General features: G+C 46.6%; 1 long non-coding RNA gene across 1 annotated transcript; it reads left to right on the top strand.

The window, feature by feature from the left end:
• The first annotated feature begins 46,460 nt into the window (after positions 1–46,460).
• Positions 46,461–61,368, top strand: LOC144172516 (uncharacterized). Its single transcript, XR_013323026.1, has 4 exons — positions 46,461–46,577; positions 50,260–50,318; positions 56,432–56,524; positions 61,097–61,368. It is a non-coding gene; the product is annotated as an uncharacterized LOC144172516 (long non-coding RNA).
• Positions 61,369–72,089: the final 10,721 nt, after the last annotated feature.

Raw genomic sequence — 72,089 nt, 5'->3', positions numbered from 1 at the left:
GAGCAGGGTTCGATGTCATGGCTGGCCGAAACTGGGTTCTTAGATTTAATTACAGGGCTATTTACACGATGATGACGATGATGGAGATACAACAGAACGTACCGTACAGAGAGGATTCGACATACTCCCGCCACCGCTATATTAGCCTGCACAAACGGTTACGGGCATCAATCGCGCAGCGAGGACAATTTTTCTGGCTGTCCGGAACTCTTCTGCTGGCACTGCGTCTCGATAATGTTCAAGCGCTTGAGGCTGTTGTGCCGGTCATAGCAAGCCCTTGTCGGAGCAATGCTAACCCAGCGAATCTAACAGCTTGTCTGCTGACATGAATGACAGCTCCGGCTTCTCAGCACTGCCAGTTTGTGGTGCAGAAGTGTGTTTTCGCGACTTTTTTGCTTGTCGAGTCACAGCTCACTTCTCAGGCCACCGGCCTAAGATTTCCTCTAGGGCATTCACCAGGTCACCCATGGTGACGTCCTTCGGGGCCGCGAAGCAGAAGACATGGGCCTTGGGCGGTGGCTGAACAGCCTCCCAAGACGCCATGATGGCGTGTCCCTAGTGCCAAGACGGTGGTTCAAGGGTCAGTAGGTTGACGGCATCCAGGAGGAAGGGACCACCCCAACGTAAAACGCAGGGCCAACCCTCTGCAATCCCGGCGGAACTAAGAGAACCGCTCACTGAGGCCCCACGGCGTGGGTGCTGTCTGCCCAAGTAGAGCCACAAAGTTGGACGATGATCACGATGATTCAGCCACCCAGCCAACAATGCCTTCGAGGGGTTCATTGGTCGGTATTCTGTCAATTTCAGCCATGGTTCCAGGTGGCTCAAGATGAGTCGGCAGTGAGCAGTCCTGCGTCTAAGGCAAGAGGAGACAGGCAGTCGGGTTAGGTGTCATGGCTAACTGAAACGGGGTTCTCAGCTTTAATTACAGTGCTATTTACACGATGCTTATGATCATGACAATAGAGTTCAGCAGATCATACCCCATGGAGGGGTATGTTCTGGTGAGCCTGCTCGGCGTGCTAATCTATGCTAAGAAAATCAAAAACGCCGAGTAATAAAACAGACGATAAAGGAAAATGATGTCGACTATTGCTAATTGCGTCATGTAACTAGTTAACAAAACCAGGTGGTGAAGAAGGAGAGCTGTAGCAAACACCTATTACTACTTTTTGATGATTCATTGTGACTGAAGCCCAAACCACCTCGAGGCTGTTTTTAATGTGCACGCATAATGACAGAAGATCTTTTGAAATGGCTAACATTACGGCACCGCCTCGTCGTATGGTTCTATCGGAGCAATAAATAGAAAAGTTAGAGGCATTATGAAAGATTTCGGAGTCGCGGATATTAGTTGATAGCCAAGTTTCGGTTAGGGCGATAGTATGAGCGTTGCAGGTGTGGATGACTGATGATAGTGCGTCGCTCTTGTTAACTGTACTTCTAACTTTGCCAAACAAAATGTATACGACAGATGAACACGTGGGTGAAAGTGACGAGCCACTGCCCCTCACGCGTTCCTATGTTAGGGCCTCTGGTTGATGGCTGGAAGAAGCGTCTTCCGCGGCCTGCATTTCGCGTATGGAATCCGAGATAGGATCGTAAGTTTACCATTTGTTGTTGAGCTTCATTTTTTTGTACCTTAGCTGACATTTGGGTGATGCGGGTTGTTTTTTTGCCGAATTCAATCAGTTTTTTGTGTATCAAACGGCTAGGGGAGGAAAAGTCCTCCCTGAGAGCGAGGTCGTTTTCTTCTAGTTTGATCCTCAAACCGAGGATTTTATCTTTTGTTTTCATGTTCATGTTCGTGTTGCTGAATTTAACAATAATTGGCCGGATTTTGCCGTTTGAAAAACTACCCAGTCTGTGTGCGAGCTCAATTTCATTAGGAGAAAACGCGTCAAGAACCGATGTTAGCGCGGTAACTATTTTGGTTTCTGTTTCTTCCCACGTTTCTTTTGTGTGTGGCATGCCGTGAAAAATCAAGTTGTTTATGCGAGATCGGTATTCTAGTTCGTCTAAACGAGATGCGTGTTCATAGTTTTGACTTGTTAGTTCGTGGGTTGTGCTCTGCTGGCTCAAATTTTCTGCTGTTGGGTTTCAATCTGCTCCGATTTTTGCTCCAATTTGTTGAGTTTAATTTAGAAATATGACATTTGGGACTCAATGGCTTTCTGTCTATCTTTAATAGCCTTTAGTTCAGCCACAACTTCGGTTTGCTACGCAAAATTTTGCAGAGCTCGAGAGTGTAAATCCTTGAGAAGGTGGAAACTGTTGTTTGTTCTGCGGGGTCATCAGGTAAGGTATCTAGGTCCAGTACGGACTTGGAGCGTGTAGCCGGGCCGGGGTTGCTTTCTATATGGCCTGAACGTACCAATAGAAAAACCATAGAAACACAATGGCAAACCGAATAACAACACTTACATAACACTGACATATCATAACTGAGCCACATACGGGGTGCGTGGCCGAAATATTTGCATGCGATTGTCACTGACTGTGTTAGATATCTCTACTGCAGGGGTCGGCAACCTACAGTTCACGGGGTTGTACTATGCGGCCCCCAGCACGTCGTCAGAACCCCCACCCCTCCCCCTGTCACTAACAACCTGAACGCTGACACGCCAGTTTTGACCTTAAATAGTGTTTGACGGGGAGATAAGGGCAGAAAATTGATCGCTTCCAGCTGCATTGTTCCCCATATTACCACTTTGCCAGATAATTGTCATATAATATTGGCAATCCGCTGAATTTTCTCTCTTTACCTTCAAAGCCCCCTCCACCTCCCACCTGATTTGCCATCCAGCCCTCCGCCGTGTCGACTTCCTGCCAATCGGTACTACACCTCAATACGTTTCCGACCCTTATTCTAGTCGGTTAAATGCGGACTGGGGATTTATCAGAGCGTACCGTAATTACCCGATTCTAACGCGCACTTTTTTTCCGGAAAAATTGGTCGAAAAATCGCATGCGCGTTAGAATCGGATACGAAACCGAAACTGCCGAAACAACGGACATTTCGTCCCGCCCATCGCCATCGCCATGTCTAGATGGCGCCAAAGCTTTTAGCAACGATTTTTCGGACGCAGGAAGCATAGGCTCCTAGGCTTTTCTATCGGCGTTCACACAAACCGTCAAATCGTTCCACTTGCGCGCTTGATAACAGCAGTGGCAGCAGCGGCTCTCACGCGTTCAAAACGAGTGGTCGCCTGAAGCGTGCGCCTCTGGAGAAGTTCGCGGGATGGGCGTGCGAGGCGTGGGGCACGATCCCATCGACCATGGTTGAACGTCCTTTATGAAGTGTGGCATCCCGAACGTGCTTGACGCCACCAAGGACGAGATGTTGTGGTCAGCGGAGAGCGACGAGGAGTGAGATGAGTGACATTACTTCGAAAAATAAATCGCCCGTTTCTCTCGCATTCGTTTTACTTGCTCACAAAGTTCCATGCGCATTACAATCGGAGGTGCAAGTTTTTTCGTTTTTTTTTTTGCCGGGAAAATCGGGTGCGCATTAAAATCAGGGGCGCGTTAGAATCGCGTATTACGGTAATTAAATCAAGTGGGAGCAAACAAGGAAACGGGACTGCACTCAGTTCGCCCGACCATGCACTTTGTTTTACGGCCACTACTTTCGGAATTACGAAACAGATTTCAAGCTTCTGACGCTTGCTGCATTTTGTTACTGAGCCAAACAATGAAACGGCAAGCTAGCGCTGCACAATGCAGTCGTAACAGCGACGCAAACCAGCAGTGTTTAATGAGAGTACACGCATAGTGCGCATGCACGTACGCAAAAGCGCAAGGGGCAGCGCGCGACGAGCCTGCAGCCCACTGGACTTGCAAACTTTTACGCACGATAATCACCGATTGCGTTACTTTATTTTTTTGATCGCCTGCTGTTGAAACTTCCTTGTCACCACTTTAAACAAGAAGCTTTCACTTCAAGTTTCACTTCATGCGACCATCAATCGGTGGGCCTGCCCATGGCAGGGTGCCGTCATCGTCCCAGCAATTTTGTCGACGCTGTGAACGTACCTAACGCTGCAAAGGTTTTTTTTTTCTAACGCCACGTTGATCGTTGGAAGAGATCAGATATGTTGGGGATGGGTTGAAGACCATGTCGCAAAGCAAACGGGAGTATCGAGCTCATTTTGCTACTGTCAACACGGGATCCTATGGGACCCCCGCAGCTTTGTACTACCCGGAGTACCGCCCGGAAGTCGGTTTTGCAGCGCGCCGTGACCAGCCCAAGAGCACTATAGGGGATGATCCCATTCCAGAAGTCTCCACACTCCAAATTCAAGGAATGCTCATCCGAAACAGAGCAAGTACCGAATATCTGCAAAGACTTGAACGGCAGGTCGCCCAAATGATACGCCTTATCAGTAGAATTTTCAACAGTCGGAGAGGCCTACGCAAATCCAAAAGACTCCGGCTAATCCAATCATTCGTCATTGGAAGAATCACAAACTCCCTACCATACTTGCAACCCTTTAAACCGAATTGCAAAAAGTCAATATTGTAACGTGGTGGCAGAAGTGGTTAGGCGAGCCATGGACAATAGTGATGAACGATCTATTTACACACCGTCTATGTACAAGGTGGCCATGGGTGAAACTAAGCGAGGGAGCGTGTCCCATACAGCTTCATCGTCGTCGCAGAAGCTCGTGGGGCTCGTCGCCACACGCCGCTGTCACCTTCCCCGTCTTTGGTGTCGTAAAATTACTCCATCCTCGAAGACCATCGTCCTGGTCGACGCCATGGTCACATAATGAGTTCGATAAAGATGAACGATGTGAGGAGAATATACAGGGAAGGAGCTGTTTCCACCGCGGATGTAAGTGATGGGTTTGGTGAGCTCCGGCCCGCAGCAGCGCCGACGTCCACCAGAATTAAAATCAACCAAATCAATAACGCAAGGCGGGTTCCCCCCACCCCCTGAAGTTCACCAAAAGATGACTTTGAAACCAGTCTCCAGAAATTGGCATCCTGTATACCACGCCACACGCAGACAGCAGAGGGCGAAGGCTCTACAGCAACGATTTTCCACCAAAATATAAACAATATATCTGGACGTGGCTGAATATAGACATCATGCTGCATTCTCAATTCCAGTAACCAACCACCCAAACCCCCCCCCCTTAACTTCCTAGCTCTCCTCACCTCCAACCCTGCAAATACGGAAGAGGCGGCTATAACCCTATCCCTCGTGCAAAAGCCAACCCATACAACCATAATCTCCGGTTCTAAGACGGCCGTTCAAACTTTTTGCCGCAGGCCTATTATCGTCGCAGGCAACCAGACTTATCCAATAGCACCCACCACAATCGCCAGTAGAAGTCGCATGGGGTCCGGCGCCCGCTCGCATTGAGGGTAACGAAGCCTCCCACAGCATGGCTCGAGGGCTTACTATTCGAGCGGGGGCAAGCACCTTCCCCTACCACGGTGCCAGATCCGCCAAAGACAGAATGGTCTCATATCAAGAAATAACCATGCACTACCGCCTGGCCCGCACGGCGCACCTTGAATACTCTTGGTGACTGTACTGGCGACACCGCAGGCCCCGAGCCCTCAAACATAAGCTGGAACCAAGCATGGCGATCTGTTGTAAGGTGAAGGGTAGAAACCACAAACGGTGGTCATCGGAGCCCAGCTCAAGCTACGGCGGATGGGCTCCCTGTCTGTTTACCAGGCAGGGAGCTCCAGGACCTCTCTCGGTATCAGTTAACCCGAGCGAAAGAAGTACCCCCGCCTCCTGCTACTATACTATAACATATGGAGTTTTCTCAAACCCCCCCCCCTCCAATGATCGGCCTCCCAAAAGAAGCCGCTTAAAAGTACTTGCTAAAGAGAAGGCACAACATTTCCATAAATATCTCGTAGTTTATTCCATAGGGGACACCCTGTTGCCGAGAAGTTAGTCATTCTTTTGGCCAAATGCATTGAGTCTGTTTTCGGTTCCGACTATGATGCTAAAAAGCTTTCATCTGATGACCTACGTGTTAAAGTGACAAATAAAAATCGCAGCGAAAACCTCCTGAAAAAGACCACGTTGGCTGACCTGTCTGTTAAAGTGACCCCACACAGAAACCTCAACTCCTCTCGAGGCGTCATCTCAGAAAATGACTTACAGTCTGAGACAGAGGTGGAACTTTTTCAGAAGCTTCAGCCTCAAGGAGTAACTTCTGTCAAACGAATTGTAATCCGAGAGCAAATGAAGAAATCCATACAAAGCATCTTGTCCTAACATTTCATTTCACAAGCCCACCCGAAAAGGTCAAAGTGGGCTTCCTAAGCTGCAATGCAAGACCATGTCCCTAATCCCAGGCGTTGCTTTAAGTGCCAACGATACGGCCATGGAACTCTATCGTGTCGACGAAAGCTGACTTGTTTAAATGTGCAGAGACTGACCAATCGTCGGATGACTGTCGATACAGCACAGTGAAATGCCCGAATTGCAGTGGCCCACACGCTGCTTATTCGCGAACCTGCCCGAAATTTAAAATAGGAAAACAAATTCTACAGATTAAACTAACAGAGAACATCACCATTGCTGAGGCACGCCAAAAGCACAGGCTGCTTTCGGCCACGTCCTATGCAGACGCTGCCCGCCGGTGGCTGGGGCGGCGATTGGTCAGCACAGCGACACAGTGCAGCCTTGTTGCTGAAGTGTTGCTGCCCCATCCCCCGGCTGAGCTGCCACCTGCCGCCTCTACAACACCTGTAGAGGCTGCGAAGGCCCCATCTCTTGCCAGACTGCCTTCGTAGTCCAGAGTTGTCAGGGATCGCCCAGTGTCGCGACTCCAGCGAATGTGGCGATTGTGATCGCCGCTGGGAGCTCTGCCGCTCTCACTGTTTCCTCCCCACCGGTCTTAGGGACACCTGACGGCACAGAGGAGAAGGACACGGGAGGGCCCACAGCAGCGCCCATCCAAGCCTCACCGCCTGCCCGCCCGCGGCGCTGGCGGCTGAAACCAAAGGCACCCGAAGGGGTGTCAAGTCTAGGGAGCCCGAACATCTGATTAGGAAGTGGACGTCGGACCGTTCCTGCCTGTATCGCAGCGCAAGGAACGGGCTGCGGCGTCCAACCCAACAGAAAAGCCAAAGAAACCCGCTCCAAGAATACAAGCCCCGATAGACAAAACATAAACCCAAACACACATTCCAGTAGCTCTTAAATATACATAATGGGAAGAGAAAATAAACGTTCATAAAAAAAATATCACCCAGTGGAACTGTAGATGCCTCCTTAAAAATCTTTATGATGTCTACGAAATATTGCACTCCAATCAGCCAAGTCTGATGTGCCTACAAGAACCACATTTGAACTCCAAACACCCAAATCTCTTGAATACTTGCATGGTATTTAGTAAGGACAAGGATGCTGATGGTACATCTTCAGGTGGTGTGACCATCATTGCCCGAAAATCATTGGCATGTCACCTATAGAATCACAGACTGTCCTTGAGACTATGGCCGTTAGAACCATCATTATCATTATGCTAATAACAGTGTGCTCCATCTACATCCCTCCTGATTTCCAGCTTTCAAGCTCCCATTTTGAGGACCTTGTAGATCAGCTACCAAAACCCTTCAATTCTTATAGGTGACCTCAATACACACAACACACGAGGCACACTCAATGCCCGAGGTCGCTTAATCGAAAAATTCCTAATATCTTCGGACCATGCCTATTTAACAAAAACAAGCCTACATACCATAATATTAGACACAACACTCATTCAAACCTTGACTTTTGGCTCTGCAGTACTCTTTCCATCGCTTGAGTGGGATGTTGGCACTAACCCATATGGCAGTGACCACTTCCCTACCTCACTAGCACACATAGATAAAGGCCGTAACAGTTCACCCTCCCATTGCAAGTTTATAGAAGCAAGAGCAAACTGGAACACATTCACAGAGACATCTTCACTAGACTACACTTACATAACACACTCACCTGTAGAGAAGGCAACCCAGCTCGTCGCGGCGCACATTCTGGCCGCCGCAAAAAAACTGAATTCCCCAGGCCTCTGTGGCCCCACGCAACCCGAGAAGGCCCTGGTGTAATGACGACTGCAGGCGTGTGCGGGAAGCCCAGAACAAGGCGTGGGGCATCCTCCGTGGATACTCCGAAAGTTTTAACCTTATTTCTTTCAAAAGAGCAAAGGCATTAATTAGGCAAGCGTGTGCGCCATGAAAAAAAATAGGCGAGAGCGGGCGCGCCTTTCTGATATCCATAAAATCATACACAGACACCCACAAGGTATAGACCCAAATACGTAAACTAAAATACGTAAACAACCACACAGCCTGCCCCTGGTCAGCACGACAGGGGACACACTTGCACAACACTTCCAACACCTGTCTAGTTCTGCACACTACACAAACACTTTCATGCAACACAAAACACCTGCCGTAAAGAAACCTATACGTGACAAGAACAAGTCAAATTCTGCATATAACTCTGAATTTACACTTCATGAGCTGAAGATTGCTTTCTCCACTTGTAAGGCTTCAGCTCCAAGTGCGGACAACATTACATACACTATGATTCAACACCTACACGCAGACACTCTTGAGACACTCCTCCACCTATACACCCAATTATGGCTGACGGGGCACCTTCCAAGGCATTGAAGGGAGGCCATAGTTGTGGCTTTTCTGAAAAAAAGGAAGGCCCCTTCTTCTCCCGCAAGTGATAGTTTCATGGCCCTGACACGCTGCCTGTGCAAGCTCTTCAAGATGATTAACCGGAGGCTCATGTACTTTCTTAAGTACAATGGTCTTCTCGAGAGCTGCCAGGCAGTCTTTCGGGCAGGGCGATCCACAAATGATCAGCTTGTTGCATTAGAATCATACATTCAAGATGACTTTATACACAAACAGTACTGCATTAACGTATTTCTTGACATAGAAAAATTGAATGATACGGCATGGCGCTCTTGATAGTTACTTGTCCAAACGAACATTTCGTGTCAGAGTCGGGTCGGCACTGTCAAGAGTTCACATTCAAGAAAATGATGTGCCTCAAGGCGGAGTTTTGAGCTGCAGGCTGTTAGTCGTCACGATGAATTCGCTTCGAAAAGCATTGCCTCCATCGATCTCCGGTTTAGTGTATGTATACGATGTACAAAAATCTTTTAAATCTTGTAACATATCCATACGTGAATGTCAAGTCCAGCTTGGGGTAACAAAACTTTCTCGCAGGGCAGACGACAATCATTTCAAACTTAATCCCACGAAAAGTACCTGTGCCGTACTCTCAAGGAGACGCGGAGTAACGCCTGATCCTGAAATAAATCTCAATGGTGACCCAATTTCTGTTAAAAAGGAACACACGTTTTTGGGTGGGGTGATGGATAAAAAACTCACATTCATCTCTCATATCAACGCCTCAAACAGAAATGTCTAAAAACAATGAATATTGTGCAAGTCCTATCTGACCAATCATACCGGGCAGATAAACAACTTCTTCTGCGCCGTCTCGTTTGGTTTACGGAAGTGTTGTCTACGGGTCGGCCACAAAAACAGCGCTAAAAATACTCGACCCAGTGCTGCACCTCGGGCTTCGGCTCTCGTGTGGTGCTTTCCGTACAAGCCCTGTCCAAAACGTGTATTTAGAATTTGATAAATGGTGCCTGGAGTACCAGCGAATTTATGTTGATCTTTTATGTGCTTGTAAAATATTGCTACGGGGAGAGAGAGAGAGAGAGAAAGAACTTTATTTGCCCAGAAGTAGAGAGCTTGGACTCTGCAGCGTTAGTCAGCCAGGAGATCTTGGTCCCTGGCGGCTTCTTCGGCCATCTGGACAAGGCGTTGCTGCGTTAGAGGATCAGAGCTGCGCAGCGGGGTTTCCCAGTGCTCTAGGTGTTTGATATCTATGGGGGGTAGAGAGGTCTTGCTCCGTGGTTTTCTTTGGCATTTCCAAATAATGTGCGTGAGGTCGGCGCGGTGGCCGCAGTGTTTGCACTTATCCGAGAAGATCTCTGGATGGAAGTGACTATAGGCCAGCGGGTTCGGGTAGGTATTGGTTTGAAGTTACCTGCATGCCTTAGCCGGCGCAGCGTTGAGTGTGCGGTGGGTGGCTTGGAATTCGCACCTGCTGTGTTTGTAGTAATTTGTTATCTCTTTGTACGAATTGACGCTGTCGAACTTCCCTGAGTGCTCTGTTGCCACTACGGAGGGGTTAACTGCTGCTCGGGTGACGATCTCGCAAGCAGCTGTGAGGGCCTGTTCGTTGCCCTGTAACCCTTCGTGTGCAGGAGTCCAGATAAGTTTTGTTGACCGGAAACTTCGTGCTCGCAGCTGTTGAAGCATTCTTGCGACGACTTGAAATATCTGTCTTTTGCTGTAGGTACGTATGGCTGCCTTCGAGTCGCTGATTATGTATCTGGCTCGAGTTGCGGTGATCGCAAGAGCGGTAGCTGCCTGTTCTGAAGATGTAGTATTTTTTGTGAGAACTGTCGCCGAGGAGAGCGTTTGTCCTTTGTGGTCCACTACCACCACGGCCATGGCGTTGTTGTCGGGATAGTCCGCTGTGTCTACAAATACTGTTTCGGCGTTGTGGAATACGTGAAAATGAAGGTGTATTTCATACAGGTATGCACAGGGAAGCGAGCACCGCGTTTGAACCTAGCATGAACCTCTTCTTCTTCCGAGCTGAGCCATAGCACATGTCCGCAACGCTTGGGGCTATACACTAATATTTCGTTCTTTGGCTGCTGACACACTGTAACAACATCATCAATCGACAACCATATTTTAAACCTGTTTTTATGGATACAACCACGTAACAGCTCTTTTCAAATCGCCCGTCCCTTTCTGTTCCTTTCTCACAATCAGTGAGAGAGGAGGCGGCTTTACTTAATGTCTCCTTTTTTAAACATCTTGAAATCATCATGCATTGACTTTACAGCACCATGGCAACTTCGCACGTATCGGTGTCTTCGCACGTATTTTCGCACGTATCGCACGTGTCGTGTGACGTATCTTTCATACAACTCGATAAAAATAGGGTACCGAGAAATGCGATTCTGCAACAATTTCTGTCACTGCAGGAGAAGTACCGGTGTACAGAATTTCACAGCGACGCTTCCAAAACTACCTCCGCCGTGTGACGTGCTGCGCAGGGACCTGATTTTAAAGTTTCTGAGACCATGAATGTAACTTGTAGCATCTTCACAGCACACGCTTGTGGAATCCTTCTTGCTGTCAATTACAGTGTCAAATGTCACATTCCAAACTCTGTCATTTACACTGATTCACTAACAGTTGTAGGGGCAATATTATCATAAAAGAAGTCCAAAGATTACATCATCAATCTTGTTCTTAGAACAATTATGTCGGCATAGGATGCACACCTTGAGGGGACTGTTTTGTCCCGGGCCACTCGGGGATCGCGGGAAATGAGACAGCAGATGAAATGGCCGCTGCTGCACTCACAAACACGATGAACATAACAGTACCCTACACCGACTTCAAACCCCACATAAAACAACAACTACGTAAAATATGGCAAGAACATTGGAGTAAACAGACAGACAACAAACTCCACATTCTGAAACCACACTAGGGACGATACACAACCGATTCACACAACAGACACGCAGAAGTTGCCTGGGCAAGGCTACGGATAGGCCACACACATGTAACAAACTCCCACCTGCTCACTGGATACCCAAGACCCATGTGCAGCGGGTGTGGATAGGGCCTATCCGTAATCCATATACTCATTCAATGCAAGGCACTTGTCATAACATGACGCAAACACTTTACACAACTATACACACGATATATTCCACAACACCCGTCATACTTTTAGGAGACGAGCCCATGTTGTTAGTCAAACGTGTTTTTCAGTTTCTTACAGATGTAAAATTTTTAAAGCTCCTTTCTTATCATGCACCTTGACGACCTGGCCCTTTACACTAGTCATCTTCATTACGTTATGTTTTACTTTGTTTAATTTTACTGAAACGTTTTACCTTTACTTCCATGTCACTCTCATGAAATAACTTTTGTTTGACGCTCTTTGCCCTAAGTTCGCCTTGCGCCATTAAAATTCAGACATCATCATCATAATCACTACCGCCTCTCCCGCAGACAGCTTCCCTCAGCCAACGTGCTGCGCACGCCCGCACAAGAGCACACGTGGAATCTCCTCCAGACGAACCCCTTTACGAGCCCAGCCAAGCTCAACCACATCCACCCTTCCCTTCACCTCTCACCAAACTGCAAAGCATGCGGAGCCCTCGCGACTTTTCCCCACATAATATGGGGATGCATCAAAGACCCTCCCCCCCATTTCCTACAATGACAAGTGGGAGGAGGCACTGACGACCCCTGACCACGAGATCCCGACGCCACTGCCCGGCATAAACCGCGCAAAGCTCAATTAGGTGCGTTCTCTGTCTCTCTCCAACCGTCTGTCTACCATCCTCGAAGCGGAACTCCATGCTATTGTTCAAGCCACAGACTACCTCATGTTTGACTTTCCCTCCCCCGTGCCTTCCCAGATACGCATCCTGACAGACTCTTTCGAAGCCCTACAGACTCTAAAATGTCCTACGTCGACCAATACCATCGCCAACAAAATCATTCATCAGATCTCCATCCTGAAATCTAGCGGCATTCATGTTCGCATCTACTGGTCACCTGGACACGAGGAGTCATCACCGGGGAACCAGGCAGCCCACTCGGCTGCGCGGGAGTGTATAACCTCTAGTCCTCCGCTGCTACCCGACTTGGCTCCTCCACCTACTGAAACATTGCCACCAGGGATACAGCTTCTACGTTACAAAAAGGAAAAAAAGACCGCCTCAAGGCCCTGACCCCAACCAGCTTTTTATCCGCCCTGCCCCCGCTCCCAAGATCAGCCAAAATTTTCATAAACAAATATTTTGCTAATGCTAGCCTTACCCCTGAGACCTTCCGTAAATGGTACACCCCATCTCTACTGCCTCGATGTCCCTTCTGTGCCTCCCCCACTCCAGCCAATCTCCAGCACCTAATTTGGCACTGCCCGAAGTTCGCGCGCTACAGAACTTTCAAGCCTCCTCCAAATACAGCCTCTCTTTACATCGACCCTCGTACACTGGAACCCTCCATGCTAGCTTTAATTGCACACTTTCCCCTAAAAAGCGGTCTAGCGCGAGCAGTCTAGAGTCGTGAGCCTGCTCTCCTCACCCCAGGCGGCCTCTATAGCATTCTTAAGGAGCCCACCTGTTTTGGGTCGAACTGTACGCATTTAAGATGTCCCAAGTTACAACCCCCCCCCCCCCCTCTACTTCGCCTTCCCCCACTGTCTGCAGTTCAGCTATGAAACTTTTGGCAACCTTAAGGACGATTCCAGAGATCGAGCTTTCCAGCTCGTGCAGGCGTTTAGCTAGCTCAACATTGATTGGCATTGGCACAAAGCGAATACAGTTGCAAAGAACACAAGAAAATATAGTATCCGTGGTAAGCAAAACGTAAATGACAACACTCGAGGCAGCTTGTATCTGGCTGTACTTTTCTTCAGCGACATTTTTTCATGTTAGCGTAGTAACAAAAACTGAATTTGGAATCATAAATTTATCATTTGCCTGGTGTAATACATTAAACTCTATTCAATATTTTATTAGGCCCCACTTGCCAAAAATATACAAAGTGGACGGAGTAGCTGTAGTTGAGTACCTTCAGGCGTGTATTAGGCATTTATTGAGGTCGAGGTGTGCTGGCAGCTGATGCTGTTTAAAAGTTGCCTCAAGGCCGTGTTCTTCGATTCGGATAAAAGGTATGAAAGTGTAGGCATAGCCTGTAATTTATAAACGAATAAAACAAAAGCCAGGCTTTTTACGGGAACCTTTCTGTAACAAATAGATTTAAAGCCAACCGTTGAGTGTAGCAGCATCAGGGAATGCTGACACGTAAATTATTTTCCGGGAATGCTGTTCATAGTGATTTCCTTACCTATCATTCCTTACCATCAATAGCCCAATCGGTCTTCTCAATAGCCCAATCGGTCTTCTCGGTTGTTTTTTGTTATTACCATTTCCAGATTCCATAGTTCACATTTATGGGTCCTTGACCCCACACATTCTGCACGTCGGAGAAAAACAAACAAGCATAATTACAACAGGAACAGACATTTACGGGGTATGTATAGCTACTGCCAAAACCAAAAACGTTTACGGGGTATTTATAGCTACTAGGTATTGCAAAAACAGGTGAGGAGCCCAAAATACGGTTACGCTGCAGTACAAAAACGGATATTCAGTAAGCATTAAGTTCATGTGTTCATTAAGTGTTTGTTTTATTTAAAAGGCTGTAAATTAGGTGTTGCAAATTTTGGAAGCCCGCAGTTGGTTCTGGCCGTAGCTAGGAATGCTAAATCCTAAAAACTGATTTCGTGTTAGATGCGCTTGTTCAAAGCCCTCCCAACGTCTTTATCTGTGAATACAATTACATCCCAAGCTGACGCTTGTGAAGCTGGTGTACATCCATCAGAACATATCTGACGCAATAACCTGCAACGCTATCTGCATATCTTAGATTTTCTAATGCTTTTAGCGATCTTTTTTGTAGTTCAAAGGGGGGCCGTAAATTGTAATCTGTTGAAATGCCCCAGATTAGTAGACAATATTGCAAATGAGGCTCAATCATAGCAGAATGTGAACTAGTTCTAAACCTACCACGCATTCAGTTCCTACCCTTATACAATTCACTCATAATTCGAGCCAATTTCAGTTTCGTATGACCAATAGGTTCTTTCCAGGATAAATACTTGTTAAAAAACACTTCTGACAATTTAAGAGTACTGGTCGATTGTATTATGTTGTTGCAGAAGAAAAGTTAAAAGGACTCTTTCGGGTGTGTATTTCGAGCTCTGAATACGATAAACATTGTTTTGTTTGTAGTTTACTTACAATTGATCCGGAGAAATTTAATCAGAGAATTTTCGTAGAAAACATTTACATCTATTTCGAATTTCATTACGTCACTTCGGAAAAGAAAACATTTGGGTCGTCTGCATACAGAAGTATTTCTCACGCGTGGGGCACATACTGAATATCATCGACATAAAGCAGAAAGAGGAGAGGACCGAGTATCAAGCCTTGGGGCACTCGAACTGATATTTTGGGGCACTTTAACTATTATCCCACTGAAGGAAAATTTCAACTATTATTCCAAAGGCAGTGCTTTGCTTTCTGAGGTGAGAGCAGTTTGCTTGCGAACTAAGAGCTTTGTGGGGAAGTATACACAAAATGATGGGGTATGCAAGGTCTGCGAAAAAAAACAGAACCTGTGCGGCACATACTTTTAGAATACGAGGGTATCCATCCAAATCTATAGGGAAACATTCGGCTTCCACAAGTCCTACGATTTAAGGGTAGCACACAGGAAGTTTACTTCAAGGCTGTCGAGGTGACTAAAAGAAGATTAAAATGCTGGTAGATGAAATTCAAAGAGGGCAATATTGCCTAGGACAGCTACCAGCGATAAAAGAAAAAATAGGTAATTTGTACCGAATAAGTTTTCTGTGCCTGCCCTAGGAGCAGCGCTAGTATTAAATGAAGAGTGTGAGACGTAGGTATATTAGTTTATTTTTAGTTTTTTTTAAGACACCGCGTCATCACCCCGCTACAAAGATACCACTTTATATCATCATCATCATCATCATCATCAAACAAAACTCTGAGGACATTGCGCCTAGCAACACAAACTGTTTCCGATCTGCCAAGTAGCTTTTGATAAGTTTTTGTGCATGCGGTTGTCTGAAAACCCGTTTGTCTTCCTTTACAGTTCCTTGGATTGCTGGCCCCCTTTTTGCCGAACCTTCCGATCTGCAAGTGGGAGATGCGCATGCGCTGCACCCCGCAACCAGCCTCATCTAGCCTCATCGGCCATCAACTGCCCACCCGGACCACCTGCCTCTGCAGCTATCAGCCACGTGTGCATCACTGATACCAGAAGTCGCCCAGGCAGCACCGTTGTGGATTCCGGCTGTATATTAGCGTCCTGTTCACTCCTCGGCCACTGGGCACGGCGGCACAGCTAGTATCCGGTGGTCTGAAAACCCGTTTGTCTTCTTTCTACTGGTGAGCAAAGGCCACGGAAAATGCTTTCGCTCAAGCTACCCGTTCTTACTTGTGCTGCCGTGCCCATGGTCTTCTGGTGTGTCTTATAATATTTCTAGCTTGTTGCGACAGTTGCTCCTTCTGGGCGGAGACATTGAGGCAAATCCTGGTCCTGATTTGCCTAAAATTGCAAACAGCTAGAAAGTATAGCTGCTGACATAAAGGACATAAAAGAAAAGCTACTAACCGATATATACAAAACCTTTGACGCCTTGACGATTCTGGAGGACAAAGTTGCTGCTTGCCAAACTCAAACAGCTTCTATGAGTACCCTAATTTAGCAACTTGAAAAGCAAGTTGATCAGCTAGAAAACCACAGTAGAAGATCAAACCTGATAGTGTACGGCTTACCGGAAAATGAAAACGAAACCAGTGACACACTTAAACATGTTGTTAACAAAGAAGTAATTCAAGACATACTAGAGCTTGAACCAATTAAGAATGAGAGCATCTATCGAATAGGTATGCCTGCACCAAAAAAATTTAGACCAGTTATGTTTATGCTACAAGACGCAAACGACTAGATCTCAATTCTTAAGCACGGATATAAGCTGAGATATTCAGATTTTTCCATTGGTGAAGATTTCTCTCGTAGAGTGCGAGACGTCAGACGTAAACTGTTGGCAAGTTCGAAACCGAACCGCGACAAAAAAAAACCTGTCGTTGGTTTTCAACAAACTATTTATCAATATCAACGTTTACACTTAGGATACCGAAAATCATGAAGGCATACTCATACTAAAAAACGACGAACGAAAGCCAAATCGTCCAGTGACGAGGCAACAAGCACAGGCACTAAACCACGCATCGTAAACAAAAATATTCCCACAAGGCCAATCAACCAAAAAACCAGGAGCACCCCTAACAGTAATGCGAACCCAACCAAAGAAAAGCAACTGCGCCTGCTGAACTTGAATGCCTGTAGTCTAAAAAATAAAACTGACGAGCTTGAAAATACCTTGCTTCAAATTACCCACACATTGTGGTAGTTACAGAAACTTGGCTCCGAAGCGACATAACAGATGATAGCGTCTTCCCCGTGTCGTATCACATAATTCGTAAAGACAGGGCTTCCAGAGGCTGGGGAGCCGCCGTTCTTTTAAAGAACAACATACAGGGGGTTTTGTTGCCTGATACCGACGAACTTTAATGCTTGCGCATAGAGGTTTTGTGTCAAAGGTACTCTTTTGTTCCTAACGCGCTTTACAGGCCTCCTGATTTCTCGTCGGAATTTCTAACTAGACTTCGAGAGCACATGCGAAAATATCTTAACCGCAAAATTTTTCTGATTGGGGATTTTAACCTTCCAGGGATTGACTGGAAATGATTGATGGCTGTTTCTGAATTTTTGAAACACACAAACATAGTGCTTGATATCATGCTTAAACATAACCAAATACAAGTTGTAAACAAACCAAATCGTGTACTCGTGCAACAGTAGTTATCTTTGGGATCTTGTATTTATTCCTCGCTATTTTGACAAATATTCTGTTGCAATAGAACCTGGAATATCTGACCACCACTTAGTATGCGTTACTGTACCCCTTCTCAAGTTAAGCTCCCAAGATAAGTTCACGACACGGCGTCTCGAAGATTACTCACGAGCTAATGACAAATCTGTGCTTGAACATCTAGAAATATGTCTTGCTAATTTCGACGGTGATGACGTTTGCAACCTATGGAGCCGGTTTAAAGGCATGTTCTAATACTGCCTTGACAACTTCATACCGAGCAAGTGCAAAAAAACTCACAAGCATACACCCTGGATAACACGTAAACTCATTAATTTCAAACGCAAACTCAAGATATTAAGGAATACAGAGCCTGATGTCTTCAGAAAGATTAAAAATGCTTTGCAAGACACTGTGCGCTGCTCAAAGGACAACTACTTTCAAACTCTCCTGCCAAACTTCATGAAAAATGATGCTGATAAATTTAGGCATTACATTACTGGCAAAAAGCAGCCTGTAAGGGAAATGAAAGTCGATGGTGGCCTAATTTCTGACCGTGGAATCATTGCTCAAAATTTTAATCATTATTTTCACAGTGTGTTTTCTCCTGCGCGAAAGTATTCACAGTTAATATCAGATCCTCGCATTTATGACGCTGATTTTCAATCTTACTCTGGTGTACTATCTATGCTGTAAATTTGAAAACAAAGTCTTCTTGTGGTGCACACAAAATTCCAAACGTTTTTTTTACGCAGATATGCCGAACTAATTGCTAAGTTTCTGGTTGTAATATTTCGCACTATTTTGTCCACTGGGAAGCTACTTAGTGACTGGAAGAGGACGCTGATTGTTCCTGTTTTTAAAAAAGGTGTGTGGTCTAGCCTTCAAAATTACCGACAGATATCTTTAACGTCTCAATGCTGCAATGCTGGTCAGCCCAACAGGGGACACACTCGAAGATGAGGCTGACACACTCGCACAACACTTCCAACACGAGTCCAGTTCAGCACACTACACAAACACTTTCATAAAACAAACAATCGACCGAAAAGAAGCCGTTACAAGATAACAATAGGTTAACATCTTCTTATAACTCAGAGTTTTCACTACATAACCTGAGGGCTGATGATGATTGATGATTTCTATTGGTTTCCCCTTTGTATCGGGGTGATGACATGTCATCTTACCAAAAAGGACTAATATACATATGTTTTACACTTTTGGTTTAATACTAGCGCTGCTTAGGGCAGGCACAAAAAGCTTATTAGGCACAAAATACTTTTTTTTCCTGTTACAGGTGGTAACTGTCCTAGGCAATATTCCCCTCTCTGCTTTTCGTCCACCAGCATTCTAATCTTCTTTTCGTCCCCTCGACAGCCTTGAAGGTAACTTCCTCTGTGATACCCTTAAATCCTAGGGCTTCTGAAAGCCCAATATTCCCTTCATGTAGATTTGGATGGATACCCTCACATTCTAACACGATGTGCCGCATAGTTTCTGTTTCTTTTCCGCAGACCACGCATACCCCATCATTTTGTGAATACTTCCCCACAAAACTCTTAGTTCGCAGGCAACCTGCTCTAGCCTCAAAAAGCAAAGCACTGCCCTGGGAATTATCGTAGAAATTTTCCTTTCTGATGTTCATCTTCTCAGCCCTGTACATCTCTAATGACGTTTTAGCTTCCATTTTTTCCCTCCATTTATTCGTTTCAATCTGCCTTGCCTCTTTTTTGGTTACCTTGGCTGTTTTGGATTCCCCACTGTTCTTTCCGTATTTCATCGTTAGCCTTCTAGTCTTTCTTAACCACTGCGTGTCCACGCTTTTCAAGTACAGGTACCTAAAAACCTTAGTTGCCCACCTTCATTGATCCATTGCCCTCAACCTCATCTCAAAGCATATTTTACTCTGGGCTTCTCTAACTTCAAACGACGCCCAGCACATATCTCCCTGAACTGCTTCGTTAGTTGTTTTTCCATGCGCGCCTAAGGCCAAACGTCCTACCGTTCTCTGGTTTACTTCAAGGCCTGATAGAACGTCTGATTTTAAGCAGAGTACAGCATTCGCAAACGTGAGACCCGGAACCATTACTCCTTTCCACATTCCTCTTACTACTTCATATTTGTTATACCCCCACAGGTTAACAGACTGGGCTGTTCTGAGCACGTGTAAACCCTCAGCTCCAGGCCCAGACATCACATATACAATGATACAACACCTACACGCAGACACACTTGAAACACTTCTACGTCTATATATAATAAAATACGGCTTTCGGGGCACATTCCACACTCCTGGAGGGAGCCATAGTAGTGGCTTTCTTGAAGGAGGGAAAGGACCCCTCGTTTCTCTCAAGTTACCGCCCCATAGCCCTTACGAGCTGCCTGTGCAAGCTCTCCGAGAGGGTGATCAAATGCAGGCTCGTGTACTTCCTTGAGTACAACGGTCTTTGTACTTCCTTGTACTTGTACAGCCTTGTATTTCCTTGTACTTCCTTGAAGCCTTGTACTTCCTTGAGTACAAGGCTTCAGGGTGGGGCGATCGACGAATGATCAATTGGTAGCACTTTACTCGTACAAGGATTCCTTCTTGCACAAGTAGCATTGTTTAACTGTGTTTTTCGACCTCTAGAAGGCCTCCGACACCGCTTGGCGTTATGGGATCCTTAGTGACCTCAAGTCATTCGGTGTTTCGGGTAAAATGTTAAACACTCTTGTTAGTTGCTTGTCAGACAGAATGTTTCCAGTGAGAGTTGGTTCTGTACTCTCCAAGGTTCACGTGCAAGAAAATGGCGTGCCGCAAAGTTGAGTGCCGAGCTGCACTCTCTTCATAATTAGGATGAACTCTCTTGAAAAGGCATTGCCACCTACAATTTCTTATTCTATGTATGTTGATGACGTCCAGATATCATATAAATCATGCAATATGTCCATCTGCGAACGTCAAGTCCAGCTTGGTGTCAAGAAACATGCCGGCTGGGCAGACAAGAATAGTTCTACATTGAATGCTGCAAAAAGTTCCTTCGTTGTGTTCTCCAGGAACGGGGGGGGTCCATCCGGACGCAGACATTACTCTTAATGGTGTGTCGCTTCCTGTGAACAAAGAGAACAAGTTATTAGGTGTTGTGTTTGACCACAAACTCACATTCATTCCCCACATCAAGGAACTTAGGCATAAATGTCTCAAAACAATGAATATCCTTAAGGTTCTCTCCCTCCAATCCTATGGTTCCGACTGAGAACTCCTGCTGCGCTTGTATACTGCTTTGATTGGGTCTCGTTTGGACTATGGCAGTGTGGTGTATAGGTCGGCGACTAAAACAGTGTTGCGAATGCTTGACCCTGTGCTACACTTGGGGCTCGGTCTCGTTTCGGGTGCTTTTCACACTAGCCCTGTCGAGAGTCTGCATATCGAGTGCATGAGCGGAGCCTTGAGAACCAACATACGTGCATGGACTTCCTTTATGCTTTTAAAATTTCATCGCTGAATAACCATCCTTTTTATCCTGTCTTTAATGATACATCCGCATCTCTGCTGTTTGCAAATCGCCCATTCGTTCCTCTGCCCTCTTCACTTAGAGTGAGAGAGCGAGCCTCGGATCTCAGCGCTTCGTTTTTAGATGTGTACAGATTATCCTTTATAGACATTTTACCTCCTTGAAAAGTTCGTCCTGTGTCCTCCGACCTTTCTTCTATGAAATTTGGCAAAAATTGGGTACCACGAGCTGCAATACTGCAGCACTTTCTGTCTTTGCAGTTTAAGTACCCATGTGCTGAATTCTACAGTTTAAGTACCCATGTGCTGAATTCTACAGTGACGCATCTAACACATCCACTATGGTGTCATGCGCTGCTCATGGTCCGAATTTGAATGCAACCAGAACCATGAGCGTACACACAACCACTTTTTCAGCAGAAGCATACGAAATTTTACTCATCGTACAGCACATTCTCGAAAATCAAATTCCAAATTTCGTCATCTACACAGACTCCTTGAGTGTTGTTCGCGCACTATCATTGAACAAGCCCCCCAAAAACCACATAGTTAATCTTTTGTTCAACACCATTATGTCTGTGTATGCTCAAAAGCATGAGCTGCTCCTCTTCTGGGTCCCAGGACACGCTGGGATCGCTGGGAACGAGTTGGCAGACGAGAGGGCGGCTGCTGCTGCACTCAGGCACACTGTAGACATTACAACGGTACCCTATACAGGCCTCAAGCCATACATGAGACAACATTTGCGCAGAACATGGCAAACACACTGGAATGAACAGACAGACAACAAACTACATGTAATGAAGCCACACTTAGGACGGTACACAACTGACTCACACAACCGATACAAGGAAGTCGCCTTGGCTAGGCTACGCATAGGGCACACCCATGCAACGCACTCGTATCTGCTGACGGGATCTTCTAGACCTCAGGGCAGCAGGTGCGGAGGGGCCCCATCCGTAGTTCACATACTAATCACATGCAAGGCACTTCACACCACACGACGCAAACACTTTCCAGAAATCTACAGACGACACATTCCATTCCACCCATCATACTTTTTAGCCGACGAACCAATGTTTTCTCGTCAACGTGTTTTTACGTTTTTAGCTGAGGTAAAATTTCTGCAGCTCTTGTCATATCACGTGTAATTATCCTGGCTCTATACACCAGCCATCTCCATTGTCTTTTGTTTTGCGTCACGTTTACTTTTAGTCACATATTTTAGTATTTACGCTGTCATCGAAATTCAGTAACTTCGTTGCTGGCGCTCTTTGCCCTTAGTCGGCCTTGCGCCATTAAACACCAACCACAATCATCATATATTCAAAATATATTCAAAACACGAAATAGAGATAAATGCGCACTAATGTTCACGCTCCATACCCTAGAAGCACTTTTGCTTTGTACAGCATTCCAGAAGTACACATCAAAGTTTCAGTAAAATAGTACTCCATGTTGCACAATTGATCAGCCTGTCATAACCATATGACAGCCTAATAGACAAAACTTCGCCCTGTACGCACCCGGTTGACGTTAAATCAATATTTTTATCTCCTACAATAACTGCCTTAAGGTTTAAAAGCCACACATAAATAACACGTTTCTTCATGCAGTCGAAGAAGCTTCACATTTTTCCATCGGGGGTCCTATAAACAACTGTTAATAAACTGTCAGCGCAGCAAGGTGTTAGTATTCCATAATATATCGCAACTGATTATAATCCTGTCACAAATGTGCACTTCCCACCAGCCTTCACATAAAGAGAAAGAACGCTACTGTTTTTTTGTCCTAAATAAACCGAAGTACTCGTAACCCGGAAAAGAGTAAACTTCACTCGTACAGGAAAACCACGTCTCCGTGAAGCACAAAAGGTTAAATTCCAGAGGAAGGTTACTAAACGTTATTTCCAGATGTTTAGTCTCGTTTCTTAAACTACAATCATCCAAGTAAAACAATGACAGTTACTTCTCAGCTCATTTGTTGTCTGATACAGATTCTTTAAAGCAATAAGCGGACTGTATGAAACCGTCTATTAAAATCACTCGCTTTTATTTTAGCGGACTAGAAGTGATTCATTTGATTTTTTTCCAGATCGTTTTCAAAAGTCATTCCAATAGTTGTAGCACCAGACTTCCTCTTGACTGGAATCTTCGCATTTGTTTTCCAAGCGACGTGGTAGTTCCTTCAACGGCCTTCGTACGCGTAAGCCAGAGGAGCATTTTGTTGTAAAGCGTCAGGTGCTCAAAACACGAACACGTGCCTTCGTCTTCCTCAGTTTCTTCCATTTTGCCTTTTATTGGTACGTAGTGGCTTTGGACGGTAAGCGAAAAACTATTGAAAGCACCTGATCAGCACGTAGCGGTTACTGAGGAATGCCCTCAATTTTGCTTCCGGTTATCTCGTCAAGCCGCAGCGACGCCCCAACCTGATTTCACGGGAATCTCGTGAATTTCTTAGTTCAACCTCATTTGATATTGTCCAATTTATTCAATTCATACTTCAGGCGTTAGATTTCATAATCAAAGTTAGCCTCGTTTACCATTTGGAACCACCTTCAAGGCTGGCTGTCGCTTTGTCCTGCTTGTCTAATCTCGCAAAAAACTCATCATACTTCTTGGAGAGCATTTCCACCGACTTTTCAATGGCTTCAACAGTTACCTTCATTGCAATAAGGGCATTCACTTTCAAGGTGAATGAAAGAAGCAGTGAAAGCTTTTCATTGAAGTTGGTAGTTCTTCAACATTTGTGGCCTTTTTAACCTCGGTATTTTCACACGACGCGCCGCTTTCTGAGCTCAAAAAAGTCGAGCATACCCACGCGGCTTTGTACCGCGATGCATTTTCTTGAACACTCTAGCAGTAACACCAGAACGACGTCCTACATGAAACGAGAGTTCACATTGGGAGCATACCAAAAGGTGCCCATTGACTGGTAGCGGTTTGGTACAAGACAGACAGGCTTCAGGAGGCCGATCCTTCGTTTGTCCCTGTGCCCTCTCGTCGTCCCTCGTTTATGTTTTGCGCTTCCAACGGTCTTCAATGGAATACCAACTTGCCCAGACGTCTGCCTTAACCCGTTTACGAGTTCTTACTTAATCGAAACAGAGATCTCACCAACTCGCCAAAGTAAGAAAGGCCATTTGGCGAAAGAAACCGATTCAAGCTGCCTGTCTCTGCGGCCCCATTCAAAGAAAACCATCCATTTTGGGTTTCTTTTAATCCTCTCATACGCTACGTACACAACTGTGTACATTTCAATCCAGCGTCTTTTTTTTTGCAAAAAGAAATATCAAAACTAAATGTTTTTGATGGTTTAGCGTAGTTTTGTATCCTTCGTCTAATGATGATGATGATGATGATGATGATGATGATTAGTGGCTTTCCGTTTAAATCGGGGCGTCGGTTGTCAGCAACCGACTTGTCTGTTTTATTACGTTTACTTGCCCTACTCCCAGCTAACCTATAGATTTGCTTCCTCCCTCCCATCTCCCTCTTTTCTGTTTTAAACTCATTGCCACCCCCCCCCCCTTATTTTTCTCCCCTCGCTGTTCTAAGTTCTCATCCGTATGATTACTCCGCCTGCGTAACAATCCCTTTCCTACTTTTCCTCCACCACCACTCCAGTCGCTTCTTCGTCACCTCTATGGCCTTGAAGTTGAGGTTCCCCCTCGCCCCAAATCCGAAAGCCTCCGCCAGCGTCGTTTCCCCCTCACCCCGCGGTGGCCGTATCTCTGTGCAGCTCCTGACAATATGGTCTATAATTTCCTGATCGCTGCCGCAGCATGCACACGTTTCATCCTGCTGCCTGTAGCTACCCGTGTACGCCCGGGTTCTCAGGCACCCTGCCCGTACCTCGAAGAGCAATGCACTGCCTCTCGTATTGCCATAGAATCCCTCCTTCTTAATTTCCCGTTTCTCTGCCCTATAAGTCTCCAGGGTTTTTTCGCTTCCGTTCTCTGTGCCCACTTCGTCGTCTCTGCTGCCTATACCTGCTTTTTAACTGTTCTGTAAACCCCGCTTTCCCCTACCGACTTTCCGTACCGCTTAGTCAGCTGTCTGGTCCTCCGTCTCCACCGCGTGTCCACGCTCCTCATATACAGGTAACTAAACACCCTCGCAGCCCATTTTTCGTCCTCCATGTCACAAAATCGCTCCTCAAACTTTATCTTGCTCTGCGCTTCCCTCGCCTCGAAAGACGACCAGCCCATATCTCCTTGTACCGCTACATTTGTAGTTCTGCTGTGGGCCCCTAGTGCCAATCTGCCTACCGCCCTTTGATTTACTTCCAGGCCCGCTTGGGTCTCTGGCTTCATGCACAGAACCGAATAATTAGCGAAAGTTAATCCTGGCACCATGACCCCTTTCCAGACTGTTCTTACCACCTCGCATTTGCTGTATCCCCAGAGGGCTCTATGCTTCATTATAGCCGCGTTTCGTCTTCCTTTCTTCTTAAGGTGAGCCTCATGCGCCTGCGTGTAATTTTCGCTGTTGTTCAGCCATACTCCTAAATATTTATACTCTTTCACCAATGGTATTTCTACTTGCTGCATTGATACTGTTTTCTGCTCCTCGCCGTCATTAAAGACCATGATCCCCGATTTTTCTCTGCTAAAGGATAGCCCTAGGTGCGTCGTTTCTTCACCGCATATATCCATCAAGCCCTGCATACTTATCCGGTTGTCCGCCATCAACAATATTTCGTCTGCATACATTAGTCGTGGAACCCGTTGCTCCACCCCCTGCCCGTTTTTCATGTAGGATAAGTCGAACCCCATCGTGCTGACTTCTAGCTTCCTTTCTAACCCCGTCATGTAGATCATGAACAGCAGCGGAGAGAGAGGACATCCTTGTTTCAAACCCTTGTAGGTGTATACAGGCCTATTGTATGTTACCCCCTCCCACACTATTTGCACTTGGTTCTCCCGGTATAGCTCCCTGAGTAAGCTAATGAATTCTGCCCCAACTCCCTCGTCCTCAAGGATATTCCAAAGCCGCTCCCTGTCTACATTATCATACGCCGCTTGAATGTCCCGAAAGGCTAACCACAAAGGTCGGTTTTGCATCTTCGCCAACTCTATGCATTGGCTTACCAGGAATAAGTTGTCGTCTAGTCTTCTGTCCTTTCGAAACCCATTTTAAAGCTCCCCTAATATTCTATTTTCTTCCACCCACTGCTCTAGTTCGAACTTCACTGCCTGCATTGCTAACCTGTACAGCACTGACGTGAAGGCTACTGGCCTATACGAGCGTGGGTTTGTCCTGACTCCTTTGCCCTTGTACACTAAGTTCATCCTGCTAATTTGCCACGCGGCCGGTAATGCCTTTTCTTCTATCCTTGTTCTGATGGCTTGCAGTAGCTTTCCCTTGCTCTTTGGTCCTATTTTCAGGACTCTTAATTTAAGTTAATCCTATTTTTGGGACTCCAGTGACGAAAGCCCCTAGCTTGGCCTTGGCTCTTTACAGCAGTTTTCGCGGAGGGGAGAGGTCCGAGCTGGGCAGTGCCGCTTCCCAGCGCTCTATTGATGTGTTGTAACTATTCTGTTGTCACGTGGTCGGGCAGTTCCATATAGTGTGGAAGAAATCTGCCTTCTGATGGCATTTATGGCATTCTTAATTATACTTGTCCGGAAACATAAGTGCTAATCTGGACTTATGTGGGTAGGTATTGGTCTGGATTTTCCTAAGGTTGCCCGCCTCCTCTGCGTCTAGTAGATGGTAAGGTGTCGGCATTGTTTTTGGGTTAGTCCGCATAACCGGAGTCGGTCGGTAGCCGCACTTTATGGAGGAAGGGTGTATGAATGCTCAGACTCCCCGCGGTCCAAAATTTTCCTCGCGAAGGAGCCCGCTTTTTCGTTTCCTTCCAATGCCTGATGGGCCGGGGTTTATATTATTTTGTGAGTGCCTTTTGGTGTCAGAGGCGTTATATTCTTTGTTGTTTTAAGACTTACTCCGCAAATTAGGTTCTAAATGCTGCAGTGGAGTCAGTATTTATGCTGCAATTTTGCTGTGGTTTCGGCTTCTTGTATGTTCTGTTTGTTGCTCATTAGAAGGTGTAGAGTTTTCCCGTCGCCGTTGACTACCACCGGTAAGGCGTTGCCACGGCTCTTAGTTGCCGCGTCGGTGTAGGCTGTGTCCGGGTGTTTGACGCAGGCCTTACTAATGTATCCTGTTCTGCTAGTCTTCTGTTATTGTTGTATGTAGGCTTCCTTTTTTGTGGAATAGGTGGAATTTTTAGGCTTGTTCTTTGTTGATGAGAAAGTTCTGTCGTTCTCTGTAAGTACTCTGAGTGGACTGAATTCCGGATCTTCTCAGTATTTCTCTTACAGTATTGGTTTTCAGTGGTCGTTCTTCCTCGGCTTCCAGGAGAGTCTCTGTGACCTCCCGAAAGCTGTTGCACACTTCCAATTTGTAGACTTTCTCATTCGACACTAGTAGTCAAGTCTTTGAATTTCTGCAGATTTTTCCTTCTTCTGACGACGAGCTGCGAGGGAGATAGAAGCGTACCATTCCAAGTAAAAATTTAGCGATTTGAGTTTTCATTTACTGCACGTCCATGTATGTAAAAAACAATCTGCAAGATAAATGCGTCGGGAATGCAGATAAATAGCGCGTCCGTGTGTTCGCAAATATTGGAGAGAGCATACTTCTCGGCAACAGCACATAAGAAATACTGTGCTATGTGCATTTTTTACTCGCAAAAGGCTAAGGCATCGAGGGCAGCGGTTCGCACATAATTCCCATGGAGTGAAGGTGAAGCCGAGCCAGTGAGAGCTGCTGTGGAGGCTTCTCTTTCGACGTTGTCTTCGCTTTCTGTTTTCTTTTCCTCGGGGGGGGGGGGGGGAGACATGCTGAAGAGGAGAGGTCTAGGTTGTTTTGTAATCAATCGCATTGCCGCACTTAAAGAGGTCTTGAAACCACATCCATTTTGTTTTGTAGATATTTTTCTTGTTATAACCGGAATTACGTTTTTTTCTGGGGAATAATAGGCCGGAAATGGAAATAACCTCGCTATATAAAAATCATCGGTATCATATGCCTGCAACTATGTACGCTATGTTAACATGATATGTAAAATAAATCTGTAAAAATTAAAATATTTAAATACTCGGTGTGAATGAATCTGTATCATCGCACGCGTAACGAGCAATGCACAAAGCCTCGAAACATTTAAAGGAGTCCTGAAAGAGGTTTTTCCGATGCGTAAGTGCTGGCATTCTCAGGTAAATCAATGTCATAGTAATCGCCTCCTTCAACAATTTTGTTAAAGCGATGACTGTTAGTGAAGTTACCTCAAATCAAAACATCGTATTTCCGCCGGATCCGCAATTCTCCCTCATTTCGTCCACCTCCTCACACCGCGCGAGCGTGGCTGTCCATGATGCCTCGTTTCACGGTGTCGTCTGCAACAACAAACAGTTGCGGGCGTCCTCTGCTGCTGAGATATTCTGCGCCGCAGAATCCCTCTGGGACGGGGCCGGTAATGCCTCTTCTTCTATCCTTGTTCTGATGGCTTGCAGTATCTTTCCCTTGCTATTTGGTCCTATTTTCAGGACTCTTAATTTCAGTTAATCCTATTTTCAGGACTCCAGTGACGTCCTGAATCAACAGCCGTCCTCGTACGTCTTACTTTCTGCGTTCCGTTTGAGCTTTTTTTTTTCATTTTGCTAGAGCTCAGTTTGACTCTGAGGAGGCCGCACCCACCCATAAACGGATAGAGTGCAGTTATTGTTCCTTTGTTTGTGGCCCATACCCCCTTGGGGGATTAGCTCAGTTTAGGCAACTAAGATTTGGAGAAAAAATTGATGAGAATAGTGGTACAACAAATAAAGGAGACTCTCCGCTAGAGTGCCAAGCTGATAACATTTTCGCCTGGGCTCCCGCCTTTCGGATTGTTTTTGGCTTACGAACAGCTGTTTCAACTCAGAAACAGCTGTTTCGTACTTTTAACGTCACCCTCGACGTATCATCACGCTTCAAGACGACCCCCAAAAAACAACTGGCCATACGCGTCTCTTCAAGACCCGAATGTCAGATGGCCTACGCCTAACACCGCCTAGCATGGCCACCATTGCTGCACCGGTAAAGCCGGCTGTTGTGTTGTGTAATGTAGTTCTGTCCATGCCACCAGGTGGCACACAGTGCTAAGGTGGCCAATTTCCATTGTCATCATCAGTAACCACAGCCTCGTTATAAATAGCACGTAACAACAATAAAGGCTATCTTTTCCGTGGGTACGAGGGAGTGTCTGCATCTCTCTTTAACGCATGGTTATTCCGTGAGCTTGAGATACAACACCGGCATGTGCCGATTCTCCGCTCATATCCTTTCAAGCACACAAATGCATGCTCCGAGCATCGCGGTGGAAGAAACAATGGACTTCGATCCACTCAGCGGCCGAGCAATCCCTCGCAACGATCCATGGCAGCAGATACTCCGACAACGGCGCTACTTCAAGCAACGAGCAATGATACCAGCCCACCCCGTAAATACAAGTAGGCAACCAACTACCGTTCGCACACCGCCCGCTCCCCAACTCCCCGATAGCGACTACAAAATTATATTCCGACCGCTTTCGGGTCTGCGTGTTGCAGCCTGGCACGATCGCCAGATTACTCGAAGCATACTACAAGCTCGCCGAATCCCCGCACGCATTTTTCACGCCCGAGTTACAATGCAACCGCAAGCGCAGCAGAAGCTCATCGTGGTCAGCACGCCTGATGAAGTTTACGTTGAAGTACTCCGACAAATCCACACTCTACAGCTTCGCTTTGCAACCTATGAAGTGGTGGCATACCTAAAACCCCCACCGGGCACTGTTCGAGGAGTTATCCATGGCATAGACCAAGGCACCACGCAAGAACAGCGGAACAACATAATAGCCGACACAGGACCCATAACCATCGACGCTCGCATGCTGGGAGCATCTACTTCTGCAGTGATCACTGTGAAGGCCCGCACGTGCCGTTTTACATCACAGCTTACGACCTCCTTACGTGCTGCAGACCATACCGACCGACAGTCCAGTGTTGCTCACTGTGTGGTGAACTGGGCCACCGGCGAGACGTGTGTGCAAACCCGGACACATCTACCTGTGCTAAGTACCACACTAAAGACCCCGCACAGGATCACGACTACACACCAGTGGGCAACCTTTGCCGACTTAATCACCTTACAGCTAGCAGGAAGTGCCGAAAGAAATTGTAGCCACCCCTTCCACTTCTTTGAGTGCGGGAGCGGGCCCTCACCGAGCAAGCGCATCTATTCTCCTGGTGCCATCAGCAATGGTCACCGCCTCCGCAAGCACCACGACAGCGCCCTGCCCAAGCCCAGGTGAGCTGGTCAGCTGTGGCCGCTACCCCACCCACTGCTCTAGAACAGCTCCCACCTCTACCCACTCACGCTGAAATACCCCTCACACCCATAACCCCGACACACCACGCTTTGACAACAAAACGTGCAATAGACCATATGCAAAATGCGCCCCGCCATCTCACGTCGACTCCGGTAACTAGGTCCGCCATTTTGGTACGGTCGTTTGAAACCGAAACCAATTAGCAAAACATAGAAGGCGGGCATTGAGCGCTCTTGGTGATGGACTACAATGCCGGAGCATTGCTTCGTGCCGCAGAGCACGCAGTGCGGAAATACCGGTTCAAATGGAGAAAAGGTACGTTAAGTTCCACGCTTTTGAACGAACTTTGTGACGCGAACTGTGCCGGCGCGAACAACCTTTGTGACACGCTGGGCGCGGTGCGCTTGGAGCGAATATTTGTCGTTGGTTCGCTAAGCGCGAGGTTCCGTAGTCGCTGTCCGTATGAAAAATACAGCTGCGTTGGAGTTGTGTTGTCCAGCCTTTGTATTCTAAAAAAAAGCCTGAGCGTGCGCCGCCTATTCACGTGACTGACAGCGGCGCTCGACCGGGAAAACAGTACCACACGTTGCCAAAATTAGGCTGTTTCTTTACTCACCCCTGTGGCTCTGCGCCCGCTTCATTTCATTGTTAAATGGTACCGCTTAGCCCCCACACGAGCCTTTATCTTACCTAGGGCTGTAAACAAACTTTTCTTGCCGCACTACGCCGTCACGGCGCGGTTGAAAATTTCCTCTGCGGCGGGCGGCGGGCGCGCACGGTATGGGAGTGTGCTCTTGGTTTCTTTACGTTGCATTTAGCCGTGTGTCGTTGCAGAAGTGGCGAACACTGTTTTATGATGATCTAACGGTGGAAAATACGAGCTTTTGCACTTGGTTACCGATTTGCCGGGCTGAAAGGTTTGTTGTTACGCCAAGTTAACTTGGTGCCCATTGTCATTCCAGCAACGATGTATTTACTGTCGAATACTTTGCGACTAAAATACACACTCACTCCTCTAGTTTTGTCACATGCTGCATGCATGCCTCCGACGTAACGATAGTGGCCATTGATGTAGGTAGCTGAGACAATTTTCAAGTTTTATTCAAAAAGAAAAAAAGAAAACGGCCACAGTTGCATCAGGCCGCCGCGCATCAGCTTGAGTGCTTTTGCGTTTTTTGTATCCACAGTGAAAATCCCAGTAAATTAAACTACTTCACTGATTTATAGCGCGTGCAGTATAGCAAACTGTGGATATAAATGGAACAAAAAGAAGCATTGGCGCACCCCTGCATGTCGCGGTCTAGTAAACACGACGTTGCCCAGCCTCTGCGTGCTCGCGAGATGACCACGGCGAAATGTGCATGAATGCTTGCTGGTAGCTCATACGTGACCCTTCAGGTGCCATGCCAGTCCTTGTTTCTGTCACCGGGGGGGGGGGGGGGGAGGAGGAGCGGGAGGCCAGCACAACTGGGGCAAAAACTCATTCCCAAGGCTACCAAGTTTTCTCCCAAGCGCCTGCACGGCACTTTGTTGGTGCTGGCATTGCTCCTGTACTCAACGTGCATCGAACAGACGCATTGGCAAGGGAAGGGAGGGGCCATTTTATCGCGGGCTTCTCCCGTCAATGTTTTGGACACTCGCTGGCTTGATGCCCTGCTGTCTCGGACATCCCCACTGTTGTGGCAGCTCAGTGTACGCAAGCTCCGGTGGCGCCTCTTAAAACCTACGGCTTGCAAGATGGCGAGTAGGTGCACAGCAGCCAGGATGGTACTCCATGCTCCACTGCAACCCGCCGGGCACTCGCACGATGCCTCCCCAATCGCCCCACTGTCCGTCTCAAAGGTGAGGCACACATCATAGGGCCAGCCACTTTTCTTCTGGGAGCGAAAGCAGCTGCTGAGCACATGGATGAGGCCCAACCTGCAAGAACAGAGAGAGTATCAGTAAATAACACTCAGGGAAGAACAGGACTAGTCCGCTACTGTTTATGGTAAAGGGACAGAGCAGAAAGAAGTGGCCGCAAGTAACAGACTCAAAATGACCAGATTTTGTGTCTTGCTTAACACTGTTGCAAGGGCAATAATCTACACCTCAAACAGCAATAATGTCAAAATTGTCCGTCAAGTTTGAGCGTGCAAGTATCTCTGCATGCTTTGTTAATGCATTTTTCAAAAGAAGGAAGTTTAACATTTAAAAACTTGAGCGTGAGTAATGATACCAGTACCCGCATAATCGTGTTCGTCATAACTTAAGCAAGCAATAATATGATTATCTGGAACTCACTTCCAGAATCTTTCGAGATAAAGAGGTAGACATTCGGGCTATAACGATGACCCATCGAATTAAAAAAAATCTTCTAGTTCAGTGAGTTCGAGCTAACGAGGGTTTACTGTATTATCTATTCATGCACACCTAAAACATGCGCTTTAGAAACAAACCCAACCACCCCACCTCCAAAAAAGGAGAAGACACACAAACAGATTTTTGCGCAGAACATGCGCAATAAATAATGAAAACACACACAAAAAAGAAAATTCAAAGCGTATTCGCGCCTTTGTAGTTGACTTCGCCGCAAAGCACGATTGCTTTGCGGCAAACGCGCGGGCGGACAACCGTCACGGAAAACGGCCACAACCTTTCCGTAAACATCTTCTCCAAAAATCATCCCGTAAATTCCATGTACAGCATTTGAAAATATCTAATCCACCCACTAGCGGTACGGTCTGGCGATTGTCGCTCTCCTCTTTCGGGGTTACTGCAACAGGGTCGCCGCTACGCATTTGCGTGGTGAACAACGGTGAACAAAGTGCTCTACAAATGCTCATACCGGTCAACTCGCGTCAAGTAAAAGCAAAGGATTTACTTACTGCGAGTTGCACGTGTTTGTCCGCACCGATGAAGGCGAGCAATGCGCCTCATTGGCTAGGCGGCATGCCCTGCTCCGCTGCCGCTCGGATGGGTCTTTGGCGCGGCACCCCGAGTGGTATGAGTCTTCAGACACAGTCGGCAGCGCAGACAAGTCCTTCGTTCACAATCCGCGGTCGAGAGCTGGAAAACACCGTCCAGTTTGAGCCATACCGCGTTACCGTCACCTACTCTACCACAGTAAACAATACGAGACTTCCCGATCGGCGCCTGTACCAATATGGCCGACGGTCTCGTTTACATCAGTGTTGCTAGATCACCAAGCAATTTCGCATAGGGTCTATTGCATGCTCAAATGGCTGACAATACAAAGCACCTCGCCACCCTCGAACAAGAATTGGAACAACTTCGCGCTCAAATACAACGGCAATCCTCTTCCTGTTCAGAAACCACAGCCCCATCTACGTCATACACCCGACCCACCGCTAACAAATCCGCCCCTTCAGCTGAAATGCAACAACGTTGCAGTTCCCTCTCTGAAACAGCATCCTCCGCACCATCTACCTCCCTTCGCGCTGGCGGCGCCTCCACTTCAACTACAGACGACCTCAAGCGGTTCATATTTGATATGGTTTCGCAACTCCGATCCGAAATCCAGGTTCTCGACAAACGGCTCTGTGCAATTGACGCGATCAAAAAGAAGAAGCACAAGAATCCCAAACACCGCTCATTACCTTCCAGCTCGACGGTAAAGCTCGCCCCCTTGTAAATGAAGGCGACTCTTCCTTCCCCATCCACCTAATGCACCTACAATATGCCCACCCTCCATAATACTTTGGCAATGGAATTGTCAATGTTTCTGTACCAAAAAGTCGTCACTTTTTCCACTGGCCCAACAAAATTTTCCTGATGTCAACGCCTTACAAGAAACCGACACAGAAAAAGTAACGCTCCGAGATTATGCAACATACACCCCGAACTCCACCGTACGAACAGCCGTCCTCGTACGAACCCACCAAACAGCACAGCTTCATTCCTTCCCTACCTAAATACTGCCTCGAAAAAAGGCTGTACCTAGTCTCTATACCCTCAATATATACAGCCCTCCCACCACCCAACTCGCTGAAATTGAACGATTATTCAAGCAAGCAAGACACTGCACCAGAGGAGACAAGTTAGTAATCTTAGGCGACTTTAACGCGCAGCATACGTCATGGGGATATTCTCGCAACAACCGCAAAGGCAGTCAACTAAACGAAGGCATCCAATAAAATCATCTCCATCTCTACAACGTTCCACACACCCCGACCCACATCGAAAATAGCGCATCCCGCGGTACCTCGCGGTACTGACCTACAAAATCAAGAACGCCATTTGGATGTGCCTGGAAGAAACGCTGTGGAGTGATCACTACATAATAAAGCTACAAATTTCTTCCAACAAAAATACTCATCAACGCACAGGAACAGCCCGCCTGACCAATTGGAAGCAATTCAGCGAACAGTCCCCCAAGGATCCACTCTACAATCTGGAAAATTGGACCTCCACACTACCTACAGAAATGGACAAGCACACGAAGAAATTCCCACTCACAGGAAAACCCTGTCGTAGACAACCCCCTTCGCCACCTGTGGGATGCCCGTAAGGGACTGCTCCAACGCTGGAAAAAACGAAAAACGAATCGAAAACTCCGAATCCGCATAGCGCAGATCACGCTAGATGCGCAACATACGCTCACCAACTAAGCCGGCAAAACTAGACGCAGTTTTGCGACAGACTTCAAGGAACACTAGGACCCCGCGGAACCTAGCATTTACTCTTATGGGTACGAAAGAATCGAAAGTGTCTACAGCACACCAACTACGACGGCTCATCCACAACCCAACAGGGACAGAACAAGACGTGCTAAGATAACTATAACGACCACTTGAAGCGCCGCCATCACAGCCTCCCATGATACTTCTACGATATACCGGCCACTTCAATGCAGAACTCGATGAACCCTTCACCTTACCTGAAATGGAAGCTGCAGTGCGCAACCTCACGAGGAACACTACCCTCGGCAAGGACAAAATTCCCAATCAACTCCTCCGTAATATGGATCCCCTAACCCTCGACAATCTACTAAACTGCATCAACGAACACTGGATCGCAGGCACCTTGCCTTCACAATTGAAGCACGCAGACATAACACTGATCCCCAAACCCGGAAAGCCACTTAACCCTAAGAACCTCCGACCTATTTCCTCTCATCTTGCGTAGGAAAACTCTTCGAACATATGGTCCACAATCGCCTCGCACCCCACATCGAAGACAACAATTAATTTTTTCGCACAATGTTCGGTTTTCGGACGGCCCTCTCCGCTCAAGATATTTTACTCCAGCTGAAAGAATATATACTGACCAAGTTTTCAAATCAGCACAAATATTCCGTTCTTGCATTACACATCAAAGATGCTTTTGACAACGTAACACATCAGTCCATCCTGCGAGGGCACAACCCAATCAATCGGGAACAACGTCTTTACAACTATGTCACCGCATTCTTTACCAACCCTAACGCCACAGTGGGCATTGGGCACCTCGCTCGGACACCTTCACAACCATACCGCAGGAGACCCCGCAAGAGTCCGTTATTTCACCGCTACTCTTCAATATCGTGAAGAAGGACCTCCCACCACTTCTGGAAGTGATTCCCAACCTATGACATGGAATGTATGCCGGTGATCTGATACTGTGGACCCCTACAGGATCCATCGGTGCCCAAGAAGAGGCCCTCCAAACTGCAATACATGTGACACAACAATGCCTCCCAACCCGCGGTCTTGAATGCGTCAAGAAAAATTGGCCCTGTTAACACTCAGCCAAAGAACAACCAGGAGAAACGCGCAAGATATACCCGACCCGGAACTCAAGATCAACAACCAGCCAGTCCCCAACGTCCCCTACCTTTGTATATTGGGAGTAATCATTCCAAAGGATGCCTCAGGTTCCCAAACGCTCCTCCCCCTACAGCGAACCCTCGCAATGTTCATGCACCTCATACATGGTGTCTCCCATCGTCGCTTATCCCACGAGGGCCACCACCCCCACCTGAAGCAACAGTTAAGCCCACCCCACTGCAAACATATGCCGAAATACTCGCCCAGTACAGGAACGAGCGTCGCAAATACCCATTCCCTCACTCGAACCCCTCTCGTGATGAAGCTAATACCTTCCGGTGACTACAGACTAATTCCTACCCACATAACACCCTGCTACATGCCATGTATCCCGCCCTATACCCTGTGACATGCAAATCCTGCCCCCAACCAGGCACCCTGTACCACATTGTATGGGAGCGCCAGCAATCAGCTTCCCTCACCCCTAACCCCAACTCTACCTATGAGCAGTGGGCGGAGCTTCCGATCAGCTCCGACCTCCCACACCAGCGACGATAGGTGGAGACGGCACGGATGGCCAGCGTAGCCCAAGGCATCCCGGACTAAGGAAGCCTCCCACCAAGCGCGTTCCCTAATATCAGCACCTGGTCTCAGATAAAGTTTATTAATCATCATTCATCATTTTTCTTACGAATCCTTCTCTCTGATCACGGCTAGAAGAGCTGACAGAGGAAATGGGGCGGGCTTTTACGCATCCACCCCGCGCCAAAAGATAATGCTAAAAGACAATGACCCTCTCGCCACGCGTTCCCGGCGAAGACATGCCTTGATACATTTGGGCATACCTCGGCAAAACTGGGCGCCACTCACTCACACTAACACAGAAAAATATATTTTTTCTCACGCTCACCAGTCGCGCGCACCACTCGTACTTACTCGCACTTACGCTCCCTAGGCGCCCTCCACTACTCGCACCCACTCGTGCTCATGCTCAACACTCACCGTGACCACTCGCACTACATTGCGCTCACGCTCACCGATCGCCTTCACCACTCGCACTCACTCATGCTCACCATTGGCCGTCACAACTCGCCGTCTCCCCTCGAACGCACGTGTGTGCAGCAGACCCTCCATGAGTCATGGAACCGAACAGTGTTAGTATATTACGGCGTCTGAAGGCCATCCAAATCATATTCCTAAATCAACACGCTACCAGAGAATTAATTCTAGGGTGCGCCATAGCAGGCGCTCAGTGACGACATATTTCCGAAGCTAAAAGCAGTCCTGCCTTTAACACTTGTCACAGCGAGCTGCTCCTGCGACGAATAGCCAACAGCGAGTACAAGCGCAACAGTGGAGCTTACCGTGGTAAGCCCCACCAATGGCGCGAGTAGCGCTAGCCCACTCGCGAGTGGTGAGCGGGGCTCACGGCGAGTGACCCTCGCACTCGCGAGGGCTAAGCAGGGCTCCCCGCGAGGTGCTTGCGCACTCACGAGTGATGAGTGGGGCTCCCCGCGAGTGGCGCCACACTCGTGAATGGTGAGCGAGGCTCACTGAGCGTGGCGCTCACCCTCTCTTGCACTCAAACTGGCCTGTCCAAAACGATGGCGAGGCTCACTCGCCACTCACTCATGAGTGGTGAGTGCACTCGTGAGTGAGCCTGCCAACCTATGCATATGAGCGTCTAAAATATGTGAGCGAATGACTAATAAATCGCCTCAAAATTGGTTAGAGGGTGCACGTACATGCGTTCCGAACCGACATCGGTTTATAAATTGCTTAATTGGCCGCTCGTTCGCGCCAATGTCGAACTTGGTCATGTTGTCATTACGCATTGCACGCGCGTACACATTCAGTTGTAGAATTCCATTCCGTTATACTGATCGGCTTCAAGCATTTTTAACCGTAACAAAAAGCTGCCGAAGGGTTCCACAGTACGCACAGGCATTATTTTTAGAGTTCGTCATGCATTCCATTTCCCCGTCCCTCCCACCTTACTTTCCACGAAACTCCTATGCGACCCTGTGTTTATCAACTAGTTGACAAGCACACCGTAACCTATATTACGAGCGGTCTCAGGGGAGTAGTACGAGTTTCGATGCCGTAAGCGCCGGCCCTTTCGTTCGACTGCGCGTATGAGAGCACCCTACCCTCGCTTTTTCTGCTTTTTGCCTGGTGCCCCTGAACTCTCTATGAAGTCTGTTCGTTCATTGTTTACGTGCTGAGTGCTGCCAGTTGCGATATGTGGAGGGTTTGGTGGCCAGTCTTAGCCCTATATTCCCCCTCCCGCCACCTCCCCAAGCGTACCGCCTTGAGTTTTTAATGAATTCAAGGAAACTGTTTACTCTGTATAAAGACATTAACATTTTTGCAAAATACACACAGCGCTATTTCCTTATCTGAAAGTATAGTTTCTGTTTTTATATACACACGAAACACGAGTTTAAAACTGAACAAATCGTGCCCATGATTTAAACGATACATTGACGTCTGATATCGTTGTTCCACAGTTCAACCAAAAAGTTTTGTTTTGGATTAACGAATTCGATTCGGAAACATTGCCACTTAGAAAGCACAAAAAAAAGCAACACCCTGCCGGGATTTCAACCCGCGACTTCTATTGAGAGAGCACGAGTTTTTAGTCCCCTGCGCAACAAAGCTGGAGGTTGCACGAAAATAACCTATAAATACACACTATTCGCACTTTCAAGCAACGGTGGCGCCGCCGCGCGCCTTTTTTCCGAAGCTGTTTGTAGATGATCGGCGTCCCGGGCGAAGGCAGCCGGAGCGTTCGGAAACATGGTGATAGAGAACGCAAAACCAAAAAGCAATCGAATGCGCTGTGTACCGCAGTATAGAAATCGCTCAGTGCCGGGAAAAGCCAACGTTCATAACTTTCCTGGAGATAAAAAAGCTAGAAAGGTTTGGATAACTATGCTCCGCATTGGAAAAGGTGTCAGCAACACAATGGGGTTTGCCGTAGTCACTTCACGAAAGCTGACTTCCGCTGCAGCAATATCCGTAAGTTTAGTTCGCTTTCTCGTTATTGATGGTGTGTTTTTCGTGCAAGTTGAGTGTGTCGTTTATTAATAGATGGTCTGCAGCCGCTGAAACCGCGGTTGATGAAAGGCGCCGTGCCGCCCCATAACATTCCTATGCGCACGCACGAGAAGAAAGTGAAGCCAAGAACCAACAGGAGAACGTCATTGTTCTTTTATTAACGGGCTGGTTTCTTTTAATAAATGCTGCATTCCAGCTGCATTTTGCGCTTTGTTGGGTTGTTTGTGCTTCGTTCTCTTTTTAGCATTAAGTGTAATTACTATTTTGAACTTGCTGCTTCTTTTTCTTTCTAAAACCCCTACAGGAATGGGCGATGTAGGTATTTGTAATAAATAAATGAACTTGTTACTGCGGCATCGTCGTTTCCAACCGCACGCTGAAAGCACAGCACAGCTGATGTAACAGGCCCTGCCGTACAGGCGTCAGCGTTCGATATTTAGTTTCGGTATTTTTATTATTACCTGTAACCTGCACAAACGCCGTTGGATATTTCCTTGTAAAAACAGCCCACAAAATTATAATTTACTCGCATTATTCGCACTTAACCCGACACGATGGCGCAAGTGCCAATAACAAAACGCTGTGCTCGGTTGCGTCTACCGAGCTCTTCTTGGCGCCTAATAAATATTCGTAAAGTGTGCTTGGACAATTTTACGAGCATGGATGGAAGTGTAGCATCCTTTACCTAACCTGCAGTGCCAACAAACGTTCACGCAGTGCGGTTGGTGGTGACGCCATTCGGTTGCAGGCAAAATCCCTCGATGCTCAGCATGTCATCGGTGGCCTCCCTGATGCGGCAAAACACTGTGTGACTGGCGTTATAAACTGCTTCGCTTTCGACAAATCACCTTCGTGTCTCATCGGGAAGGGAAAAGATGGTCTGAAGACACACTAATGGGCCCGGATCGGCTTTTTCCTCCATATGGGCGCGCTTACGCGACGTCCCAATCATCTTCCCGTCCTCCATTTCGGATACCCCGTCGGGCCCCCTATATTCGCTCGAAAGTGCGAATAGCTCACCTCCAACAACAGTACTGTTTCGGCTCCGACAGGCATTTCGCCCTGCGGCAGTAGCGCTTGCCGCGCTTTTGTTTTACGTTTTACGCTGCAGACTTTGGTCCATACTGATTCCTTATTGCCTAAAAAACATTGTATAACTCATCTTCTGCTCTTAATTGAGCTTCCATTTTCAAAATGCGTTGCTGGTCGCACACGATTATGCGGTTTGAACTCTCCGAAACTAATTGTTGCCAAAGGCAACGGCCCCAGCGTCTTAAGTCGAAATACGTGTCGCATGTGTTGAGCTGTATAAACTTCATGGACCTTACTATGTTTATTACACTGTAGGAACTAACAGAACAGAGCCGTAATCATCATGACGCGAATGTTGTCGGGGCGCAGATTTCGCTTGTCGATCGGTTCCCGGCGAACGTTCGGACGACCGACATTGTCGGCGTCTTCTGCCAGCCAGCCAGTCGCACCACGCGGACTTTCGATCGGCCTACGTGTTCGTGTCGCCGTCGGCGTCGTGTGACAGTCTGCCAACTCGAAAGTCGGCTGCCAAGCGCGCCAACTCGGAAGGGCATTTCTAAGTCGTCCCTAGTCATGCGGAAAAAAAACTGTCGGCACTGTCATCAAATGTAGAGAACTCAGAAGGTGATGTTATCCCACGCAATTTTCCAGCTCCATAGGTCGCCTTGGGAGGTTTTTCGGAGTTGATTACCCCCCCGCGACCAGACCACACACAAAACCATTTCACGCGATGCTGCACACACGCTAACAGCCCGCTTGGCCTATGCCTTGGCGTTTTTGCCAACCGAGATGAAACCGTTGGGGGTAGAGGTATACGCCACGAGCGAGGCTTGCAGGGGCGCCACTGAGATCCCCCTAGCGGCCAGTTTCTAAAGTAGTCGAGGGAGTCCCAGGCCCGCTCACCACTGTCACCGCTGCTTTTGCGACACGCTCACGACTGAGACTGGCCGTTTGTATGCGTCGGAAATACATATTTATGCGGACCAGTCACTCTGTTGGCCCAATGTGGTGCATTCACGAGAGTGTAACTGTTTCTAACGCGATCTTAGTGCGGTACATTCGGTCCGTATAAGCGCAGGCGTGTGTGACAGGCCGCCGTCGGTCGCGAAACCGGCATATGCCTGGAGCTGATTGTAATTCCAATGCGCGAAAATTTATTAACAGTATCTCCGCAAGCAGCGTTTCTTCAGACGGTCATGATACGGCTATACACTACGACGTAAATCGGCTTTGTGTGCTTACATAATCTGGCGGAGCACTCATACCTGACCACGTCAGTTGTGCTTCATACTTCAGATATTGACAAGCCAGTGTGGCATAAATTTCACGACCATTCTTCGAAATAAGTGCGATGGATAACGGAAAATTCTACGGGGGCATCAGCACACTACAAAAATTTATTGCTGGGTTGCCTTGTCGCGATGTGAGCGCTCGCGATCGACCATCCGCTATATTCATCTTCCGCGAGCAGAGCGGAGGCGGGCTGATAGAGTAATCGCTAAATGATTCTTCGAAACATCGCCATACGACACAGAAAGGTTGCAGAATCGAGCACAAGCTGAAATCAGATGGCCTTATGATATACCATACTCCTCCAATGACACCTTTTATCCTTGGGAACTTATATACTTCAAAAAATGCGTCCGCCGAGTGCTGAACGGTTCGTTGGAGTAGAAAAACGAAAGCAAAGTGAACGCGCAGCTTTTGTGTGATATTACTAAAACGTTCATTCTTTGATTTCGCTCCGTATTTGTACACAATGATAGTTAAGGGTACTCCCCTCCCCATGTCTCAGTGCATTTCGCATCCAGTTGGTCCGACATCAGTGCATTTCGCATCCAGTTGGTCCGATAAGTCCTACCTTGCTTAAGTTTTGACAAACCTCGTTAGCGTGTCAGAAGCTGCACTGGGTTCATTCCCATACAAGCTGTTCTGTTTCTTCCGGACTTGGCAGACCAAAAACTTTTTCGTGCTTTCATTAACTTTCCTAGGTTCATGCTATAAGGCATAAGTACGCACATATTGAACGAACTACAGCCTTGGAATATATGTAACATTTTCGTATGGCTTATATTCCAAAAAAAAAGGCAGAAGTTATTCCCAGGTATTGGGTAATCATATCTCCGAAACGTTTTTCTACGACGTATATATTCGACACCAAGCCGCAATCGTTGTCCGTGCTGTAAAACGAAACACACCTCTCATTGTGCCATTATCAGGTCTAAACGAGGTGACAATGGAATCAACTAGTTCTTGATATTGCCACGGAGCAAACTAGCGGACGACGAACGATGTAGTTCTGAGGGATTGGTCCACAAGCAAGAACAATGCGTCCAGCTACGGTTGCTGGTAGAGGAAGACGACGAGGTCTCTTGTGGGTCGTTCTGATGTTAGCGGCAGCCCAGCCTTTCTTCCTGTAAATAGTGTAAATACTTCAAATACATTCTTCTCTTCCGCGTCCTCGCCTCGTAACAATATATTCGGAGGTGACACTGGTTATGTGCTGCTACCGTCGACGACGCCAGTAAGAGCGGCCTAAAGCGCGCGGAACCGCGACCCCACATATATATATATCGCTGGTGTTCTAGCACTTTACCAAGACGCAGCTGTCTTTTGAAGTGCCGTAAACGTACTGTTTGCTTACAGGCGTAATCATAAGTTGTTTCGAGTGCGGAAAGGCGAAACAAAGCGAAAGAGCACCAGAACACTGCATGAGCCATTATCGGCCACGCAGCGCGCCTCCCGTAAGCGCCGCGGAGAAGCGGCGGCAGGTGGCGCAGCGATCGCGAAGCTCGAAGCGTATACAGCTTTGCTGTAAAAGTCCCTTGTCTTTGAAGCACGACGCTCTCCAGCGCGACCCGTAAACTAGTGTCCGGGTGCTTTTTTTTTTTTTTTGTACGCGTTACGTTCTATCGCGAGGCGTAAGCGGATTTTCCGGGTGTTGTAGTTCCGTGACTACATGAGACGAATGACGATTACAATGACGACGTCGACGACAGGAGACGCCAACAGCCGAAGCCCCTAAGGGGCTTCGCCCTTAAAAGAAGAACGACGTCAGCTGCGGCAATGCTGCGCTCTCTTTTGGGTGCCTCCCACAACAACGTGTAGCATGTGAAATCAAGCAAATTACAATCTAATCTGCCTATCCTTTTCCTACTATCATCTAATAATTTACATCAGCTGTAACCACCCGGTTCTAATCAGTTTTATTGTCTAAAACAGAAACAAAACCACGGCTAAGCCAGTACTCACCATCAGTCTTTACATGCTTAACCGCTCTGCGGCTTGAATTGAATACGTTTTATCAGCGATTCCACACTGCCAGTTTTTTCTAAAGGAAACAAGTCAGCGTACTTGTTTTCCGTTTGCCCTGATGCTCCAGGTACGTCACAAGGAATTTATCACAAATCCAGCGGCACAGTAAGCCCCTATTTATATCGACTTTTAAAAAAAATGATTTTCTATTATGCGAGCAACATCTCCTGTTGAACACAATTGTGGCCAGGTATAAGTGGCTCAACCTTTCAGAATGAGCAACGTTGTGTGTCGTCAGCATGATCCCTTTAAAGTGCAAGGGTATCCCCCCAAATCTTTACAACGCCCAGTGCTTCAGAAGTGAAGCGTTTAGCGTAAATTTCCACGTTGTTCCGCAGATAGCGCGACGCCCTTAGTATACGGAGCAGGTACATTTCTTCTAAAAGTTCGCTACTTCAGCCACGCATAGATGGCTCTGTATAATAAGGCGGGAATTGCCAAATTGATTAAACATTTTAAACAGGGTGTCAGAGACGAGACCGGAAAAGGTGCATAGGACGACCACTAAATATAAAAAATGGTCCTCCCACACAGAGAAACAATTGACCAAAGACGAGGTTGCTTACGCGCAAGAAGGAGAAAGCCTGACAGTCCAGCGAGTTTTTAGTTACGCCTTTATTTGTATTACCTCAACAGGCAGCTATCTAAGTGTGTGAGAGCACTTCTGTGAATATTCTGCGTGTTTTAGCGCGATGTTTCTATGACAAACTAATCACGAGATGCTACCATAACAAACTCAACTGTTTAAGTACTCTCACTGGGAGGGACAAAAAGAGAAAAAACAAAAAGCATAAGTAAAATCATACATAATTCAAGCAAAGCTATCCTTGTCAGAGAAAAACAAGAAGTTGCATGTTACGAGCACCTGTACAACACTTACATGGCGATGTACAAATCGCGAACAGTGGAAGAAAAAAACATGACGAATAATAAAGCCGGTACTATAAAAACAAACAGTACATTATTCGCAACAATGGCGCACAAATACTACACTATACATTTAAATGAAGCACATCTTCGAATGTAAGTCGTTCTGGAGCAATACCACTCTTCATAAAGTCTTTCAAATTTAACTCTGGTTCTGCAGCTAGCAACCCGACTTTGATCTTGCATGGCATACGGAGGCTCGGATAGGCCGGTCCCCACAGTGAGATCAGCGCGAGGTGTAGACGAGAGTATTTTAAAGAGGGTAGTCTTTTTTTGGCTACTTAAACGCAGAAATTTTGGCCTATCTGTATGTCTGTCTCTCTCTCTCTCTCTCTCTCTCTCTGTCTGAAAGAACATTTAATAATAACCGATACAAATACCCGCTGTACAAAATACCACACGGGTCGCCTAAATAGAACACATTAAAAGGTCCCTGTCTGTGACTCTATTCAGCCACCCTGCGTAAGTGAAACAGAAGCTGCGCTGTAGTCCTATATACCCACAGCGAAATCTAAACGTTTAAGTCCAGTTTTAATGTGCATACTTGTCAACGTTGTTGATCAATAACAAGACATTACGCATATATTACGTAGAACATCAATGCATGAGTAATATTTGCGGTGTTCCTTTATTACAAATTCGCGCATGCTTGGTCTTTGCGATAGCACACAAAATCCTACATAAAATGCTGAAAACCGTCGCCTGCTGTTGCCCGCGCTACCTGGCGGCATTTAAAAAACTAATACGGCAACAGCAACGAAAGGTTCCACTATATAGGTTTCATGTTCCGCTTGTAACACTCGTGGAGCAGGGCAACGTGGGTCTATAAACGTTGTAGTATGTTGCCTCGGTTCACGCGCGTCTCCGCCGTACGGATGCGCTCGCAACGAGACACCCGACTTGGAGCAGTGGAACGCGGTAAATTTAAATTAACTTGAGCAAACAGCCAGCGTGTTATCTTGGAAGGAGCGAGACAGGAGAGGAACAGCATGAGAGGTGAGCGGAAAGAGACGGGAGGCAATTTCGTGCCAGGGGAGCAAGTCGACTATTGTCTTTTGTCGACATTTGCACCGAAAGGAGCAGATCCGCGGCCATTTTATTATGACGATGACCGCCAAGATGCAGAGGTGCTAGAAGACCGAACTTTTCGTCCGGAATGTGTGACTCTGAGACAGGGTGGCAATGCTGCAACCATTTTAATTCTGAGATTGCACCCAATTTACTATTCAAACTAATGGACTTCATAAAATTGCTCCACACACCCAGAATGGCATAGTTTGCAACATTCTTGTAATTGTTTTTACTCTTACAGTTACGGACATTTTCCATACCGGACAACGTTGCCGTTTTATGCTCAACAGTGCTCTGCAAGCTTCCCCCCTCAAAAGCCATCTCAGCGCAACTCTCAAGCCAGCCCGATTAAAATCTTGCAAACAGCGGGAACTGCTCTGGAATATGTTGTGGACTGACTGCAATAAATTAACAAGGATGGCGAATATGTACTAAACGAGGGCGAAAAGTGCCATTAAGCCAATCCGAACTTGTGATCTCCAGGCATGCCTCTACGTTTACCAAACGGGCACGAAACAATTACCCCTCACTAGAGGCTACGAATTGCCGCAATGCCTTTCAAACTGGCAGTAAGAATAAACTTTACGTTGCAAAGCGCCATATAAAAAGCAGAGTTGGTTCCACTGAACGACAACGACTTCTCGTCGTCGCTGGTGGTATGGCAGATGTTCTAAAACCATGGACAGATGCCCAAACATCTGTGTCACATTTTCGTGCAGGCAGGTGTCATGCAGGCAGCGCGGCTTCATTTACGCCTGTTTTACCGCCCTAAATATTCCGAGAAACGATACTCGTTCTTTTACACGACGCCATTTTCAAGCTACCACCGCAATCTGTTTTTTTAAATGTCAGATAACACTATAAAAGTAGAAATCAAGCGGATTTACTCCCCTCAGACTTTTGCGTTAGAATAAACCAGCCATCCTGAAAAGAGGCCTAGTGCGTCTAACGTAAATCGTGATATTTATGACAACCCCGGCTTTAATATGTGCAATTTTATTTTCCGGTAAGCGGTAACTTTTTCTTGTTGCTTCCTAATTTCCGGCTTTTCTTCAAATGCAACCGTTCGGCTGCGCATAACTGCGAAATATACCATAGCTCGCATATGCTTACATAACAAAGCTTGCTTTTCGACTAAGATGGGTTTTAGTGCGCGTAGTAAATATTAGCAGCGAAAGAATTTCATGTAAATTCTAAGTAAAAAATGAATTTCGCACGTCATTTTTAGCGAAATGCAACAAACCATACAAATTCGTACCATTCGTGTCGTTCCCCCGTCTAGTCTTTTTTTCTAGTACAACCAACGACACTCCATTTTCGAACTTTCTTGCCATTATTGCAGCTCAGATTTATTTGTCAATGCTTACTTGCATAGGAACGGCTCCAGATAGCAAAGCACTACCGGCACATGAAATTTTTAATATGCTTTTCCATGTTACCAAGGTGTTAAATAAGATACAACGCAGCAGAACTGTTTGTTAAATTATCTAAGCATCGACAATCTCATCATGGAGACACTCAGCCCGACGTTGCCACTATCTTCTCTATACCTCTTTGAAAAAAATTCCTCTATGTTAATGTCAATAACATAAGCGCTCATCAACCGTGCGTAATTAGGATTTGCTAAATACAAACGTTTCAATTACTAGCTCTTTCGATATAATGACAGCTATATGGAGCGTGCTACACGTTAATGAGGGCGCGCTGCTACGCCCTGTCAGCGCCGCCATTGGCAACGCCGTCATTGGATAGGCACGCAGCAGCCGCCTTATTTTCATCGGTAGAAACTTACTATACCTTGGGGACTTCGCCCAAATCTGGTCGCTTAACGTTTTGATGTCCCCTGGAGACTAACAGTTGGTTTGCTAGCCGTATGTCGATGCATTAACTGAACTAAAATGTCAAATTGCCCTTAACATGCACTAAAATCGAAACATTGGAGTCAATTACCATCGAAATGCGTTATAAACGCGAGCGCTTACATTGCAGTGGTTCTTAATTAAAGGGTCACAAGGTATTTGCAAACATTGCGGGATTTACTCGCGCAAATTGTAGTCTGGAGCCTTTAGGTCGTGCTTCGTAGACTCTTGGTGCGTTTACGCGAATTTATTAGAGGCTACGCCCGTTAGGGGCTCGGGCTGTCGGCGTCTCTTATCGTCGTCATCGTCGCTCCTCTCATGTAGTCATGGTACAAAACATCTGGACCCTCGTTCGCCTACGCCTCGCGCCAGAACGTGACGCGTACTAAAAGAACACACCGCGACAGTCGTTTTCCAACGCCTCGCGCTAGAACGCTTCGTACTTCAAAGACACGAGACCTTTACAACAAAGTTGTATAGTTCTACCCCCAACGGCTTCATCTCCGTCGGCAAAAATGCAAAGGCGCCAAGAATACACTTATACACTGCATGCTTTGCCCCTCCCCGGGCTTCACGTTAGGGGAGATGGCCCGGAATTTTTCAGCAGAAAAATCAACCGTAAACTCCTGTCCTCCTCTCTGCATCCTCCTTCCCGATTTCCTGTGACGTTTCGTAGGACGTCAAAACAAGATGGCTTGGTTTGGCTTGACTGCGCTACTGCACGGCTCGCCGACCCTCCGACAGAATCAGTCAGCCAGGCGTTAGGTTGGCCGGCCGACGGCGGTAGGGCGGAAAACGTTGGCTCACTTCATACTAAGCCACGACGTGCCTGTGCGTGGAATAATGGGCCCTTCGTTTGTCAGTTTGTAGACTGTATCAAGCTCTAAGTCCAAGTCACTCCACACAAGCGCACATGCGGCTCTTTGCTGACCGGTATGCTAGCAGAAGCTCTAAGGATAATTTAAGGCGGGAGAAGAGTCACCGGAGTTAATATAGGTAGTAAGAAATTAAACTCAACCGAAACTTTTAACGTACAACAAAAAACCAAGGTGCGGAAAGCCCTTTTTGCTCCAGGTGAACTAGCACAGCGATCAGCAGCACGACCACACATCTGCGAACGCAATTCAGCCTAATGAATGCAGCCGCTCGAGGCGCGATATTTCTGGAAATTAGGGGTGCACTTTCTGCACGAGCGCTATTCAAGAAATAGGCACCTAAGCTGCGTCAAATGGTAGATCTAACTAATAACGTAAACTGGCTACACATTTGATATTGTGTATTTCCGCTCCTGGCAGCCCTGCCTTATGACCGAGTGGTCAGGACTGCTACGTGAATTGTTTTGCAATTCGCAAGTTCAAACCCCGACAGCGCGTGTTTTTTAAGTTAATTTATCTGCCTTTGGGTCATGTTTTCTCTACAAAATTCACGATTTCAGCGTTAACGTTCATTTCTCCATGCGTGAGTTCGCAGAACACGTGCAGACTGACCATAACGCGCTGTCGACTTCTTGGCGTGGTTTTGCCATAAGCACCGACTTTCTCGGGGGTACAATCCCGAATCAGCCGACCCTTAGTCTGGGTACCGAACACGCCTCTTACGATACAGGCATGAGCCAGGAAAGCTCCAAAGATGGGGGAAAAGGCATTGCATTTGATTGCCCCCGGTGATGCGGAGGGTGCTGCTCCAATGCGTATTTTTCGTTACGATTCAAACGTGTTCTGGTAGAGTTATCTGACGCATTTTACAGCCCACAACATGGCAGAAGTCAGGTATGCCGATTCCTGAGATATTGAGAATGTCCTGCCAACAATAACGGCGCATACGAAGATTGTTGTTTCACAAAACCGAAACCAAAACTGGTTTGAAATCTAATCTTGGACATCGTCTAATCACGTAGCACCTTGTATGGCCGTCAGTGCTTTAGTTGGTGCGGCCGCCGCAGACCCAGCATTGCAGATTTTCTTCTTTCGGGTTTTATAAAATACATACCGCCTTATCGACCGAACAAACGAAGAAAAGTGTTTATTTCAGCCAGAATGCGCAACGCAAGCAAACATGGGAGCTTGAGAAATTCAGTACAGTGTCCCGTTAATGCTGGCAATAAAAGGATACATAAACTGTGAACGCAACACCTACTTCAATAGAAGTAAGCAAAACGTACCTGACTTGCCATTGAACACGCGCCATAATATGGCCGTCTCCTTCGCGACAACAGTTGCCGCAGCTGCGAATACAGCCTTTGTCACTACAGCGCCGTTTCCACTGCGCCACCCCGGCGAGCAATAAAAAAATGAGGGTCGAGAGCTGGGTCTGTGAGCATAAACACTACATTCGGAAATCGATTTGTCAAGAACTCAGCCAGGCTATGCGGACACTAATCCAGATAACGATAGAGGCTCCTAATGAGACAGGGTAGAATATCCGAGCAGAAAAACTAACTGCGAGGTAAGAGCTCGCGAATGATACACACGATCCCCACGAGGTATGGTGTAGGATATACGTATCTCGGAAGACGTTCGGGAGCATACAACGGCGATTATTCATTGATAGGGGTGTCATGTTTTCACTTTTTGAATAAAATTCATCTGAATGTTCTAGTTTTATGCACTGGCTACTTTTTTGTGTGCTGCGGCTGGTAATGACCAAAATATCCAATCAGTATATAAACTGCCTACGCTGTTTAACTGCTCACTTTTGTCAGCATTCACTTGCGCATTGCACCTCTCGGAGATATTCAACAACGATTCTCTGCCAATTTTTATCAACCTTCAATTACTGGCAGTTTATCATACCACTTCAAATGCGTAGAAATAATGCTTTTAATTACAGGTGTGATTGCAGCATCATACAACCGCCGTGACTGCAGCCAAAATCCTGAACCAAAACCAGTAAGATCCGTGTTTTTTTTTTCATACGCCTCTTGCCAAAGGCATCAGTGTTAAACATCCCTTACAATCCTCCTTGTTAGAGTCGTGTTCGCAGCACGCTGTCCAAGCATGTTCACGCTGTATTTTAACAAAGTACATACAGGCACCGAATTTCATTGTTAAAACTTCAAATTCACGTTTTAATCTTGTGTAATTACGTATGTGCTGTTCAAGGCCTTTCAATATCAAACCTTTATGTAAACAAAATACCGTACGGAAGACCCAAAGACCTGTGTAGTGGAAGTAAAAGTAAAAATGTTATCGGGACACGTAAGTCTGTTTGTGCGCCTTGAGTGCGAAAGCATGATGATGACTAATAATAACTTTTTTAAAGGTGAAGAAATATCTGAAGTGCACCGTTGTGCGAACAACCGTCGCAGTGAATGCTGCAATAGTTGCTGTCCGGTAAAGAAAAATAGTCTTCGCATGATGGTGTAATTAAAAAATTACTTGCGTCACTACAGAATGACTTCAGTCAGTTGAGTATGCTTGTGTGCGTTGAAGGCGAAGGTATTCCTACCGTTATAAACAACTTCTTTACTGCTGCATGGTATTTCCATCTCCTTCTTTTCTATTGTCCGTCTCTACTTTCCAGTGTTGTACATGGGCCTGATTCGTTTCTAACACGTCGTGTTTGCGTGTGTTTTGTCGTTTTCGTGTCCTCGTCCCACGGTGCGAGTTACGGCAGCAAGCAGACGGACACACCCCCACAGCTTCCTTGGAATCTCGGTTATGCGCGGCCGCTGTTCAATACACGTTCTCTCACATTCAAGCCGCACGCGGAACGCACTATAGTACAACTTTAATGCTTGGGAATCATGGGGGGGGGGGCACCGACTTGTGCCAGGCGTGAAAACATCTTCTCCTGCTTCCGTAAACATCTTCGGTCGGAAATGTGTTGTTTCAGGGGCTAAATTGTGCATCACTTGATGCCGATTCTTCTGAGGATTACGTTGATACAGGACTTTTCTTCTTTTTTCGGTGAGTGGCCCTTTGGCCGGAGTGTTGGAACTTTTCTGCCGGACCACGCCGCGCCTTAGCTCACCCTAACGGGCTAGAACTAGAGTCGGTGGCGAAGCATGGGTAGGCTTAGGCCTAACCCTGTGAAATGTAGCGCCATGCCCGAAGTTGAAATGGTGGAGGGAGAAGAAATCTCTCGCGACGAAGAACCGAACAGCCCCGGCTGGACTACAGCGCTGTGCAGGAAAAAGGTTCGCCCGGTGGCTCCGGCCTCGTAGGACACTGTATCGCACGATGGCGTAAAGGGTAGCCGCGGCACCGCTGCCATGCAAAGCGTAATAAGCTGCTCGCAGCCATCTCGAGGCTCCCTCACTTGCCGAGGGACCACACACGTTAAGCGACGGCCTAGACGCTAAAAAAGCCAATCACATTCAGCTTGCACAAGCTCTGGCCATGGCGGCGGCTCTAGCACCGGCGGAGACTGAAAGTGACATCGTTGGCCCTAACGTTGCTCAGAGCATTGCCGTCGTTTGCACGCCGACGAAAATGAATGCGCGTGCCTACGCATGGATCCAGTAGATTCGGCTAGGCTAGGATTTTTACAGGGTAGCTGCTTACATATCGGCCCGGACATATGCAAAGCGTCATTCGCGGAGTGGACGCCGATATTATTGACGCTGAACTCCAGTCAATGATCGTCAACCAGTGGATTCTAAAGGCTCCAGAGGTTTAACGAATCAAGACGGTATTACGGTATTAGTACTCTACGACGGCGTGAAGGGGCCGAACTACATTTTTTGTGGTGTCATGCTGTGCTGCACGCTCTACAGGAGACAGACTTACGTGTGGCAAAGTTGTTCGGCTTCGGCCACAGGGACGACGTGTACCCCAATCAAAGCAAGATGTGTAGGTTGTACGGGCTCGTTTCCCTTGCCGATGACCACTCGCGTTCGCCGAAATGGGCTATTTGTGGGGGCCCGCACCCGGACAGACTGTGCAAACAACGTTTTCAAGTTCCATACGTCGTTCGAAGGATAGAAGGGAGCCGGAAGCGCCAGAAGGACTCGGCAACAGCTGGCCCCGTTAAGCCTCGTCGTATGACTTCAGCGTGGCAAGTGTTCCCGAGCGACGGGTCTCCCGCTCCAGAGGACGCTCTCGTTCCCGGGGACGGACACAGAAGGGACGTGCCTGTGCGGATCTAGCCATGCCGAAGCCAAAGGCACCACCAAAAAAAAAATGCAGCTAGCATTGCCAGAGCATCGGGAAGATCCCAGGGTAGCTAAACTCGCCCAAGATAATGCCCGCTTTTTTATTTTCGAGCGTGCAGTTTTCGACGCAGTATTTGAGGTCTGTTTCACAGAAAAAACTGTGTAAGGATTTATGTAGCATCGTCCTCTTTGACCACACGTACCGAACCTTGTAGTCTATAGGCCCTGGGCAAAATGTTCTTAAGCATTGGAAAAAGTATGGATCTTATGTCTGCGACTAAGATAATGAAGGACGCTCACACTAAGGCGTAAGCTTGAGACGTAAGATTGAAGCTGTACACAACATTCACTACCATGACGGCGGTTTAAGTCCATGATTGCAGCTGATTCCCATCTTCTCCGCTGCCGCAAAGACCTTTAATCCATCTTTGTTGCTATAACAACGAAGTACACGCATATTGAAGAACAAGGACAACGGAACGGAACGTGCCAACTTAAACTAAGTGCCCGCAGGTGCAACGTCTGCCCTATCACGTGTTCTGTGTCGAGCAGGTAGCGTAATTACTCTCCCCACAGCCACGGTCGAGTGAGTAAGCCGTTTCACTTTTGGGTAGTAACTCACGGTTGCAGCCGAGCCAGGAACATTGCCAGCTAAAACGTAGATGGAGGAGAAGGGTTTGTTTATTGGTTGGTCTAACATGTCTACGCTGTGTGCGAAGCCAAAACAGTGGAGCATGTTTTTACGAAGTGCTGGGACGCCGTATTTTTTTGGGACGCATTACAAAGAATGCTAAAAAATACCTGCCCATATCAGCGCATGGCATTCGGTTCCTTCCTGTTGATCGTAATGATGACGTGCCATGTGATTTAATCATGGCGCTGAGGGTACATGCCATTTGGAGGTCCGGAATGACTGTGCGGCACGCAGAGCCGGATGTGATCACGCTGAGCAAATATTTTGCACAAAATATTAAGCTACTGTACGAAGTCCACAAGTTACAGGATCCCGAACATGTATGGCTGCCTGTTTTGGAAGAGGTATGTGCATTTGACGTCTAATTTAATTCATTCCGTCAGCCAAAGTTTGTCAGGCGCTTTTTACTTTATCCGTGACTTGTATTGTATTTGTCTAACATGAAATAAATGGAAAAAAACGGTCGCAGCCGAGCCGGCAATACGGCTGACTTTAACTCATTTGATATACCAGACACAGGTTGGAATACTGCCGGGGGGCTATTTCTTTTCTTCATAATGTTATACAGAGTTTTGTGAAACGCGGAATCGACGAACTGATAAACAGCTTCATTATTAAGAAATTCCGGCATCAACAGGGGTGAATTTATTCTTTCTAAAAATCACAAGAACACATGGCCACGAAGATATTGATAGAAGAAAAGAGTTTACTGTTTCCGTGGGGCACGCACCATACACTGAGTAAAACCTCGGCAACAGTATATCATGCTTTCCCACACTTTTGGGGAAGTGTCGTTTTCTCATTTGTTCTCCACAGAACTATGCACAAATAGCTTTCTTTAAGTTCACTCTGAATGCGTTACCGGGCAGTAGATGAAGGTGAAGGTATGCCTTTGAACATGATAAAGTTGCTGGACCTCTAGGGTATTAGGCGTGCACGTTTGGCTTATCTCTATACAACTCAGTAGGCGCTCGACCGACGAGGGTGTACTTCATTGAATACACTTTAATTCAAACGTAAGAAAATACATCGCATAAATTCGTCCCCAAATGGCCCCCAACTGTCGAGCCGCTCACTGTGTTAACAGACTTAATAAGACAACGTCAGCCCCAGTCGGATCGGCAGCATGTGTACACTTTGTTTGTTTTTTTTTTTTTGTATCATGTGTGTCTTCAACGGCACAAGGTATTTTGTTGGCCAAATTGCAAGTTTGGCATTAAAAATAGCGCTGTTGGTAGGGCATTGGGTTGCTACCGTGGAGACCCGGGTTCAAATCGCATTGGATCAAACTTGTGTTATTATTTACTCTTTACAGTGGCAGCCATTTTCTTCACCACCCACCTTGGTGCTCAGTTACTGGGGCGTTTTAGTGCTGAGCACAAAGACATCAGTTCATTCCCGTCCGCCTTGGCTGCTGTTCGGGTGGAGGAGAAAGTGAAAACGCGAGTGTTTCGATATTTTGGGGCACGTTAAAGATCCCCACTTAGTCACAGTTAATTCGGAGCACTCCACTATGGTGTGCCTTAAAACCCATGTGTAGGTTTGGCACATTAAACTCCACACTTTTTTATTTTCTTGACAGGACACAATACGCAACAACACCGATGGCGGCGGCAGTTTTTCGCAAAACGGTGCCTTAGAGATTTCGTAGTACAAAATTGCAGCAGAAGCGGGGACACACGTGCAGCTTAGCCGGAAAACTTGCCCAGCTTGAAAACACTCGCATCGACTCGGGGCTCCCTGATGGTTGTTCAGGAAGGTAGCGGCACCCCAGCTCCAATGAATAATCCCCAGCCATGCGGACACCGAAGTAAATTATTAACAGAAGTCAAACTGCCTTTGGTGGCGCTCGTTAATAAATGTACAAAAATTGCAAAACCAACGAAAATACAAGGTACTTTCAGGAATAACACTGAGGAAGCACTGGAAAATCACTGCTCCGCACTTCTGACAGCTTTCACCTGTCTAGGGACTGCTTTAATTACTTGGACGATTACCTGCCCATGCCTTAGGGCTATTGCAGCTGCTGACGTGTACGCCTAAAACGCTTATGGTACCATTTTGTGACGTCGTACTATTGTTTTCTATTTGCAGGTCCAGTGTGCTACTACTGCGGCTACTTCTACGACTATTACTGTTTATGTAAAATGATAGCACGCTTAAGATAGAAATTTTAATACTGTAACGCGGTGGCAGAGCCAATGACTCGAACTCGTTGAAGGATGAGCAACAATCTATTTACAGAATTTGCAATGCGGCCATAACAGCGCGCGCTGCGACCCAGCCACTTCTTCGTCATCCTCGTCGTCTTCTGTGATGAGCCATGATGGGACATTGGCCGCCTAGGTGTCCCGTGACAATACTACCATTCTTATTATAGCCACTCCACAAAATCTCGAAAAGCGAAGGTTGGAACCTTAATGCATATCATTTTGAAGCTGAAATATCTGTTTCGAAGCACTCGTCTGCGACCAAGAACGTTACAGCGGATGTTAGCAAAATCTTTTCTACCAGAACATCGCGAACAATGCTCAGATAACAAAGATCTTGCCAGCATCCTGTGTACCGTTGTTTGTCAAATACACAGTGCTTTGAAACAGATGCCTCAGCTTCAGCTTCGCTTCGGCTTCCCCACTACGGTTCCAACCTTCACTTTTCAATATATTGTGGCATATCAATGACAGAAGTGTTTATATTTCTATGTTAAGACTGTTATTATTAGATATTAGCAGTAATTGTTGCAAAAGTAGGAGCAGTAGTAGCAGTAGCATGGTTACGTAGAAACTAAATAGATATGACCAAAACCAACAGCTGACCTCTTTCTCGCAGTGGTGGTAAATTCCAAGAGCTTTATAATCCCGAGCTCTGGATTACATGATTTCTGGTTACGTTCATACGGCGGAAAAAACAAGGCACTTCTATCATGTACCGTGAATAGGGGAGGCGTGGTGTGCTCTAACCAATGCTAAACATTCAACTGCGGCACTCTGCTCATAAAAACTAATTCCCGGGTAAATAAACACAAAGTAAAACTATCCTCACACAGGTGTAAAGCAACGGTCAACTCATGATTTCTATTGAGAACAAATCTTACACGATCTTATCGTAACACTCCGCAAGCAACCATATATCACTGCCATGAAAAACATGACTGCTATTATTGTGCTTTAAAACTCGTATTAATAATGTTGTACTTTCATTCTATCTTACAGAATGCTCGTGTCCCATACTGCAATTTTCATTGTTATAATAGAACAATTGACAAATGGGAACTTTTATGGCACAAGAATGGCACTAAATGCCGGGTAAGAATACAATATTGGATTATTAAATATCATAGAAGCGCAAACCTAGAGCACTGCTGACACCACGCCGCTTAAACATTAGGTCGTTGTCAAATTTCTCTGGTAAGTGCCCGGAAGCACAGAAAATTAATTACTTTGCAATGAGTTTTGATACGTTTTGCACTGCTAGTAACCAGGCATACAATCTAATTCCCCTAGATTTTTGGGGTCCTATCTAATTACTTATACAGCATTAATCAACCGTCTTGGCGGTCCTGAGGGTTCACTTTAAGATTTTTTACAATCTTTTCGCCTGGCTCAGTACGACCGATTATATGTAAGGTTAAGTCGCCACACCTCTACAGATTAAACCCCCCGCGTGCGGCAGCCTGGAGGAGAACCTGGACGAATAATAAAATATTTCACTTGAGAAGTCTTATTCAAAACTAACCAGAACTGGTATACGGTGCAACAACTGAACGGTAGTCCGTATTACGGGTGTCCGAAGGGGCACTTAGTTTTAGACCGATAGCTGACGGGGCGACGATTATAATTATATACAGATAAACCGTTGCGTCATGGCAACAGATATGCTAATATTATCACTTTAACTGCCAGAACTGGCTAGTCAACAGTTTGAGGATAGGCAAAAAATGTAAGAGATATTGTTCATAGGATTGTTCATCCAGTCATAAGGGTGCGGTAATAAATTTGGAATCTAAATCGAAGGACTTGGACCTGTGTAATTGGGACAAAGAGAGTTTGACGGTTTTTCCAAGAACAGAGGTGTTATAGACAAATGTGACGAACAGAGGGTGACGCCCTGGTTACTGGGATCAGAGGTAAAAATATCACGGGATGCCTATGGGTCAATATATGCTATTTAGAAGAAAGTCGATAGTACAACCTAGCTGAATGCGTACCTACCTTCAAAGGTGATGCGCGGCAGCGTATAACTGCGCTCCAATTGTCATGACAGACTTGTGACTCCCTCTATAACATCATTGGTACGACGTGCCAGGCTACCACGTAAGATATTTGAAGGATGCTGCTGTGTCATCCTCATGCTGGCAGATCTTCTAATGGTCCCGACCGGAACCCAACCGTTGAGGGCACACAGACCTTCTCGGGATGTCTCAGTCCCACTGGGAGCAAGATCTCTCCACGTTCTCAGATCCGTGTTCCGAACCAGTAAACCGGTAAGCAGCCAATCAAGACCAGCCGAAGACCGCCGGGTTAAGTCCAGACTTTACAAGACAACAAGGAAAACACCTCGTCCCCCGTCCTTGCGCCTCGCGTAGTTCCAAGCAGCTTCGACGCTTAGTCTTCCCCTTAAGGACATCGTTGTAGCTGGGCCATGGATCAGCAAGGCCACCACTCTCAATCGCAACGGCAAGCTCAAACACGACGTGGAGCATAGGCTTGCCCGAGCAGTCATGCCTGACATGAAAGCAGACAATCTTTTCTGATATCATTTGTACCAAGTGTCTTGCATCCACGTAACCATATAGAGATAAAATATTTCAAAGAAATGGGTCAAATCAGCCGGTATGCCATACAGCTCTTTTTCGATTGTGTGCAATTATCTAAAGATACCTGTTACTGCTCAATGATTGTCGCTGAAATACGCGACCACCAAAGCTAAGGTTGATGGGGAGCCCTCCGAAGCACGAGAGGATACCCATCACGACAGTGGGCCACTTATGAAACTGCGCCGGAGCGCAAGGGAGCTGTTTCCGTGTTTAAGATTCAATGATCGACTGCTCCCAGGATCTAATGACACCCCAATGACGAAAAAATGAAGGCTTGCTTCGGTCAACTTCTTTGTATCGTGGGTTGCAGCTCATTAGAAAGCCCTTGAAGAAGCTCGACACGAGGAGTGGTGAAGTGCTGACACTGTTTGAATAAGGGGCAGGGCCTAATCAATTTTCTGGATGTTCCCATCGGCCCCGTGCAGACGTAGCAGCTCTGAAGACGGTTGCGCATCGTTCCAAAATCAGTGAGCCTAATACTGATCACTTTCATGGTGTTTATTAAAAACGTGATGAGAAAGTGTGCGTGGCACAAGGAAACATCACCCTCTGTTGGTAGGGTTGTCAGTTGTGCGGTGATTTACCGCGTTATGTAAGCGTACGGTTTCCGTTTACGGCGTGTACTGCACTCGGAGTACGGTTGAAATAGTCCAGCTAGTTGAAAACAAAAACAGTACGTTTATATCAGTTACAAGGAAGGCAAGTCGGGGTTCTTGAACACGGAAAAGCAAATGACGAATGCTGCATTTTGAGTCGTTGGGGGAAGCGAGGAAGCATACAGAGATGAGAAGAACTGAGAAGGAAGAATATGCCTACATTTAAATGTTTCGTCGCGGATATTTTAGAGTGAAGCCATATATTTGGGAAAAGATAGTGCATTCGGAAAGGTTTGTGAGATGACAACCAGCCAAGACAAGACAATTATGATGAGCCCCAATCTGAAAGGAGGGCTGTAAATGTATGGGTGAAACTTGTAGTCTCTTGACATTACGACCCCATACCCATTTTCATCAATGCTGCGGTTGCTCTTTTGTCAGCAAATGCCTGCGGTGGGGAAATATTTCTTGTAGCTAAGCATGCCGCCAGAAAAAGACGGCACTATGCCACTGTAGTCTCCTTTCAGTACAGTGAGTTTGATATCATCGAAGTGGGGTGTATTAAAGTCGTGGTGAAGAGAAGCACTGGTGGCATAATTAAGGAGAAAAAAGTGAGCAGACCTCCTCATTATTTTTTTATGAAGAAACTTCGATCAAAGCAAGCGGAGAGATTGAAAAGAGCGAATATCTTTAAAGGTCACGATCAATTACTTTTCCCGATCGATCACGATCAATTACAGGTCAGAATTACACGACCAAATACTTTTAGCTTATGCCATGGCTCAAGCCCGTAAAGGTCTTTTTGCGAATCCCCAATTTATCGAGCTGAATAAACATGGGGATAAACATGAACTGAGCTCAAAATTTGTTTCTCGCAGCGTGGGAGAAACATGCTAGAGCCTCTTCGAGGCGGATGGGCTGCTTCAAGAACGTAGTATATTATAACATAATTAGGCCTAAACGGCAGAAAGTAGGTCTGCAACTTCTACATAATCCACGTGAATAGAAATGGGGGTTGCAGAAACGAATGAAACCACAATAGACTCATACATGCCATCTGGTCTGGCAAACTACCTCTTTTCTTTCAATTCCAGCAGAAAGAATTTTTTATAGTCCCGCAGCCTTGATGCGAACTAGAAAGTAACCTGAACACAGTCTAGCACATCGCAATGGATACATTGTATGCGCATTATTGGTGCCCGAATGGTGGCCAACTGATGGCCCAGTGAGTAACGAGGGATGTCTACGTACATAAATAAGGTGGGCTACTACTAGATCACCCCATTCGGATAATCACAGAACCACCGCTGGTGACTAAGTGACTCACAGTTTCTTTTTTGCCGGATTCTCGTAGATAACAGCCACGCCTTCAACGTGTACCCAGCCTAAGAAATACAATGGTTACTTTTTATAACTTTTTGAACTCGTGAAACAGATGCCGAATAGTTCACCGCGTGCGGGACTGCGGTATTCATGATCGGCACGGCGAGTCTCGGTAAACGTGGCAATGGGATGCGCCACGTAGTGACAGGGAACAATGAGTTGAAAGAGTGAAGCACAAGACCGGTCACTGTTCGGCTGAGCCTGCAGTCATGGGCAACGCTTGGTACAGCAAGCGGCGTTACGTCACATCAAATAAAAAGAAACTTCATTTTCCTTGAACCATACAAGCAGTGGGCAATCGCAAAAAGCTGCACAAAATCGCAGCTTGACCAGGCAACTGCTCCTACAATATAAAGCAACTGGCAACACATGTTTGTCGTGTTAACAAAAAGGAACACTTACAAGACGTGTTTATAATGCGTTATTCGAAATAAGAAACTATAGAAAAGGACAAAAAAAGGAAAAACTACACAAATAGACAACCGTAAAAAACATTACGACAATCTGGAAGTCCGATATTATAAATAGCCAGAGGCTTCTTATTAACAAGAAGTTCACGCGTACATTTATATTACAGGGAAAGCAGGGCGAACAACAAGGACAGGCTATAGATTTTTCAGGGCAAGAAATAATAAAATAAAATAGACATGAAATTAGCTCGTGGCATAGTACCGGGAAATAACAGAAATAAAACTCAATGACGTGTAGACGTCAACAGTTGCGAATGCCTGTACCAAAAACCTGTGGGTTTTTGGTGTACAAACGTCCGGGCAGAAGACGCTTTTCCTCCCACTTTTTAGCTAACACAATCATGATTGAAATTGTATGCTGATGTCAGATTTCTAAAACTCCGACTGTTCCGAAGCATAAGAAGGAACGAATTTTTTCAGCCTTTGTAAATTCGATTACAGACCAGAATTATAGTTGCAATGATAAATACCACCCTTTTATGTCGCATCAAGGAAATGTCTCCAAAAACCGCAATACGGCGTTTCTACCAAATGCTACAGGTGGCAAATAAGCTTTCCTAATTCGACACTCAAGTCGGAGTTTATATGTCCTTACCACTTCTGTTTTTACAGTTCAAGGGAGACGCAAAGAAAGGCATCTGCATAAACCTTCCGAAAAACGAAGGCTGTCATGACAAGACCAGCAAATTGGGAAGACAGTATCTACAAGAAATGAAAACAAAAACAACTACGACAACAGAAACCACTCAACCTGCAGAGGAGCCAACAACGAGTCTAAACGGCGTGAACCCGTCCAAAAACGTATCCGGTAGTACAATTGCCCAATGACAGCGTCAAAATAAAAATATGCGTAAGGCACTCTCATATGGGCCTAGAGAAATAAATACATTTTTTTCAGCGCTGTGATGACAGTAAATTGTTTCAGGGGGCTTCCCTACTGTAGAAAAATATGTTCGTGGGGTGGGGCCTTCATCTTTCTGGAGGTGGGAATACTGTAGAAAAAGAAGCTGAAATATTAAAGGAAGAATAAGAATAACACGTTCAACTCGGAAGAGTGTTTTGACAGCAAGACACTACCTAAGTATAACACGGAACGTCATCGTGTGTCAAACAATTCTGGCGAGAGAAGTCATTTACCCTCAGAACCACCCGTGCCCTCATGTAAGTACGCAGAAAAAAAAGCTGAACCGAGCTGTGAGGCGTATCAACTGACGCATCTGCCCCAGGAATACAACCTGCTGTGGAAGGAGCTGTGCACACAAGTTCGTGTAAGAGAAAAAAAGCGTGGCAAACTGTTCGCATGGCGACGCAGTGAAACATCCCCCTCGCGGGGGGCGATCAAATGCAGAGCATTTCCGGGGACGCACGACGTTAAGTAGTTTGCGTTACGTTAATGTTATTGCACTTGTGGCAACTGCTGACGAGAGAGCGCGGCGATGAGTGCGTTCCAGCCTCGCCGACACCCGCCTTTATCACGCCACGATCGCGCAACGCGCGCGCGATGCTGACGTCACGATCACGCCACAGATGTTGTTGATCCCGCGACGCGCGCGCCCCCACCTGTTGGGGGCGAACCGACCGCGGAGAGAGCGCGCGATGCGAGCGGAGAGTAGGCGAGGAGGAGCGGGAGAGAGGGCGCACCTGCGAGCGATGCGGACTACTACGGACGCCTAGAACGGGTGACATCGTGAGTTAAAGAAATGCTCTGCATTTAAAAGTTGTATAAGAAGGCACCAATGTAACTGGGCAACCTTATCGCCGACACGGACTTCGTGATGGACACGGACGTGGTTGATCAGTGCACCTTTGGACAGGGGGTTCTGTACATTACAATTTCTTCAGATTCTTCCTGCATCTTTCCCGTAGGGATGGGGCTACAAATGGATATAAAGTGAAAAAGAACTAACGAATAACGAAGTGGCAGCAGCTCATAATGGCGGCCTCCTGCTTCTGTCTTCTTCCCCCGCCAGGTTTTGACATTTGGGCGTACAGAATCGAGACAGCATGCCGCCGTCGTTGTTGTTGTTGCGCCTTTAGATATGGCACATACCCAATCAGGGGATCAGCCAATGAACAGAGGACGGTTAAAATAAATGGAATTCTTACGTAATCACGAGGCGCTTAGAAAAGAAAATTTAGACCAGTTGGAAAGAGTCTTGACCAAAAAACTGGGAAATAAAGGCGAGGGTGACCAATCGCAATAATAAAGTGAATCTATTGGAATTTTCAATGTAACGCAGGAGGGCAGAGCATACATCCCGGCGGCAGAACCCCATTTCGGGTGCATTGAACGATATTAGAGCCGGCGCGGTGAGGGGTATCCCCAAACTGTACAGCGGTACCTCCAGGGACTGATGTCTCAGTGGTGAAAAACGTCGACATGTCAAAAGGTAGTGTTCTACAGACCTGTCTATCGTTGCAATGGCTGCACAGAGCTGTTGGCGCCAGACGGTACCTGTGTAAATACCTATTTAACTGGGGTAGGTGACCACGTAGGGCTGTAATAATCCCCCTTAAGTTGCGTGAAGAGCACCATTGAGGTTTCCATGAGAATTTAAGATGATTAAAATCTCCTAATGACAATAAAACCGATCCTTGCAGTTCTTGGAGTTTCAGCATCCTACGACCAAGCAGCTACTTCATCTTTTAGTACTTCATCGCCTTTTCCTACACTTACTTTAGCCACTGCTGATAGCGCAGCGTCGCTGGTTTCCTGAGGTGGTAACCGATACTCCTTTTCTCGCGCAAATGTAATGGTAGCTAGTGCGAAGCGAGCAGTGGCGTAAAACTTGGGTTCTTCTAACAAATAAAGTTAATGTTTATCAATTTCAAGACATTTATGAACAAATTATATTTAGCAGAATTTGAAAAGGCGAGAGAAGATATTTTGTGGTAGATTACATTTCATGTTAATTTCGCGCGAAAATTCAAATGATTTCTAATCAGCACTGCAGACAACGTTCGCAGCGCCCTGCAAACAGTGACGTCGTCTAATAGTCCTAATGAACTACCGAAATGATTCAAGCTCGAATATATAGCTTTCACCGAAGTCATGCGAAACTGTACTGCATTTAGACAGGGAAGCCTTCCCCGTGTAATATTTCACGCAAAGTAGCTGTAATATTTGCACTGTAAAATTGTCTTATTTGTATAAGAGGTCTCAAGTAAACTATGCACCCAAATCCTCCTAATATTCCTTTGGAGAGGGAAGTAAAAACTCCTGTGATTTTAGTATTAGGCGCACCCGTTATGCCTTATGAGAGACCCCAGATAATATTTCAATATGAACTGCATGCCAGGTGTGGTCGCAATGCGGTCTCATACCGAAGACACTCAACCAAAACAGGGTGACTGAGACTTTGATTGCATCTGTCACAATAAGGTGGTCTTATTTTGTCGAAGGCCGTAAACGATTAGTACATGCCGTTTTTCCACAGTCTACATAGTATTGCTTCAGTCGATTAGCCTTGTTTTTTGCGCGAGGTACATGCGTCTTTGCGGTTTTTATAATGTGCTTTCATGATAATTCTGTTATCTCAGGAATGGGCCAGAGGAGTGCGGAAGGACATAATATGCACGACACAGAAAGTAAACCAAGTGCCTTGCGTCGAACCCAAGTTGCTTCATCTATGGGAGGCTTGAAGAGGACTAACCCGCAGGTGGAAAAAGGAACGCCACAACATAAAGTTGAAAAAGCGCATAGCCGCACTAACAAAGGAGGTGACCAGATATGCAGCGGAACTGAGTCCATATAAACGGCTATTCCTTTGCGACAGACTAAAAACTAGTCTCACCAGCTCAAAGACATGAAGGCAGCTGAGATACCTAGTAGATCCGGCCAAAAGCCAAGGCAAATGTGCCCGCACGATGGTGACAGGCCTGTACTCATTTCTTGGGACGCAGCTGGACCTGTTAAGAAAATTACACGCCAAATACTTGCCACCGCACTAGGTTACGACTACACGAGAAGACCAAATTCTTATCTGGACAGGGACACTGCGAAGTGGAAGCTGCGATGGCAAAATGTACACTAAACACCACTCCGTGACGATATCGTATAACTATCAAAGCACCGCCGAACCAAAGTCTTCCTCCATGGCTGCTCCCACCCCCTACATGAACCCCTGGTGGAAGAGCCGAACACTCTTACTGGAATAGAAGACCACAGAACCACGATTCACATCCAAGCCTGGCAAAGCGGCGTCTATTCAAACCATTCGTCCGACCTCTTTGACTTCATGCGTGGGGAAGCTTACGGACCGCATTGTCTTTACACAAATGTCTATGAAACACCAGAAAACTACCATCCATTATTTTGGCTTTAGGCCGCATCTTTCATTTCATCTCAAGATATTCTGTTCCAACTGAAAGAAGATATCATAAAAGCCTCAGTACCATGCCAAAAGCCCTACTGGCCCTCGACCTAAAGGGAGCCTTTGATAATCTCACCCACCATGCTTAGTCAACCTCAACGGTATAGACTGTGGGGACCGAACCTACAACTACGTCCGAGGTTTTCTCTCAGCTCGGAAAGCCGTTACCAAGATCGGCGACATAGCTTCGGAGCCCAATGACATCGGGGTGGTTTACACAAGAAGGCGCGGTCTTTGTTATATAATATCGATCAATGTTGAGTTCAATCGATCAATGGATCAATATCGATCAATGTTGAGTTTAAAATCGCACTCGTTGGTCTCCCTGCTAAAGTAGGGGTCATTCCAAATCCGCCCCATGCCTTGCACGCCGACAAAACGGTGTGGACCGTCAAGGGCTCAATGAAAGGGGTGCAGGGTCGCCTCGAATTCGCGCCATGGTAATTAATGAATACGCCAAACGCTGTGGCCTCACTGGCTCCCCGCAAAATGTCAGAGCTCCTCATGGTGCACAGGGAAAGGACACAAGCCCCAAGCATCGAGATCGTGATGTAGATCCATACCATCAGGCCGTCCCCTCCCATTAAGATCTTACAAATGCTTTTCCAAACGGACGGCAGAAACACAGTAATTATCAACCGGCACAAGCGTGCTACCGGACAACTCACACGTACACTCCGTAGAAGAACAAAATCTACTGGCACGAAAGAGGCGGGCACACTTCGGCTAGTCAAGGCTCTTGTGATATCCTGGCCTTATACAATTCCACAAGCCAAACTCCATACGACTGAAACGAAAAAATTGGGCGCATTACACAGACAGTCAAATAGGCAGGCTGTGGGACTCCTAATAAATTACCTCTGACGAAACATTTTTAACACTGGGTATTGAAAACACGGTGGCCGAGATATCAAGACTTGTCTATAAAACCAGCGAGAAAGGTTCCGGTCGACTCTCACTAGGAGAAGCCTCCTTTATTATAGAGCCCCTGTCGACACGGTATCGGTATGTTCCAATCTCACTTTGAGAGAAGATTGCAGTAGCGCCTGTACCGCGCAACATGCATCCAGTCCACCATGCGGGCAGAAGAGAGGAAAAAGCCCGTGCCATCGAAAAGACCAGCAAAATTAGGGACCCCATGGTCTATAACTGATGAGGCAGATTACGCCAGAGGGGAAACAATCACTGCAGTTGTGACAACCACAACCTTGCTACCAGCATCACCTTACCCTGCATGACTACTAACCAAGCAAAAGAGCCTTCCATTGTGCTGGCCATCTCTCAGACGAATGTAGACAGACTCCAAACGGAATCCGAACAAGCATGACGAATCTACCTCCGCAGAAAAACATCTGAATCTCCCCCAAACATTCTCCTTCCACGTCGGCTTCCCAGACGAGTCAAAATACTTTGAACTGCAGCCCATTCTATTCACCAGATCAATAGCACTTACCATAATAATGCCCGAGATCTAACCCACAGGGCATCCTGAAGGATAGACGTTGCGAGCCCGTTACTCACTTACCAGGATATCACTCAGCGTTACAGGCTCCAGCGCAGGGATTACCCCCAGACCACCACTCCTTAATGATAGCCCAGAGGAGATTGCTTAGGCTGCTTCAAATAAATACATTCCTGCACCTCACGACCGCGAATGAGGTCCTGAAATGAGGACACCACTCCGCAAATTTTCTGCTAAAATAGACGTCATCTCTCTCTCTCTCTCTCTCTTTCTCTCTCTCTCTCTCTCTCTCTCTATTCGGTCTAGTTGTCTTATTCATGAAGGATCAGATGTGCGGCGATAAATCTGCCCCCGACAGCAACATAAGCGTTCTGACGTGCAGTAGGGTCGCGGTGTAAAAAAATGCAGCACACCAGTACTTTCTACTTGACGACATGGGCCCATATTAGGGCTGTAGACATGTTTAAATACAAGTTATTTACATGGGTTACCTCAGAGCACTGCCCAAACTACGAATTAAGATCTTGTCTAGATAGCTCACTTCGTATCTCGTCTTGGTAATCTCTTTTATTGTATTCAAACTGTTTTGTGTCTAATTTTAAAACGACGTTTTTATTCTTTTTTTCTAATGGATAACTTCCGTAAGGCACAGAATAATTACCGACGGCGAAACCACCATCCGGGCATTTGTGCAAAAAGGGGTCTTAGGGTACTTGCCACACAACTATAGCAAGCATTTCCGCTGTCAAATTTCATTTGACTTTTTGGTAAAAGGCCAATCACAACCAGTAAAATACGTGCCTAGGTAACATGGCGACGTATTGATAAGCGTGTAACGCACTTATGCGGAGGTAAAGTATTGATCAGGGTTTTTATAAACTGCCTGAGTGTTTTATCTAACACTTTTACTCGCACAGAGAACAATGCCGAAACTAAACGGGGGTTTGAGACCAGACCCGCAGCTCAATCAACTGTAATAAAAATGTGTCGGGGGGTACCTCATGGACACCATCTTCCATTCAGGTACCCACGATTTCTATGAATACATGGTGTTCTGATTCCCACTGATCACAGCATCATACAAGATTTCGATTAGGCTCATCCTGAAGCAACATGAGAAAACAACGCTTACATGAAGCTATAAGATCTAACTATTCAGGCGTTGCCTGCGAGGCTTCATTCGGCGAAAATGCTTGTTCTTTACGCCATGTCAGTTGTCTGTAGAAAATCCGCAATCGACCTGAAAATCCGCAAAATAGGACCTGTGCTGCAATACCTCTATGGCGTTCACTTTTATTTTCGTATAAGAAAGCACAAGTAAATCGCTCGGTCAAGCATCCGGCTTGCTTCGCACAAGCAATGCACACAATACGCCAATGGGTCAAAAAACATACTGTATGTCCAATTGAAGCCATATTTTTCAGCAACGCTTCTGAAAACAAAATTACGTAACTGAGTTTAAAAAAAATTGTGCCGTTCCACTCTGTAAAGAAGGATGGCTGCGAAAGAAAACGCCTTTGTTCATATTTGCGATTGAGCATGCTTCCTAGCCAATTAGCTGAATGAAACTTCAAAGTACCCGAGCTTCAGTCTCGCGGAGAAACATGGAACTGTCTGTTTTACCACCTCGTAGTAGGCATCTGTGAGGTAAGGCTCCATAATCAGATTCTCTGGACTCACGTTCTCGAGGAGGTATTTCAAGGGGGATTATGTGAACTACTCATTGTGCGACAGTTCACCAGCAAGATTATGCCTCGGCGGGATGGTGCTCTCAGTGTGAGTATGCCGGATGGTGGCCCACGTGTGTGGCAGTGGTCTGGACTAGATGCACCAGTACGATTGTCCAGGAGTAGGTTTTCCTCAACTCCGGGTGCAGTTTTTTACAAAAAAACTTTTCCAAGGGGCGCATGTGTGTGGTCAGGTTCCCGGACGTCGACAACGACGAAAACCTCGCGGGTACATACCCACGCAGTACTCGTGTGGGGATTGCCCTTAGTGTGTTTGCGCGAAGAAGAAGAAACGTCAAGCAACACGTGAGCTGACGTGGGCCAATGGGAAGTGGCCCTATGCGAAGAGCTGGGTAGGCCAAGCGAGAACAGGGGAGAACGCAGGGAGGAGTGGACGGTGCCGGTTCGAGGAGCATGACGTCCAAGTTGAAGACCCGAAGCCCGTCGGGTTTTCGGGACCCAATATCGGGAGGGGTCTCCCTGGCACCTTGGAAACATGGAGCCGAGGTGTGACTCGTAACTCGTGGAGGCGCGCAACGTTGGTGTGCTCCGCCTTAATACGACCAGCCGCCTGCTGCCACTCGGCGACCTGCAGGGCCCGGCTGCCTCCTTAGCGCTGCTACAGGGCACCCGATTGTGAGCGGGTGCCTAACAGACCATTGTATACGAGGACAACGGTGCGTCTTTCTCGTCGAAGTTTCGGAACGTGCGACGATGTCATCGTAGCCCCGCGACGCCCTGCGGACAACGCGTCGTCGCCCAAAACAGTTGGTGGGACTTTTCTGTGCACTTTTTTCTAAATTTGGGATTTCTTAAAGTTATGTACCAGTTGGTTAGCTCTAAGTTGTGATTGCCTACCGTGTGCGTGTGTTTGGTTTGAGAATATTTTTTTCCACCGTTGCCAAGCGCACTCGTCTAATTACTGACACTCTGGCAGGTCCCAGTCGCCACAGATTACCGGAAAAGTACTTGCAAGGGAGTTTCCCCTCACTACAGCATCTTACTGTTAGTGTTACACACCAACCCAATCCTCTCAACTTCTCAGAGTACACCGTACAAGTCGCATTTGGCCTTTTGACGTCCACATTTAAACCTCCCGCCAGCGCAATAGACAAGCCATCAGTAAGGGTATAAAACCTATAGCGTTGCTGGCACCCACCCTCCCAACCCGTGCAGGCCGGAAACCGGTATGTGCGTGGGCTTAGAAGTGAAAGAAACCGCCGAAACTGTAGGTAAGAGCCCTTTAGAATGAACATGTAATATTTCCCCCCGTCCGCGTTCCAAGTGGGCAAGTTGCCGTTGATCCGGGAGTAATTCGCAGCTACTCGTCCAGGTGTAAGGACACAACGCTGTCGGCAGCGGCTTCTATTGTTTTCGAGCCTATTCTCGCCTCTGTTCCCGCCGACCCACCTTCGATTCCCGCTCTTCCTCCAAGTGAACGATATGCGTCCGTCCCATAGCGAGTTAAAGCTTGAAGGTCGCGAGCGTTATTCTAGCGGACAAACGTGTGACTGTCCGTTTCCCTCCCCGGTCGTAGGCATCTTACTGTCTGTGTAGCACACCAACCCACACCGAAAGCGCTCGATTACAGAGGACAGCTGACAGGACGCGTCGAGCCGTGAGACTTCCATGAGGTGTTTCAATCTCAAACCAACACTGCGGGCATTATCGGTAGCTGCATGGAGCCTTGCTGTGCGGACACGCCCCACTTTTCTCCACCACTACGCCCCCCCCCCCCCCCCCCCCCCCCCGCAATTCATGCACACATAAACCGGCAACCAGTGATGGGCGCATACTTAGGCGTGAAATACACCGACGAAAATGCCGCTCGGAAAGCCCTTCAAGGTGAATAAGAATTATGGGCTCACGCACGCGTTCCAACCGGGCAAGTGGCTCTTCACTGCTACTCGGTGAGGGGGAATTTGAGGCGGCCACGGTGGCGGCGGCGGCGGCTTTCGGTCATATTTACGTCGATTCGCGCTTCTGTCTGTTCTCCGCAGTCATCCGATAATGGCGCCACCGCCGTCGTCAGCCGATAGCGCAACTTGGGAAAGAGGTGGCGAGGGGAATAACAGTTGTGAGAGAGAGGTCCGGCGTGGCGAGAAGCCCCGGAGCGGCGCCGAGTAAATCGGGTTAAACCGAGTAAATCTGAGTAAATCGAGTAAATGAAAACTTGGGGGTCAGACGTACACTGCTTCGCAGTAAAACGTCGAGTAAATTTCGCACTATGTGACATTAAAAACGCCTACGGTAAGCGAGTGTAACACGAACGTTGAACAAGAGTGTAACACGGACGCCACTAAAGCGTAACAGGATTGGGGGTGATGCCACAGCAGATTTACTCCAGCTTGCGTAGCTTCACAGTGCATGAAAGTCTAGTTTTAGTGCGGGCGTGTGCCGTGGGGCCTTACGTTACGATATCATTACTGTCGCTGCCCATCTTACCTCAGTTATGTGGCGTCGGCAAGAGACGTAGCTTAACGTTCCTGCTGGTGAGGTCGGTTGTTTTTGAGGCACTTCAAGGTTACGGCAATGGCCAGACGTTGATTTCGAAGGCATGCATGTAGGGGCCAACGTGATCAGGCTGCAGTTGGCGGAAGACACGCCTGCGGAACACGGCCGCAAGCGTTCCTTCTTGTGCGCTTTCCATATTAACGTATCCTCTTCCTCTGAGTTTGTATGTATGTATGTTTCTATGTATTTATGTATGCATGTATGTATGTATGTAGGTATGTATGTATGCATGTATGTATGTAGTGTGTATGTATGTACTATGTATGTATGCATGTATGTATGTATGTGTGTATGTATGTACTATGTATGTATGTATGTATGTGTGTGTGTATGTAGTGTGTGTATGCATGTGTGTATGTATGTATGTATGTATGTATGCATGTATGTATATATGTATTTATGTATGTATGTATGTATGTGTGTATGTATGTATGTGGTCTGCATGTGTGTATGTATGTATGATGTGCATGTGTGTGTAGTATGTATGTATGTATGCATGTATGTATATATGTATTTATGTATGTATGTATGCATGCATGTATGTATGTATGTGTGTATGCAGGTATGTATGTATGTATGTGTGTATGCAGGTATGTATGTATGTATGTGTGTATGTATGTATGGATGTATGTATGTGTGTATGTGTATGTATGTGTGTATGTATTTATGTATGTATGTGTGTATGCAGGTATGTATGTATGTATGTGTGTATGTATGTATGGATGTATGTATGTGTGTATGTGTATGTATGTGTGTATGTATTTATGTATGTATGTATGTATGTGTGTATGTATGTATGTGTGTATGTATGTGGTCTGCATGTGTGTATGTATGTATGATGTGCATGTGTGTGTAGTATGTATGTATGTATGCATGTATGTATATATGTATTTATGTATGTATGTATGCATGCATGTATGTATGTATGTGTGTATGCAGGTATGTATGTATGTATGTGTGTATGCAGGTATGTATGTATGTATGTGTGTATGTATGTATGGATGTATGTATGTGTGTATGTGTATGTATGTGTGTATGTATGTATGTATGTATGTATGTATGTATGTATGTATGTATGTATGTATGTATGTGTATGTATGCATGCATGTATGTATGTATGTGTGTATGTATGTATGTGTGTATGCAGGTATGTATGTATGTATGTGTGTATGTATGTATGTATGTGTGTATGCAGGTATGTATGTATGTGTGTATGTATGTATGTATGTATGTATGTATGTATGTATGTATGGATGGATGTATGTGTGTATGCATGCATGTATGTATGTATGTGTATGTATGTATGTGTGTCTGTATGTATGTATGTATGTATGTATATATGTATGTATGTATGTATGTACGTATGTATGTATGTATGTGTGTATGCATGTGTACGTATGTATGTATGTATGTATGTGTATATGTATTTTAATGGCACAATAGAATATAGACCAAATAGCGCCATGTCAGAATGAGGGGTCTTTCAGTCAGTAAAACACAATCTGAAAGGACGTGAGGAGGCTAGCAAA

The sequence above is a fragment of the Haemaphysalis longicornis genome, unplaced genomic scaffold (assembly GCF_048455015.1).
Source record: "Haemaphysalis longicornis isolate Haplotype H1 unplaced genomic scaffold, Haemaphysalis longicornis Haplotype H1 scaffold_23, whole genome shotgun sequence".
NCBI classification, from domain to species: domain Eukaryota; kingdom Metazoa; phylum Arthropoda; class Arachnida; order Ixodida; family Ixodidae; genus Haemaphysalis; species Haemaphysalis longicornis.
The sequence above is the reverse complement of the archived record's forward strand: the minus strand, read 5'-3'. Positions and strand labels throughout refer to the sequence as shown.